Source organism: Leguminivora glycinivorella, chromosome 6 (genome assembly GCF_023078275.1).
Source record: "Leguminivora glycinivorella isolate SPB_JAAS2020 chromosome 6, LegGlyc_1.1, whole genome shotgun sequence".
NCBI classification, from domain to species: domain Eukaryota; kingdom Metazoa; phylum Arthropoda; class Insecta; order Lepidoptera; family Tortricidae; genus Leguminivora; species Leguminivora glycinivorella.
Window position 1 is genome coordinate 19,817,859 of NC_062976.1, and position 65,965 is coordinate 19,883,823.

A 65,965-nucleotide genomic window follows, 5' to 3' on the forward strand; every position below is an offset into this window, starting at 1 on the left:
GAAAAAAATATATTTTTTTTCGTTTCCATACATACTTAATAAAAAAAGCCAAAAAAAAATACAGACGAATTGAGAACCCCCTTCCTTGAGATTTGGGCGGTGCTTAAAAATACATTCTAATTATAAACAACTTGATCAAATGTCAATACTTGTCGAAGTATTTAGCGCATCACTAATAAATATAGAGCAAATCACGGCGTGGAAGAATCTATCGCCAATCGCGAGCGGGCGTGGGAGCGGCTTTATGCTAAACAGGTCGTTGGTACCCCGCGAGCGTACCTGTTCATCGGCGCTGTACAGGGGGGCATTTTTTTCAAAGTTGTCCACCCCACTTTTTTTGTAACATGGGTATTTTTTCGATTCATACTCAGAATCGCGAGGTCTCAAAAAATGTCCCAAGATTTCCATATATTTTTCAAACCTTCCATTCCGCTACCGCCATGCAAAATGTATGAAAAAATGGTAACGGAATGGGAAAAAACCTTGGGACACTTTTTTCTCCTATTAAGATTGAAAGAGCTCGCGATTCTGAGTGTAACCACATAAAAATTTCCAAAACCAAAAAAAAGTGGGGTGGACAAGTTGCCTTATATTTTTTATATTTAGATTCATACCAAGCTCGAATCAGACCAAGGTATGTTGGTATCGAATTTAATTAGCACCGCCTGTTTTGTATACTATGACAAACTCTACCGTTTAATTTAAATGAACATTTGCACCGTGAGGCTGTCAAAAGTTTTGAGTTTTGACTCAAAACTAGTCACAATCGCGGTTAATTTTATTTAAGGTGCATTAGGGTAATTACGAATGACAGAAATGCTCGGGTAATTTCGAAAGGGGAATCTTGATATGATGGAAATAATGGTGATTTTTATGCGACTTTCGAAATTAGACGACTTTCGGAATTACTCTAATGCACCTTACCCCCATTGGCATGACTACGCTGACAGCGATTTTGATAGCCTGTGCATCATGTTATTTTAGGAAAACGACAAACTTTGATGAAATTATGATGTTTACTTGTACCTACGCGCGGTTATCAAAACCATTGCCAACTTAGTTTGGCCAGATTCTATCGTGAGAACAGATAGAAAATAAAATTACCTATACAGAAATATTATAAATTAATAACAGAATGTAGGCAGGGGCCCACAGTGACCTCGCACGACGTATCAGTATTAGGTACCTAGTGCTTTTATTTAATTAATAATTAAATCTGTTAATGAAGTTAATATGCTAAGTTGATAAAAAATGATTTTACGTAGCAATGTAGGTATATAAACTGCGGACTTCATAGGAATTACTCATAGTGTCCCGACACAATTAACCTGTTGACGAGTGGGGTGAGTAGGTACTTTAATATTTGTTGAGTAATTTCTAACACAAGTTTTTAAATTAAAACGGGACTTAATCGCGTAAAACTTACGTTTTATATTTAACCCGACGTTTCGGACATGACATTACGTCCGTGGTCACGGGTAGACTCACGGGTCACGGGTTTTACGCGATTAAGTCCCGTTTTAATTTAATAATATGAGTGAAGATCGTGTTAGTTTAAATCAATATACAAGTTTTTAATTTGGAATTAGGTACATAAATCATATTCTGAATTTTAGAATTTGCCCGAAAACGTTTTAGTTATTTGATGCTACCTGTAAAACGAATTAAATCAATTTGTCTTCCAATTAAGTAGGTAAGTATACCTATTTAATTAATTACACAGCGTAGACTAATAGTATGAATGGTTTAATTTTTGTAATACAATAAAACTTTATAATGACAAATCTTCAATTATTAATGATAAATAGGCACTTATAATTTAAATCACATTAATTTTAATAAACAACCAAAAATTAAATTCAACCGATCGTAAAAAACTTTTTAGAACAGCCTATACATCTGCGCGAGATAATAATCCAAGTTCAAGGCGCACCGAGCTGGGGTACAAGATTCCACCCGCTAGGCGCCCGCCACCATTCCACCGCGGATGCTAGGACGAACCTCATCCTGCCAAAAAGAACATCCAGCGAACACTGGCCAAAAATAAAATTTCATAGATACTGGCCGCTAAGAAAAAAATCTCACACAGACTGGCCGTTAAGAAAATTGTCAGTGATACGATACTGGCCATCGAGAAAAAGTGACTGCATAAAGTGGAACATTCAACCTTGCTGTGTCCGTGGGAAAAATGTTGCTAATTTGGACATTAACTTTAGTGTGAGTATATTGTTGATTGAAATTTTTACAGGCAATTCGCTACTCTTGGTATAAATAAAATGAAAAGTTTCAACGACCATCGACATTTTTTAGACACACTTACTTAAAGCTACTATTTTTTTTAAATATTACCTACAAGCAAATTTAATAGTTATTTGTTATACAAGGGGGCAAAGTTGTATTTTAACGCCGAGTGTGGAATTGAAAAACGAGCAAGTGAAAGGATTCTATAGTTGAACCACGAGCGAAGCGAGTGGTTCGAGAATAGAATCCTGAACTTGCGAGTTTTTCAACACACGAGAAGTAAAATACATTTGCACCCGAGTGTAACACAAAACTTTTCGCCTCACTATAGCGAGGAAACTACAACGCAAAAAAATGCGGTTATCACTGCTTCCAGTAGTTCCACAGGTGGTAAATCATCTTTTTTAGTAGATTCACCTACTTTTATCAATTTTAAAGCAGTTAATTTGATTATATTCAAGGTCAAATTACTTTACCCACTAGTGGATAAAATGCGTTTTTACCCGCTGGTATTAAAGGACAAAACACGTGTTTCCGAGCTAGTGAGGGGAAAAAGCTTTTTAACTCCTATACCCATAACACATACCTAATGTGCAATAGTTATTTGTTATACAAGGGGGCAAAGTTGTATTTTAACGCCGAGTGTGGAATTGAAAAACGAGCAAGTGAAAGGATTCTATAGTTGAACCACGAGCGAAGCGAGTGGTTCGAGAATAGAATCCTGAACTTGCGAGTTTTTTAACACTTTCGAAACCGGGCTCTACGCGGCGCTACGACATTTTCGCTACATACGGGGAAACCCATGTAATCGGCTACGCTTCTACGAGCGGTGTACCCGACAGTCGGGTTCTTGGTAGCGAAAGTGTTAACACACGAGAAGTAAAATACATTTGCACCCGAGTGGAACACAAAACTTTTCCCCTCACTATAGCAAGGAAACTACAACGCAAAAAATGCGTTTATCACTGCTACCAGTGCTTCCACACGTGGTAAATCATCTTTATTACTAGATTCACCTACTTTTATCAATTTTAAAGCAGTTAATTTGACTTTATTCAAGGTCAAATTACTTTACCCACTAGTGGATAAAATGCGTTTTTACCCGCTGGTATTAAAGGACAAAACACGTGTTTCCGAGCTAGTGAGGGGAAAACCAATTTCACCACTTTAGGTTGTCGTAGGTAATTTTCTACCTATTCAATATTTACAATTATCCATATCCGATGGTGGCAAAGATACCCCAACTAGTACGTGCAATAAGCATGCAACTCTTAATACTTCTGAGAAACTGACGAATCTTTACTTTCCAGTTGTGCAGCATCATGCTCAGACCGGTTCACCTTACCCGAGCTGCCTCCTGGCGAGGCTCCAGACCGTATCCTCAAGTTCATGGAGGACACGTACAAGACCGGCCGAGGCAAGTCCGCCTCAGAAGCGAGAGAGCCTCTGCTCCTCACTCCGCTGATTGAGCAGAACAAATTAGAAGAGGCTAGAGAGGCGGCGAAGGTCGACTCTGACTATATTCTGCCTGATATGGACAGCTATGCTGGGTATTTGACGGTAAGTAAAGTAACTAACTACTTACAATAGTCAAAATAAATAATAAATATTATAGGACATTCTTACACACATTGACTGAGTCCTACGGTAAGCTCAAGAAGGCTTGTGTTGTGGGTACTCAGACAACGATATATATAATACACAAATACTTATCTACATAGAAAACATCCATGACTCAGGAATAAGGATCTGTGCTCATCACACAAACAAATGCCCTTACCGGGATTCGAACCCGCGCGCCATACCGGTCGTCAATAGACAACAACAACAATGATTCAACAATTTACAATGATTCTTTAAGACCGGCCGAGGCAAGTCCGTCTCCGGGGCGGAGAACTTCTGCTCCGCACTCCGCAAATTGAGCAGAATAAGCTGGAGGAAGCAAGAGAGGGGGAGGTTGACTCCGATTATATACATATATATATATATATATATATATATATATATATATATATATATATATATATATATATATATATATATATATATATATATATATATATATATATATATATATATATACATATACCGCCTGATATTATTACTATATTTTAGTGATAATTTTTTGGACACATTTAGTTCATCAGGAATTTTGTTCATTAGATTGCACCCTGCCGACATAGCACACTATCCTAGTGTGATAAATCTTATCTCATCGGTGCATCTCTATCACACACAAATAGGTAGATAGTGTGAAAAGGATATCACGCGACCGTGCTTGCCCTTGATCTGGCTAATTTATACCGTCATTCATGAACCTTTCAGAAAATTTCCTATACGCGCGATTTTTCGTATTATATACTGACTTCTGACAGGCTTCTACACGCTAGGCAAGACTGAGTAGTACGATTCATAGTGGGCGATCACATGGAAGTCGCACACCATATCATCATTCATCATCATTTATTTTTATTGTAGGTGAACAAAGAGTACAACGCGAACCTCTGGTTCTGGTATTTCCCAGTCACCGATAAGAAGGTGGAAGACACTCCGTGGATCATCTGGCTGCAGGGTGGCCCTGGTGTATCCTCGTTGTATGGGCTGTTCACTGAGATTGGGCCGTTTGTCGTCAATGAAGATGGCAATTTGGAAGGTAACTATCGCCTCTCTCTATCGCTCTTTTTTTCGCATAATTTCATGTGATAATTTTGACGTGACGACAGGATTTACTACAGTTATAGAGGTCTGTTTTTAACCCCCGACGCAAAAACGACGGGGTGTTATAAGTTTGACGTGTCTGTCTGTCTGTCTGTCCGTCTGTCTGTCTGTATGTCTGTCTGTCTGTGTGTTTATCTGTCTGTGGCATCGTAGCTCCCGAACGGATGAACCGATTTAGATTTAGTTTTTTTTGTCTGAAAGCTGAGTTAGTCAGGAAGTGTTCTTAGCCATGTTTCATTACAATCGGTCTACTATGTCGTGGTCGGGGGTTTTTTCAAAATTTTAATTTTGTGGTTAGGTTATGTCCCACTAAGTAACAGAGGTAATTAGTGCTAAAGTGTCGGGACCGCACCTTGGGTCCCAGACCCAGATAGAGGTTTCTCACTTATCCAGGTCCCACTTAACAAGGTTTCACTGTATTTCAAAAGAATTCCAACGGGGACACTGATGAACTTATACACTATCTACGCAAGGAAAACCAAGGAAGGAAGGAAGGAAGGCAAACAGGGTATAATTCCACTGGAAATTAAATGTTTGTAACACCAACTGTGTATAGGTACTTGTAGCTGCCTAGATGCAAATGACGCACAAACCTGAAACATTGGGTAAATAATACCGCTGAGTTGTCAATTGGCCTAATTGATAAAAAATACCTAACTTAAAGGCCGGCAACGCACCTCCAACACTTCTAGTGTTTCGGATGTCTATGGCCCATGGGCGGCAGTGATCGCTTACCATCAGGCGACCTGTCTGCTCGTTTGCCTCCTCATTACCTTCCTACGTTATCCCGGCATTTGCCACGGCTCATGGGAGCCTAGGGTCCGTTTTGACAACTAATCCCAAGATTTGGCGTAGGCCTCCTATTACATAAAAAAATACGCTCCATAGCAATATCTACCTATGGGATGGGTACGTACTTATACCTACCACAGCCTATCCTCTTGGCGCCCAATGTACTTCCTGAAGTACATTTGGTTTCAATGGAATTTTAACTTTCATGTAAACAAATAAAATATAATTTCTTTTGTTTCTAAAATTTTTCGAACAAATGGAATTGAATTAAATCTCAAATAGGTACAATAAGAATCAAAATTCCCTAGCAAAAAATTTGTATGGTGGGCGCTACGAGGCTATACCTACGGGATACCCCCATTTGCCAGAATTTCATTTGCCATAATTTTATTTGCCATCCTATTCAACAATCATAATATTGTTTCTCATAACATCTTATGCCATAATCATTGTTTACTATATTAATCTAGTGCCAGAAACTTTGTTTCCCATAAAGTCAGTTTCCATAATGTCATTTGTCAGAATCATCGAAATCCGTAATTACCACATTCCATACCATCATTTGTCATACAAATTAGCGTCCAGAAAAGTCAATTTCCATATGTGCTTTGGTAGAATCGAAAACTACTATAATAGGTACTAGAAGGACTAGAGAATGAAACTGCTATCAGAAAGTACGTTAGGTTAGGTTAGAACTGTGACCCCCTGGAAAATGAAACTGCTATTAGAAAGTAGGTTAGGTTAGGTTAGAACTGTGAACCTCTGGAAAAGGAAACTGCTTGAAAAGTAGGTTAGGTTAGGTTAGAACTGTGACCCCCCGGAAAATGAAAATACTATCAGACAGTAGGTTAGGTTAGGTTAGAACTGCGACCCCCTGGAAAATGAAACTGCTATCAGAAAGTAGGTTAGGTTAGGTTAGAACTGTGACCCCCTGGAGAATGAAACTGCTGGAAAAGTAGGTTAGGTTAGGTTAGAACTGTGACCCCTGGAAAATGAAACTGCTATCAGAAAGTAGGTTAGGTTAGGTAATAATATGGGCAACAATTAATATGGCAATAATTGCTTATGGCGTTTGAATATTCTATGAAACCATATTATTGCACTTAATAATATGGCTAACAAATAGTATGGCATTGTATGATTATGGAAGGTAATATTCGGATAAACAACGAGTATGTCATATGATTTTTATGGTAAACAAATCATTCGGGCAAATGAAATTCAGGCAAGTTAGATTCGGGCAAATGAATATTATGTTAAATGACTGTCGGGCAAACAATAGACAACCCTATACCTACACATGCAATCAGGCAGGCAATCATGGTCGCGCGATAAATGATATGACATCAGGCCGTCCTTTTCGCACTATTTGTAAGTGCGATAGGGACGGCCTGAAGTTTTATCGTCTATCGCGCGACCATGCTATCGGTGCAGAAAGGTTAAAGACCTACCAAAAAGACAAACAATTGAAACACGATGGTTCGATGATCTTACTTAGCACATTGGTGCAAACAGGATGTTATGGCATTTTCAATTATGTACCGTGTAGGTAGGTACCCTGTTGACCATTCACCCCGAAATGTTTACTAATCAAATACTACTAGGTACTAGATAATCTCGCTATTGCTTATAATTACATTATATATCAAACACATCGGTTGTATAATATTATATACTTACATCAAATGTTGTGAAATAACTACCCAGCCCTTTTTTTAATATTAATAATAACATGAAGGTACTCGTAGGATTTCAAAAATTAGATTTATTGGTCAAAAGAGGTGTAGCTAATTTAAAAGGATTTTTTTATTATGTCCATCATACTTATGTAGGTATACTTTATATTGTACATGTGTTAGGCCGGCAACAGACAGTCTTAAAATTCATAATCTTAAAAAATCATAATCTTATGAAAATCAGATCGAGTGCATGGATTTCCATACAATTTCGCAACTGTCCACACACAGTCTTATTTTTTAAGATTATGAATTTTCTATGAATATATGTATTTGTTGTATATTATATATATCGTTGTCTGAGTACCCGCAACTCAAGCCTTCTTGAGCTTACCGTGGAACTGTGGGACTCAGTCAATCTGTGTAAAGTCCTATAATATTTGTATTTATTTATTATTCTCGGTATTTATTTTCATTCTCTAGGCTACTAGGTTTTTGTATATAAAAATAAAATATAAAAACATTTACAAAACAATATAAAAACATATAAACATATTATAAAAAACCTAACCTAGGGTGCCGCCAGCAGCGGGGCAGGGCCCAAGCTGCCGGTGGTTAGCGCTGCAGAGAGGAACCGTCGGACTATCCGCGCCGTGTCCAAGATCACCGCCTTCTGCACCTGGCCCTTGATCCAGCCACCTAGCGAGAGTCTCTTAAGATGTTGGTCGAGACTCTTCGCTATGAGACCGTTCAATTATTGTTATTATTATTTATTACAGAACTAAAGCATTCTTGGGGCAAGAACCACTCGCTGCTGTTCATCGACAACCCTGTGGGCACCGGCTTCAGTTTTACTTCCGATGATCGAGGATATGCCACTAATCAAACTACTGTACGTATTCACCACCTATGAAAGACCCTCAATTTCAAAACCTTTGCAACAAATACTAACAATAACCCATTAGGACCCATTTTATCTAAGTCTTAAAATCTGTGAACATTTGGCAGCCGAAGTTACACGATAAAAATTTCTCGAGTCAAACAGAGCCCTTCTTATTTTAAGTTTTCACAACTTAAGTTTGGAGCAAAGTCACGCGATGAGATTTTCTCGAGTTAAATAGAACCCAATTATTATTATATGTCTTAAAATCGGTGAAAATTTAGTAGCCAAGTCACATGATAAAATTTTCCCGAGTTAAATAAGAGCCTTAAAATCCTCATTCCAAGTTCACTCTGCTATGTATCCGGATTAATATCGAGTGGATGCCTCGTCCCAATGTGAGTGGTCCTTAATTGCTAAACTAGTAATCAGATGTACCGTCATAACTTCATTTGCAAAGATATAATTCTTATTACATGTTTCTTTTCTAGATCGGTGAGAACTTGTACACAGCACTGCAGCAGTTCTTGACAATGTTCCCCGAACTTAGGAAGGCACCACTGACGATCGCCGGTGAATCCTACGCTGGCAAACACATCCCGTCCATCGGCATACAGATCCTGTGGAACAGGGAGAGAGACCAGCAAGACCAGCCTATCAATCTGCAGGTAGGGTCAGGAACATGAGTCTGAGTGTTAGGCACTGATGATGGTCAACCCTGCGACAAGCACATCCCGTCCATCGGCATACAGATCCTGTGGAACAGAGAGAGAGACCAACAAGACCAGCCGATCAATCTGCAGGTAGGGTCAGGAACATAAGTCTGAGTGTACTGGGCACTGATGATGGGCAACCCTACGACAAGCACATTCCGTCCATCGGCATACAGATCGTGTGGAACCGGAAGAGATCAATTTGCAGGTAGGGTCAGGAACATAAGTCTGAGTTTAGAGGAACTAGATACGTAGCCGAATGGCACAAACGCTCACGAAACGAAACGCTCGTAGATATCTAAGTATCTCTATCGCTTTTGCGTATTGGCGAGACAGAGCCAGACTACCTTTCGCGGCGTTTCGTTTTCGTGTCGCGTCGCACAAATGCCATTCGGCTACGGCACCTGTTGATGTTGAATCCTGATGTATCATGTTCATTAAATTTGTATCTAGAGATTGGACTATAGAGATCCTATGGGATAGAGATAAGGACCAACGCCAGCGCATAAATCTGCAATCTCCACACAAGATGCATGTCTACTCCGCAACAAATATAAGTGATTTTAGGTTTACGTAGCATGTAGATGTAGTGTAGGGACGCCTGGCCGGATACAGGCGGGCTGTCGATCGCTGATGCGTTCATACGTAGCATACTGTGTAAGTAGGTATATTCCATTGAACTACTATGTACTATATTCCATAACAATTTGGCATTCCTAATAATCGTTTCTGTAAACTATGTAAATGAGTCATGTATATAAACTACACATGTTTTTGACAGACAAAAGGCAAATCTTCAGACGACATTTAGCTAACCATGGCGTTTTACACTAATGATTATGAGTTGTTCTAATTAACACCTTGCTGGACATTACTCCAGACACAAAAGGCATTGTTCTTTATGGATTACGCCTATAGGCCTTTAGTGTCTACCAAGGTGTTAAGACCTATTAAAATCCAGTTTTTCTTGGTAGTACGAGTACTTACCTGCTACTAAGCAAACTGCATTTCTAATTGTACCATAACTATCTTATCCCCAGGGTCTAGCCATAGGTAACGGCTTCATCGATCCCCTATCCCTGCAACGCTACAGCTACTTCGTGCGAGAGATCGGACTAGTTGACGACAATGTCGCAGACTCCATGCGACACTTGGAGTTGGCCGTCACTCAGTTCATTAACAACGGGCAGATGGTCAAAGCTTATGCGGTAAGAGAAACTAGTTCTACCTACTTTGTACAATGGATGGCACAAAGCTGAACTCTACATGGCCAGTAACTAGACACAGAACTTTTCTTTTTTCCAGTACTACAACTACCTCCTAACCACATTCCTCCGTGAGTCCCACCTGGACAACCTCTACAACTTCCTAGAAACCGACATCGGTCTCGGCGGCCCCCACATCGAATACCTCGAGCGCACTGAAGTTAGGCGCGCTCTGCACGTGGGCAGTACGAACTTCACGTCGGTCGGCGTGGTGTACAGGAAGCTGGTACCTGACTTCATGAACAGCGCCAGGGTGTGGCTTGAGGAGCTGCTCGAGAACTACCGGGTCATGCTTTATAAGTAAGATCTTTACCTCCATGTTGTATCTCCTATATTTGTTCTTTTGAGGATGGATTTGGTGTTCCTCACATCGAATAACTCGAGCGCAACGAAGTTAGGCGCGCTCTGCACGTGGGCAGCACCAACTTCACGTCGGTCGGCGTATACTAGTACAGGAAGCTGGTGGCGGACTTCATAAACCTTTCTCCTTCAGTTGCTTTTTTTGAGATCTCTAGTCTCTTTTTTACGAGATTTTTTGTTGGAATTCATGTGAAAATGATCGTTTTGCATGAATCATAAGAACAGACACCAAATAAATATGTGTAAAGATATACGATCTTGCGGTATGGGTAATTGAGGTATTCATTCCAATTTCAGTGGGCATCTTGACATCATCGTGGCGTACCACCCGTCGGTGAACACGTACAACGCTCTCAACTTCTCCGGTACGAAAACCTTCAAGACAGCAAAGCGCAATCCTTGGTATCATGACGATAAACTAGCTGGGTAAGAAACCTATCATGTGTGTTGTGGTCCTAAAAGTTCTTGGGTTTACTTGAGTTTAGGGGGAACCTTGGTGGAGTTGTAAGACTTGTGTTGGGAATTATTCAGGACAAAAATTTTCGGTCAGGATCTAAGAATCCTGATGACACAAATAAGCTGCTCTTCTTTGTCTAGAGACTTGAGTCTGGCGGACCAGAAGAATAACGGGTCTTTGCGACCATGCCGGTAGGGGTAATTTGAGGGAAGTCTTTTATAATGTATGCGGTTTAGCATAAACTTCATCATTATTGACCATCGCTAGCCGGTTGCCGTTTGACGTTGTCTATAAAGTCTTCCCATTATTTCCAGATACGTAAAAATGGCGGGCAACCTGACGGAAGTGATGGTCCTCGGTGCAGGACACATGGTGCCCGCGGACAAGCCGGCGCCGGCCCTCGGTCTGATCTCGGCCTTCGCCCGCGGCCTGTCTCTAGATGAAGACACGGGGAACCTTGTCAATGTAGATAGGAAGTCTTTGCGGACCCGAAGACTCCCAGCGCAATAGTCATATAGAAATTTCTGTGGCTCAACCTCGTATAGTTAAGTATATTAAAAAAAATAATGGGCTTACTCATGGCTTACATGACTCGAGTCGAGGCGAAAACGTAGCTTACGATGGAGCGAGCTCGCCCAGAAGGCGCCTGTTCACCCTTCATTCGTATGACTCAACTCAACCCCGTATCACAGATCAGTCTGAGTACTAAAGCGATTATAACATACGAGTTTGAGTGCTAAGGCTGGGATAACTAACTGCAACGGGTTGAATCACAGTCATCGATCCGATATCGAATCTAATCGGTTGTGAAAGTGTTAATGAATCAAGATGAAAGACGTTTCGTGTCGTATCGTTACAGATCGATATTTTTCAATAAAATACGTAAGTTTACGATTTGTCAATTTTATTACTTTTACAACAACTAGAACAACAATCAAAATTGTAAAGAATACCTAAATATATTTTTGTGACTTACAACTCACATTAAGTCTCACAACAATTGATAATAAACACCTATAAAAGTACATATCTAATTATAGCGAATTCGAATACGAAAAAATATTTATTTGGGATTAATTTGCAAAAGAGTAGCAGTTAGAAAACAGTTGATTACCAAGTATAAGTAGGTACTTAGGTATAGCTAGGTACATATGTATTATTACAGATATTTTGTTAAAATTATGCATTAGTTCATATGTTATGTACATGGCACTTAAAGCTTAATTGTTCAAAATAATTTTATAAAGTGTATCACAGGTGTAATCCATAATTCTCTGCTTCATAATAGAGGTTATGGTTATAGTAATTAAATCTAAAAATAAAATAAGTACCTATGTAAATGCATTTTAAATAGCCATAGAATGCCGTTCGCTAGTTTGCGGGTGGTACAGCGACATCTAGCGAAAATTTTGGACATCAAAAAATACTTATACATTTTACGAAAACAAGTCATTACCCAGTTTGTGGGCGTAACAGTGACATCTAGCGACCAACTTGCACTACGGCATATAATTGATTTTCACGCCCTCTATCGTTAATTTTCCTAAACATATCGAAAATACATGGGATTTACTATTTCCTTTGACTGAAAACACCGTCGCGACCATGGGCTAGTATGAAAGTGCGCTCACGAAGCGACGCAACTTTTCATACAAATACGTAAGTCACCAAGCAACTTTGTCGCCCGTGGGTGCGCTCCCTAAGTCAGTGGAACATGGAAGTCATGTTTACATATTGGTCCAAAAAAGCAGACGTTCAAAAAGAAGATACGTAAGCTTTGAAAAGCAGTAACGAATTGGAAAAATTACGCATCAGATGTCAGAAGTGGACTATAATAAATATTATGCTCACCACTGTCTTTCTGCATCTTTGACTTAACGTAATGCGCCAAAAGAACTAACAAAGTCAACAATAAAATCACATTAAGTACAATGCTAGTCACCAATAATCCATCCGCTCCTTCCATTTTCAAACCTGACGGTTCTCTTTCATCAATCATAGGAGTGTATTCGTCCTCGGAGTACCGATATGTTGTGAAGTCCTGGCTGATGAAAGAGCTGATAAGCTGGTAAGCTTGGGCGAGCACGTCTTTTGGAACTAGGTGACCTGACGCGCGCACCAGTACTTCTGTTAGACCACCACCTTGCTTGACGTAGCTGAAAAGATGGATGGCAGGTATATTATATTTAAAGGTATATATCACATAGACAAATAAATAAAGTAGGTTTTAGTACTTAATTGGAATTGATTTATTAAAATATGTATATCTGGGAGAGTTTTACCTTGGTTCTGGTCCGCAGATGTTCATGACTCCAATCCTGGTCACGGCACCAAGTTAACTAATACGTACCAATTACTTTGAATTCAATTGATGTTATTTGTAATATGTGTGTATCTTTATGGATTTTGTTATAAAAAATTAAACAAAAAAATAAAAATAACATTATAATACATTCATAAAATTTCTAAATAATAAATAGGACCTCTTTTGATAACGTTTTGGCAATAGTAATTCAAACATCAGCAACAGTAAACTACATAACAATAAAAAAAACAGGCAAGTGTCACGTCATGGTTAAAATTCCATCAGATATAGAATCCTCCACGGTGCTGTAGAAAAATGCTTCGCTTCTTCGTTTGAATCTCATATACACAACTACACCACATATAAGGCAGACTATGAGGAGCACATTAAGGACTACTGACGCTATAAGAGCGTTGTTTCTGGGAGTAAGCTGACTAGGTTCATTATCGACATACGTCGGCGTGTACTCCGGTTTATCTATAAAGTCCAAGGGTGATGGTAAGTCGGCGCCTTGAATGAAGTGTTGGATCAACGCGTATGTGGATGCAGGAGTGTCGAGAGGAACCAGGTGACCTGCCCCGCGGACCAGAACCTCGGTTAAACCGCCTCCCTCTTTCACGTAGCTGAAACGAAATGGCCTGAATCATTTTGTGCTGGTGCTTTCGATTTTATCATAAGAAAGTGTTTTCATGAACTTACAGTAAGTATGGTAAGTAAAATTGTTTTTGAGAACTTCTATTTGGAATAAAAATAGAAAAGAGAGAGAGTTGTAAATTATTGAAAATATGGGATAGAAGTTTTTCTTCTCGATGCAACATACCCAGCCAAATTTCCATTAACCATCCAAGGCCGTCTTGGCGCCTTGAGGAAATCATCTCGATGACTCCAGTGCCAGTGCTTGCGCCGAGAATCTGCGGCCAGCTCACATGGCGCAGTCAAGTCTAGTTGACCGCTGGAACAAGATTTTTTTCATTTACTTGGCTGAAGCTCTTATTCGCATTATTGATGAACACTAATATCCGTAAGTTTTGGATCTTTCTATTTGATGAAACTACAATGATGGCATAATTAAATGATACAGTAAGTTAGACTACTAGTAGCGAATCATGCATTTTGGTAATATGTCCGCCTTTTCAACTATCATTTCATGTATAATAAAGGCTATATAAATGACGACCTACTTAGTTGTTGCACAGAATGATGAATCTTTAAAACACTCACCAGTATACCATGATCTTGTAATGTTCTAGCAGTTTTTCCAGCTTCGGTCTAACAGGCCCAAGGAAATCCTTCATCAGGGCTTCGTCGACCGAATCATTGTTGAATGTGAACTGTATGCTACCGACGTGAAGAGCCTCTCTTATGTGGGGCTGATCAATGAAGGTGGTAAAAGCCCGGTTGCCTGACTCGTTCAGCAGGTTGAAGTGGTTGGGTTGTTGGGAGATATCTAGCAATAATTGGTTGAGTTGATCACGGAGCTGTAAAAAAATAGAAAATTTACATCAATGTTCTTGGATATCAAGCAAGGGCAAGGAGTTATGAATGAACTAATTTAACTAGTCACAACTAAGTAACAAGACGTCAAATAAAAAAAAATGTTGACTTATATACATGTATTTGTTTATATATTTGTTATTTAAATGAATGGACTCCAATTAAGATTTTTTTTTTACGTACAAGTATGGGTTATTTACAACAGATGTCATTCTGTCGTACTTACTAGGTAGCATGAAGTGTGATAGGGAATATTAGTAAAAAAAACTCACGTTCCAAGCTTCCTGCAAGTTGTTCTGTTCAACTGCCTGACTGTATTTATCCTGCAGTGGTTTGACGGCTAGCAAGCCCTGTGTATCTAGTAGACCCCAGTGGTAGTACACCGACGACAAGTTAGCAGCGTCTATTCGATCGATGATTGGGTTGCCCATCGTGAGACCCTGTAAATTAAAATTGCAAAGACCGGTTGCTAAATATGATTTATTGCGGTGCTCATTACATACTATTGTAGCACAGTATAATAAAGAGTATTATCGTACAGTACGGCTAGCCCCGCTCCCAGCTGAAAGTGCCGCCCACCCCCTCTCGGTTACCTCACAGTTACTGCCTCTCAAAAACGCGACCAGTGTCATATCTCACTCATACAAGCTTAGTACGCGTTCACCTACACGAGCTTAGAATGTGTGCTAGGAACGCACCTCTTTCATATATTTGATCGCCAGTGTCCGAGGTGTGATTGTAGTAAGGCAACTACTGTGTAGCTAAAAGCAGAGGTAAGACCAAAAGTGATACCTTTAAATTCATAGTTGCCGTTGCCTGTAGGCCGCACCTCCAAGATTTTGTACTTACTCGAATGCTGGTATCTACTTAGTGACAGCGAAGGAGTAAGGACTCCTCAGCGATGTCCAGTCGTAAAGGTCTTTCATCAGGAAATATCTGCTTCGTAGCTTAATTGAAAGCATTGCTGACACCAAAAGGCATACCTTTAAATTGATAGATGCGTTGCCCGAAGGCTGCTCCTCCAAGATTTTGTACCCGAATGCCGGTACATAACGACCAGCATAAGACTCCCCAGCTATGTACAGTGGCGCCGTTCGCAGCTCAGGAAATATCGTCAGGAACTGCTGAAGTGCTTTGTAGAGATTCTTGGAGCACTGAAAATTTAAATACTAATATGTCATATATTATTCTGTACCATGTGGTGATGGGTTAAGAATTTCACCACCCCCTTTCTTCCCGTGGGTGTCGTAAAAGTCGACTGTGGGATATGGGTTAAATTGGGGATTTGGCGAGAGGCTCGCAACCTGTCACTGCAACGTCACAATTTGGATTTCTTTTAACCCCTTTTTGCCAAGAGTGTCACTGAAACCTAGTTGTTCATGTGCTCTGCCTACCCCTTTATGGGATACAGGCGTGATTATATGTATGTATGTATGTATGTTATGTACCGGTAACTGAAATTATTTATTCCATGAAACATTCGATACGTTGCTACTTGCTAACTATAGACAGAGTGTAGACAATAAATTCTGAATACCTCTTCAACTACTTATAAATACAACTAGGGAACAAATCAAATTATTTTATTGAATATTTTTTGATTTGTTCTTTTTTCAAGTATTCACACTACTATATATAAATTTAAATAAATCTAAAAGCCGCGTAAGCTGAAGACCCGGGTTCGATTCCCGGCTCGGCCACCAGTGGGCCTTGTCGTTTTTTTCTTTCGTGTATAATATCTATTTAAATTTATTACTTACAAATACCTAAATAAGCATCAAGTACTACTTAACTGACCGTTTCCATATCCTTGACGAATCCGTCCTGCTTGTTGGTGAAGCTGAACCCAGCACCAACTGGGTTGTCCACGAACAGTAGCGAGTAGTTGTTGGCCCATGACCACTGGCGTCCTACAACGATCAAAGCAGTCCACCCGCCTTCGTCAGTTTTCCGTGATCATGATGCATGCAACTGCGTCGAAATATCGGGAGCTCGACAAAAATCAAAAAGGTAATCACGGTCTATATCCCGGTCAATATAAGTCTAATGAAGATAAACGTGAATCATAAACTCTTATTGATCAAAGCAGTGTTCTATAGTGGCACCAAGTTTTGTAAGCAAAGCATTACTTAGGTATAAAGTATATCTAAAATTGTCTAATTAAGATCAATCTACTCTTTGGTCCCATTTAACAGTCGGTCTAGGTACTCTAGGTATAAGGAAATATGACATTAACAGATTTTTCTAGTGGTTCTATCACTGCGTTCTCGATAACAAATTTTATATGTTGGTCTTCCCTACTTTGAATTTACTATAAAATATTACTTTTTTTTAAAATAAGTTACGAGTTTAGTGGCCCTTTCACACTTATTATTTAAGTACTTAGTTGTAAATAAAGGACTGTACCAACTTATAAAATACTGTTTTGTTTAAACAAGGAACTCATTTTATAACGAGGCGCGTGTACTTATGTTAAACGTCAATAGCTACTGGATAATTACTACTTCGCCGGTCGTTTTCCCTAAGCTGATGATGACAAAACAATCAGTTTCCTCTTTAAAATAACTATTTATAGTACGCAAGTCGCAAGTCCTAGAACAAGTTGTTAATTTCAAGCTATTATCGAATCAATATACCCAGGCATTGACTTGAGTCTAAAGATACGAGTAACTGACTATGATAGTCTTTGACCTATTCATATTGGTTCGTATACCTACTATCTGTTTCTCGTAATAATTGAAAATCAATTATGAGAATTTATCAGTGCGGAAAAACACTGTTTTATTCCCGTTTTACACTTACACCTCACTTGGAAGATTCTATCTTTGTTGATCAAATCTAAAGAGTGCTATGCAAAACGGACAGTCAAAATAAGTATTACTTTGCAAAAAGCTCGTATCTTCTTCTGTCGATAAAAAGAAAAATGTTCTTCTTAGTAACTAATTTATTGTTTGCATATAGTGAGTTAGCAGCGTGAGACACGAGATTTTTTCAACGAATATGAGATTCGGCCTAAGTGCGTTTCCACATTATCCGATCCGATATCGGATGTCGGACCGATATCCCATACATTACATGCGCCATCTTGGTTTTTTTTCCATTTAAATCCTTCCGACATTCGATATCGGATTGGATAATGTGAAAACGGACTAACAATCTAGTGTTTTCGGTCACGCCGCATGACAGAAATTACTTACACATAACACAAAAAGACAGGTAACATACAGTGACATACATATGCCACGAAATGGTCCCGACTCAGCATGGTGTTCCACATTGTTACTTACGTTTCAACTGCACACCATCATACTCAAACGGGCCTATTTCATCAAACAGCCCAGCCAAGCTGCTCGCACCCGGTCCTCCTTGCAGCCAAACGATCCAAGGCGTCTCATTCACCGGTTTCCCATCCACAGGGAAGTACCAGAAGAACATGTTGGAGTTAGAAGCTGGGTTAACCGTGAGGAACCCGGCATGGCTCGTGGTGTTGAGGAAGAGAGTGCTGTTGACTAGAGAGGCGTTTCTCGCTTCTTGAAGCTTGTTTTGATTTATAAGCGGGGTGAGAATCAAAGCCGTTGGGTCTGGAGTATCCGCTGCTATGGTGATGCTGGAATAGAAAATTTGCCGTGTTCTCATCCATTATTTCTGATCATTTAGACGGTACGAGAATTCGCATACGAGTTTTATTACATTGCGGTATTTGATGGCTGTTCAAAATTGTATGTAATCTCAACAGCCCGCAATGTAACTAAAATCGCATGCGAGTTCGCATGCCGTCTAAATCAGGCCTTAAATACATAATTGAATTGGATAAAATATGTTATTTATACCTAAGTACATAATAATAACAGTATTTAGGTACGTACGGTTCTCGCACTAGTGCGTAAAGTTGTACTTTACGTGGCTATTTAGAAACTTTAACGAGCCATATGTAATGTAATATAGGGACCTATACAATACACGTGCGAGAAGGTATCAATATACAATCCATTAAGTCGTATTTTTAATTTATCGCCAATTCGCCACTCGTTTCCTCTTTTCGGCACTTGTATCGTAATTTAGAATAACGTCTATCATTCACTATCAATTTAATCTCTTCTTTGCCCCGTAATTTTTGTAGATAGGTAGGTACTTAGGTGTAACGTATTTATTGAAGGTCAAGCTTTGTTTACATTCTACCACAGAATATATAATAGTACAAGTACAGAAGGCTCACTCCTTTGATGTTTACAAAACGCCGCCATTCTAAATTCTTACCTACATTAACAAACGGACCGCGCACGTGCAGACGACATTGAATTCTATTGCGCCGCGCGAAGGTCGTCGCCACTGAATGGGCCGCGAACTCGCGGCCGCCGGCATGTACTTGTAGCGCGGCGAAAGGATCGCGGAGTGAGCCGCCCCTGATTCTACTATAACAATTAAATATGTTAAGCACCCACTAGAAAATGCTAGGAAATAAGTAAAAGTATAGTGTCTTTTTTGTTTTGTCGCGATTATCTTCCGTGATTCTTACTTGATTGTTCCATCGGAATTATCAGCACTGTAGTCACCAGCAACATGTTGAGATACGACCAAGAACCCTTTCTTATAAAGTTTAATTTGTCTCGCTATGTTTAGACAAAAACAGATTATGTTATATTCTAATCTTAGGTACCTAAGTCGTGAATATAGGTACTTACTGGCCTAAATACTAAATAGGCATGTCGCTAAAATGTACAGAATACGAAACTTTATCAACTGTACGGACCGTTACGTCCAGCCGGCATTAGCAACGCCTGTCACCACTTGTAAACATTCGAATTTCGAACACAAACATATGCCAACATAACCTCACCTTAAACACAGAACTACAAATCCAGTTCTTATGATCATCGTGTACTATCTTATTTCTTATTGCTCACAGATTGTTTTTTCTTTGTTTCGCACTGGTTAAATATAGTTATGCTGGTTTCACATGCACGGGGACACGCAACCGCCTCATGGCTGCTCGGCACACACTGACGTTTTTGTCTGGCATTCGTTAGTAAACAGCGTCAGCGTGCAGAATGACTCATGTCATGCGTCATGTTGTGTTATTCTTATCGGTTGTCGGATATTTGAATCGGCGGACCAGTGGAACTTATCTGGATTAAATCTCTGAGGCGGTGAGACGGCTTGTCGAATGATATAGCATCCACGTCTGATCTGAGATTATATTATGGTTATAATATACATAATTATACATTTCTCTTTATTACTCGCATTAATTTTATACGCTCGGTGATTTTCTGACGTGGAAGGTACTTAGAAAGTTATTACAACTCGCTAGTTAACAAATTACTTTCATGCCGCCAAAGCTCAAAGGTCCAATTTATTGATCATAATGTCTTTTTTACCCCCTGAGGTAAGCAGTAGTAGACCTCAAGTTGTAAGTGATTTTATAAATACGAAATATTATTATGCAGCCTTGAAGCATCGTAATAATAAAGATCGATATCAAGAGGTCACGGCTATAATACCTAATTGAGCCATTGGGGCTCACTCAAATTTGCTTGTTCCACTATCAAGTGTCCATAATGGGTTAAATATCTATGTAGTTCAACATAAAACGTACTTGTGTAGTTATTTTTGCTTTTATTCTGAATTTCATAGTAATTGTGAAATATTTGAAACTAGATAGAAATCGGTGTGACGTGTCGCTTACAAATAACTAAGAGATCCTTCCTCCTGTGGACATAATCACATCACATTATAAAATAAATGAATTTTAAAGGTTATTTTTCCTGCATGTTTATGGCACCTTCAAATATGTTCAAATTTAATATTCTACCCAAATCGTATATTTTTTACCCGACTACGTTGTGATTTTGACCGGTATTTTACCCACAGATATGAAAACACATCCAGTGTGGCATACGGGCATCAAAATAATCGAACTACAAGAACAAGAATTTATTAAAAACACCGAAAAACATCGCTATTATTCACATTACGCCTATAACTGCGCATGTTATGCAGGGCCGCTTGCCGCTTCATACATCATGTTGCGTGGACCGATTGGATTGGAACTCCATAAGCGAATCTGATGATGAGGGTCTTGTCTAGCTACGATCGGAGTTTCACAAAAAGAAACACCAATTCAATACAATTAATTTATTAAAAATACCCAAAAACATCACTATTATTTAGATTACTGCCATTGCGCAGATAATTATGCATGTTATGCAGGGCCGCCTCATACATCATGTTGCGGGGACCAATAGGGACTCCGTGGGTGAAACGGGTGATGAGGGCCTGTGATGGTGCGGGTACGTCCTGGGGAACCATGTGGCCTGCACCGCGGAACACCACTTCTGTTAGGCGGCCACCGGTCTTGTGGTAGCTGGGAAAGTAAAGACAATAATTATTAGGTATGATGCACACGGATTGGCTGAAAGTGAATATAACTCAGATGCTACGCATTCAATATTTTTACTCAATCTGAAAATTTCAATGAGGAAGTAAACTGACATTTTTTCACGCCAGGTGGCGCCACTATATTATCCGCTTGTAAGGGGGAAATTCCAAGAACGGTGGTTTTTAGACAGGCAACATGAGAAGTCTAAACCGTGATCTAATAATTATGCCTAACGGCCCAGCCACGACATTGGCACAGAATATATAATAGTACAAGTACAGAAGGCTCACTCCTTTGATGTTTACAAAACGCCGCCATTCTAAATTCTTACCTACATTAACAAACGGACCGCGCACGTGCAGACGACATTGAATTCTATTGCGCCGCGCGAAGGTCGTCGCCACTGAATGGGCCGCGAACTCGCGGCCGCCGGCATGTACTTGTAGCGCGGCGAAAGGATCGCGGAGTGAGCCGCCCCTGACATTGGTCTAAGCGCGACAGCGGCGAGCGGCAGCCATACGTGCGAATGAAAAGTCTCATCGCTGTGTCTCGCTCCAATGTATGGCCGCCGCTCACCGCTGTCGCGCTTAGACCAATGTCGTGGCTGAGCCGTAAGCCCACAGTGGTGTCCAGCCCGCCAAAGAAATTTATCTGACCCTCCATTGGTTCTCAATATAATTTTAGAACAAGACGGGACTTAATCGCGTAAACACTTACATTTATATTTGGCCCGACGTTTCGACGTTCCCGTTTTGTTCTAAAATTATGAGTGCAAATCGTGTTAGTCTAAATCAATATGTTCTCAATATAGTTTGTGATATGGCCAGCACTGTGTTTAAGATACATTTTTTACTTAAGATACTGCTTAAGACACTGAGCTGTACACAGCAGCTACAGCTCTAGAGGTCTTTTACTTCACATGTCCTATACTTATACATAATATTTACCCAGCGTTCCTGCCGTTGAAAATGAAGGGGTACCGGATGGAATGTAAAAACTCCTCGGTGCCATTCCACTTCCATGTGCGAGCGTTCTTGGAGGTTTGCAAGCAAGGCAGCATCTGGTCTAGCTGCCCACTGATGAATAAGTATTGATAATTAAAAACTAAAATTATAAAAGAATATTTTGGTGACCTTAAATCGAGGAAAAGAACACCAGCGGTATAGCTAATCGGGCCGACGCGTTCTGTAAGTGCGAAAAAGATGCACCGACGCGATAGACTATATCACACTACCGTGCGAGGCCCGCTCCACATCTATTTTTCGTGGTTATGTAATAAAACAAAAAGATCCCGAGACCTTGGAAGAGAGAGAGAAAGAGAAGGCATCCAGAACTTAGCACTTAGCAGTATCGTATAAATAAATTCTCCAGACCCTGAAGTATTTGACAAAACGTAATAAAGAGGGACTCTAAAGGGTAAGTTAATTACGTAGCCTAAGAAAATAGGTGGTTAATAGACTGGTTTCCAATATCAACGCATATCATTGATAATGATGACTTACCAATACACCAACACTCGATAATGATCCAGCAACTCCTCCAGCATAGGCTTCGTGCTGCTAAGGAACTCCGGGGCCAACTCAATGTTCACGGTCACGTTGACCCGACTGAACTGAATGTCTCCGACGTGCAGGGCTCTCTTCACGTCGGATTTGTCCAGCAGGTCCGTGTACTTGCCGCCGAAGATGGTGTCCCGAAGGAAGTTGTAGGCGTGCTTTTGGTGGGACATTAGGAGGAGCGCTGATACGAGGCTGACCCATTTCTGTAACCAAGATGAAAAAGATGAAAGCAATTGATGATTGACTATTTTAAAAGGCGCGAAATTGGCTTCGAAACGTCGGCTTTACAGGCTGGAGCGATTCTTCTAAATATTGCAGATTAATAATTACAAGCGGAACCGGCCGCTAACGACACTTTAAGATTTTATAATAGGTACGAAAAAAAATGTAGATGAAGACGTAATGCAAAAATTGAATCAAAATCGTATCTACTCGTACCACCAAAACAAGCAAGATGCAAATTAAAATATTGAGAACCCAACCGGTTAAACCAACACACTTTTAAAGTTCTTCTGATCCTGGATCGAAATACTTCGGGCTTCAAAATCAAACATGAAATGCGCCGTAGTAATATCGTCATAAATGAAGCATATCCAAAAAAGTTATAGTTTTTTGCCAGGATATAACCTACCATCTTAGCTGGAGCGCTTCTGTTCTGAGCGATGTCTTCCTGGAATCCTTCTACCAGCGGTCTGATGATTTCCACCTGCGTCTGGTCGATCAGTCCGAAGTGCTCGAAAGCGTCTGATATATGCGCGATTTCCGCTGGGTCCACCATTGCGTTGCCCAGCATCACACCCTGTCAATATTCCGAGTTGTATTCGATGCCTTCTTTAAAACTCAGGAGTTTTTTAGTGAACGTTGGCCAAAACGAAGCAAGGCTTGTTTGCGCTATGTTAGATAAACAAAATAATAACAGTACTGTAATTGTTGCTGTTGATGGGTAATTATTCTATTTTCAGAGTACGATACACCTACTGCTTCCAACAAAGATAACCAAAACAAATATGCATAAAAGTTAGGTCACATTATTCGGTGCACGATGAAAAGTTTGATAAATAATTAGTTAGTTAAACTGCTTAAATATTATCGAACAAGGCGCGGCATGCTATGCGCGTGAAAAAAGATCGGATTAGCTACTCGGTAGTAGTAATTCTAAGCCGTCAATGGTAGGGTAAAGGCACCAGTAGTCAGCCTCAAATCGAAAATTCTATTTTCAAAGCCGTCTAATTTGATCTCCAATAGACCGATTTGAAATATTCATGTTTTTATAGTTCAAGAATTTAATTAAGTTTAATTTTTGAAAAGAATAAACCTTAACTTATTGTTTGTTTTAGAAATATTTCGTTAAATATAATAAAAGGGCGTTTTTGCCAGTACTCAGCCCCCTGAGCACCAATATACAGCCTACTAAGTATCCAGTTCCCAGCCCTCGGCTGACTAGTGGGTTCTGTGTTCCGTGACCTCAGTACCCAGTGGTCAACCATGGGCTGACTACTGGATATTTTATATATGTCAAGCAAATATAGTTATATTAAGTGCATAAATATTTAAGGGTCATTGATTTATAGACTTACGTACCATTTGAAAACAAAAAGAACTCTTAAATCCTATAGTCAGCCGGGGAGGCTGACTTCTGGAATTGTGACGTATTTCCTTGAACCCAGTGGTCAGCCGCAGGTGGCTGACTATTAGATTTTGTGTAAAAAATTAGTTTCCAATAACCAGCCCCCTTAAAAATCTGGTTTTCACATACATTTTTATTATTTTTTTACTTTATTCAGATAGTTTAAGTATTAATTAAGTGAAAAAGTTCTTCTTCTTTAACCAAGAAATCATAATTTGGCTGCTAACATCTTAGCAAAATATCATGTGACATTCTAAAAAAAAATGGCGAAAGCACATAATGCTTCATGTCAGAAGACTGCACCTCTTTGAAATTTTTTTGTGCTTAATTCTTGAAATCAATTGTAAATCTTGAGATATTTTACAATTACCATTAATCAATCTATGATTTTATCTAATTTTTACACGAATTTGACAAAAACTTTGATAATTACAGCCCGAAATGTACAAAAAAGGCTGACCACTGGCGCACGGCTGGGCACTGGTGCTTTTACCCTACCCTTCCTTCAAAATATGTTCTTCTCAGTGTACCTATTGGTCTCCCTCTTTTATGTTTTTCTATGTAGTTATGTATGCAAATTTGTCAGGATTCTATACCCATTCCAATGAAGACAATAGATCTCGTGGGCTTCCGTCATTTCGGTTTCCCATGCAAGGATTACAATACCCGATCATCATAATTATCTACTCCTTGCGTTATCCCGGCATTCGTCACGATTAACTTATCCCAAGAGTAACAGATTACTATTCCCAATCTAGACACTAGTTTTACGAAAGCGATTGCCATCTGACCTTCCAACCCGAAGAGTAACTAGGCCTTAGATACTTATTGGAATTAGTTCGGTTACCTACCTCACGATGCTTTTCCTTCACAGAAAAGCGACTGGAAAATATCAAATTACATTTCGCACATAAGTTTTGAAAACTTATTGGTGCGAGCCGGGGTTCGGACCCGCGACCTCCGGAATCCGGATTGAAAGTCGCACACTCTTACCGCTCTTATAAATTTAATTGAACAGTAGGAATATAACCTGTAAATTGAAGTGCGGTGGACTGTCAATATGTCGATGGATCCTGTGAGCCAGCGCCGGGACGTACTTGCCGGCGTATGACTCGCCGGCCACGAACAGTGGCGCCATCTGTAGCTCGGGGAAGAGTTGCACGAACTGTTTCATCGCCTCGTGGAGGTGTGTCGTGTACTGGAAACGTAAGTAGTCGAAATTCAATTGTTTTGATATTTAAGATGACAATAAAATTTAGATGAATAAAACATCTAGCCGTCCCTATCGCACTATTAGTAAGTGGTCTGATATTTTATAGTCTATCGCACGACCATGCTACCCGTGCAGAATATGACGATGATTCGGTGTAACAAATGGTTAGACACACAACTTGTTTAGGTACCTAACTACACCTGTGAGCTGTATTTACATTGCTCTCCAATTTCCCTATGTCATTATTGTGCATGCCCTGTTCTTGCATTATTAATTTAATATGGAAAAGTCACCGCTTGGGCTTCGCAGTTTTGGTAAAATCTTAATTGGTTTAGAGCGATCAGACCGGAATTCCAAAAAATCCTAATTTATTTATGTTGCCCTTGTTGCCTGATTTGGTTTCTATTATTCTTATTATAGTAATATTTTTTGTGTAAATAATGAGAAGTTACGTAAATACCGTGTCTAAGTCCCTGGCATATCCCAGCTTGCTCTCAGTGAAGCTATAACCGGTGCCCACGGGGTTGTCAATGAACAGGAGCGAGTGGTTCTGAATCCAGCTGTAGCGGTTCTCTGAAATTACAATTTGAATTTCCTTTTCAGATTATACTGTGACATTTCCTTACTAAATTGTTTCCCAATTATGACGCCGAATTGACGCGTTTTTAACCCCCTTATTCATAAACGTACTCTAAAGTTATCATTGTTATCAAGCCGATAAAGTTCTTTTGTCCCTTTCTATCACACCAATACGTCGGAAAGGGACAAACGAACTTTATCGGCGTGATTACTTTAGAGTACCTACGTTTATGAATAAGGGGGTATGTCTTTACGAGAAATATGTAAGTATTATGGTGAGAGACCAATGCAGTTATAGGTACATATTACCAAAGACATATAACTCCGTATAGACAGATAAAGTCTAAGAAAAAAACGTACCTCAGTACCATACAGAAAAAGGTACGGTGGCCTAGATGTAGTGTTGTGAATTTAAGCTTTGAGGCGTAAACTACAAAACTCGAGTCGCGACTTCTGAGTCTTAAAGCCTCGAACCTTAAAGCCTCGACCATATAAGCCTCAACCTTATAAGTTTGCGTTGCTGCTTACGAGCACAGAATCCTCGAATCTTTAGTCCTCAAGCTTTAAAGACTCCTAAGCTTTGAAGGTTTAAGTCTATAAGGTTTGTAGCATTTAAGTCTTAAGAGCTTTTAATTAACTAGATCCGAAGGTCAACAGAAGTAAAAAAACAGGCCAAGTGCGAGTCGGACTCGCCCACTGAGAGCTCCGTACTTTTTAGTATCCTGAGATACATGACGTGTGGTGACGTGACCGGGCGGACGGATATCTGAGTCTTAGTAATAGACTTACGTTTTTACCCATTGTGTACGGAACCCTAAAATCTACCAAACCGACACGTCAAATTAAGGGTTAAAAATAAATACTATCTGCCTATAAAGCTCGTTGTTTGAGCTCTTAAAGCTTGACACAGGCCTTCGAGGTTTAGGGAGCTTGAGCTCTCTATGAAGCCCGAGTCTTAAAGACTCACTCTTAAGAGCTCATAAAAAGCTTGAAGCGTTAAGGTTCTGAACCGTTTCTGAGCTAAAACCTTTAACGCTTGAGTCTTTAAAGCGTGAACCTTTAGGGTTTGCAAGTCTTTAAGGTTTAAAAGTCTTCAAGACTAGTCTTATAACAACATTACCTAGATGACATTACACCTTTGGGGTACGCTCAGCTAGATGGCGCTAATATTAATATTTGACATTTTAACACATATCAAGCTAACAATATGAGCCAAATTGTCAAAACTGAGGTTCAAGTTTTAAGCTTGTGTCGAGAGATGGTAGTCTATGCACTGTGATTACACATTTTACTCTGACAGTAACTCTCTATTCTTATGCAACTTTAAGCGCTGATGGCCTAACGGTAAGAGCGTGCGACTTTCAATCCGGAGGTCGCCGGTTCAAATCCCGGCTCGTACTAATGAGTTTTTCGGAAATTATGTGCGAAATGTCATTTGATGTTTGCCAGTCGCTTTTCGGTGAAGGAAAACATCGTGAGGAAACCGGAGTAATTCCAATAAGGCCTACTTACCCTTTGGATTGGAAGGGCAGAGATGGCAGTCGCGTTCGCAAAACTGGTGCCTACGCCAAATCTTGGGATTAGTTGTCACAGCGGACCCCAGGCTCCAATGTGCCGCGGCAGATGCCGGGATGACGCAAGGAGGATGATTTAAACTTTATGAGAAATTATTTAAACATATGATGAATTAAACTGTAGCATATCATATACCACATATACCTACCTACTTGATATACTTTTCAAAATGCATAAAATTTTTCAGCGACTTTTAAAAAACGTGTCTTTTTTTTTTAATACATTTTAAAGTTTTTTACAGAGACACTACGTACCTACTTTCAATTTCGTTAAATTTAAATAGGTGACGGCATAAATTGAAGCTAATATTCAATTTCTATGAACATTTTAAAATAAAAAATTTCCATAAATTGTATAAGTTGCTAAACTTGTAGTTTGAGGAGTAAAATCTGTGTTTTCATAATTTGCTCGTGTCACAGGAACCACCCGGTATTAATTACGTATAATAAATATTACGTTACGTCACTTACTTTTTAAAGTTCCAAATTGACTAACAGTGAAAGGCCCTACTTCATCAAACAGCCCTGCCAAGCTAGACGCTCCTGGACCCCCCTGTAACCACACGATCCACGGCGTTTCATTCACAGGCTTGTCAGGCACCGGGAAATACCAGAAGAACAGATGAGACTTCAACTCCTCGTCCACTGTCAGGAAACCACTGTAACTCTCGAACCCTAAGAATAAATCAGGGTCTACTCTACAAGCGTTCCGTGCCTCAGCTATGAGCCCGTCTCTTATGAAAGCCGTAAGTAACAATGCAGTACCATTATCGACTTTAGCTTCTGGTGTTTCACTTGACTGTGTCTCTTCATAATCGTTTATTATATTCAGGAAGTCCACGTCAAGGGCGTTTCCGTATAGATCTTTAGTAGATTTTTCGGTACTTGTTAAAACAAGGTTATCTTTTTCAGCGTTTTTGTTTTTTATGTTAATAATGAGAGAGTCTTCTACATCGATAACGTTCTCGAGCGGATCCTTCGCAGGCTTTTCGGTAGTTGATACGAGGTTTTGTTCTTTACCAAGTCGTGTGATAATTAGAAAATCTTCATCGAAAGCTTTTGCGAGTGTATCCTTATTAGCTTGAGCATCGGTTGCGTTCACAGAAACATATGTCTTTGGAAGAGGATCCTCTATATTATTTTGTACGTTATTGGATACCGCTTCAGTAGTTGTGGTGTTCGGAGCTGAGTCACCTTTACTTATATTGTTCGTAGCGTGTATGCTTTCGTCATGTTCAACTACTTTCCCACAGGTGCTGGAAAGAGTATATTAGATTTGTACACTTCAAAATATCTGGAAATATAGTAAACCATTGTGCATAATTATTATCTAATTGTTAGTTAATAAAGGAAGTTAAGTTACTAAGTAGATTATTACAGTTGAAGGTTACAATAGACCGGAATACAGAGTTAAATAATGTTTATTATGTAGATAACTAGAGGTGCCTTCATTTTTATCATATGCCTACTCGTACAACCAAGGTCTACTTCCATTTAGTGGTATTTATGACATATTCTGAATGGGTACTTAGATATAGGTACCCTAAACTATTGCGTCCAACAATACGAAAATCAATACAAATAAATTAGTACTTAGGCACATCCTCGTACTTAGGTCTCAATAGAATTTTAACCTATCATACAAACTTATATTTTAATCTAAGTAGTGCCATGTTTATGTCACCAACTTGTGAATAATTTAAAATAATTACTCATTTAATGATGTGTAGGTAATAGTTAGAAGTACCTATTTAGGTGAAAAATATAATACCTTGGTCTAAATTACCAAAATGCAACATACTAGAAAAAAAATATTATAATTATAAGCATTATCCGTATATAATAAAATTACACGAAAGTACGCACATGGAGCTTAGATACACACTAAACATTGAACCTAATTATAAAATAATTAGTTTCAAACTGTAACTAACTAAATAAAACGGTACTCACCTGCTGACCGTAAAAATAACTAATAACAAATAAAATAGCTCCATTTTAGTAAATTAAACTAACTAATATACACGAGATCGAGCCCGCGCGGGCATTTCTGTCAAACTGCGGAGTTTGGCCAATATCTGGACTTATCATGGTGAACTGCTGAACTGTGCGCCGTAATCGCGTGTATCTGCTACTCTCAAACTTAGATACTTACTCCATATTAATATCCATACTTCCATACTAATATTATAAATGGGAAAGTGTGTGTGTTTGTTTGTTTGTCCGTCTTTCATGGCAAAACGGAGCGACGAATTGACGTGATTTTTTAAGTGGAGATAGTTGAAGGGATGGAGAGTGACATAGGCTACTGTTGCGAACGCAACCTTTTATTTGTATACTTATCGCTCGGCTAGTTCCGTAAGATTTATAAAGAGCCAATAGGAGCGCACCACATACGATGTATCGCGGCCAATGAGGCAACTAAAACTTAACCAACGTTTTTAACAGCTTAAATCTTGCAAATGACTCTTTCATCATCTTCGCTACCTTAAACACCACTTCCATACTTAACCGTTTAGTCAAATCACCCTTGTAAACCAGCACCTATTTGGAATATAATATTGTCTACTTATATTGAAGTTTTTATAAGTCGTCGGCTCCTGATCCTGCACGGCGGCTACAGCTACTTTTTGTCTCTTTCCAACACGAGCGAAGCCGCGGGCAAAAGCTAGTATGTCCATGGTAGGTACCATAAAGAGAACTGTGAGTTTATTTAATTTTTTTAAACACGAGATAAATAAAAATGACGTTGGGCCATCTTAGGCGCCGGTAGGTAGGTACTAAAGGTAGATCTTCGGTGTGTAAAATAATTTTTTGAATATACATACATATAGGTACAGTCAACCAATTGGAACCCTAGGCCACTGTAGAACTATGTCATAGTGACGTTATTAATCAGATTGTAAGAAATCTCTTACTGCTTGTCATTTTGACATGGTTGTAGAGTGGCCTAAGGTTCCAATTGGTTGACTGTACGTACATACATGTATGATACAGGTACAAGAATGCATTGCGTCATTGAGTCGCTACCTAAGTTTTCCTGAATATTTTAAATTTGTAATTAAAAAAAAATCAATAAATAAATAAATATACCTACCTATGTAAGGTACAGCGGGACAAGTCTCGACTGGGGGGCAAATGTAACTCGTACATTTTTTCCATGTTTTACAATGTTTGCAATAATAAACAGAGTGTCCACCGGTTATATTATATTATATAGTAGGCGTGTTCAGTGGATACATATATGTAGACTCAACATCATAGTGTAATAATGGAAAAAATGGATTCGTTACAATTGCCCCCCAGTCGAGATTTGCCCCGCTGTACCTTACATAACAAGTTTGGGAACTCCTATTAGAATATGTTAAATATGTACCTTCGACATACGTATTTGAGGCTCAACACTGCCCACAAATCGCAAATATTACACCACAGTCAACATATGTATAGCAGCAGCTATGCCATTATATGGTAGAAAAAAAATACGTAGTACGTCATCTCTACCTACTCGTGCTCTAAGACATGGAATACGTAAGACATGGAAACAGATTATGGCGACATAGTACGTTACCCTTTACTTAGGTACTTATACAAATATACCTACATACATCCATTTTAAATTTGCTAGATAGTTCAGTCTCCGGCTATGTGCCTATTAGTAGGGGGAAATTAGCTAAAATTACGGCATAGTTAATGGAAGGTTTTTTTAATTGAAATATGTACGTTATAGACTGAAGTTATTTTTCATCAGTACCTACCTAGGAAGCCAATCGTCAGAACTGCACGCATATTAGTACCTAATCCGATCATCAGAACTAAGTAATTACAATGTCTACAGAAGAAATTTAATCGTAGAAATTATACTACACATCATATCATATATACCTATACCTGCCTAATAACGTTAACACTAACTAGCCACACGACCACTAATTTAGCTTGTAAATGTCACGAACATGTACATTTTTACAAAGTACATGTACGTTTTTTTTTACGTACCTTCATTTCATGTTCATATACAAAGATTGCGAGGTAAATAAAACATACCTAATAATTTCCTACGATTTTATAGTATTTTATGCAACTGGTGGTTAAAAGAGGTTAAAACCGGCCAAGAGCGTGTCGGGCCACGCTTAGTGTAGGGTTCCGTAGTTTTCTGTATTTTTCTCAAAAACTACTAAACCTATCAAGTTCAAAACAATTTTCCTAGAAAGTCTTTATAAAGTTCTACTTTTGTGATTTTTTTCATATTTTTTAAACATATGGTTCAAAAGTTAGAGGGGGGGGGACGCACTTTTTTTTCCTTTAGAAGCGATTATTTCCGAAAATATTAATATTATCAAAAAACGATCTTAGTAAACACTTATTCATTTTTTAATACCTATCCAACAATATATTACACGTTGGGGTTAGAATGAAAAAAAATATCAGCCCCCACAAAACATTTTTTCCATTTTTTATTTTTGCACTTTGTCGGCGTGATTGATATATATATTGGTACCAAATTTCAGCTTTCTAGTGCTAACGGTTACTGAGATTATCCGCGGACGGACGGACGGACGGACGGACGGACGGACGGACGGACGGACGGACGGACAGACAGACATGGCGAAACTATAAGGGTTCCTAGTTGACTACGGAACCCTAAAAAAGGTGAGTGGCGTGGGTAACAATTTGAGGCGAAGCCGAAAATTGTTAATAAAGACGCCACGAGCATTTTTTGACTCAGTTAAACACCGTTGCATACAATCTTATCTTCTTCTTTAAAATACAATGAATGAACATATATATGTGTTGGACAAAGCGTATCCATTGTTCCCTTTTTTCATGACCAGATCAAAGAAAACTGCAAAAAGTGAGCGTGCTAAAAATACAATTTCACTCAAAAAATATTAACAATCAATAAAGAAATAAACTTTTTTTATATTATAGTAACATAATTCATGACGTAGTAATTAGTTACCTAATTATTTTCCAAATAGAAATATATATATTTCGCAAATATATTAGAGGTGAAACACATTAGTAGGAACAATGTAAATGGCACATCTGCGCGGTTAGTCTTTGATTGCGTCACCAAAATGGCGGCAGTCCCGCTCCCGCTCGCGTATTTGTAGAATATTCAATCTTAAAATATTATAGACGAGTTTTTTGTTTAATTTACCGATGAAATGTCACACCTTGACTTTTATTTGATTTTTTCGAGTGATTAGAACAATTTTTAAGCACACAAGAAGGCATTATTCACGTGGAAAGTAAATGCATCACGGCACGTGACTGCACTGCAAGGGCCTGGTGACGACTGACAACGTTGCGGTCCATGGACCGCAGTGGGGTGTGTAAAAAATTCTCTTAGCAGCGTCGCCTCTAGTACGTAGTACATATACCTCAATGCATACAATACTTTTTCTACGACCAAGCACTTATTTTGAAAGAAAATTATAAATCAATACCTACTTTCAGTCATCTTAGTTATCTAGTGGACCGCCTACCATTTTGAATATGCAGTTTGAGTGCAAACATGAAAATAAAACTGTCTATGGTATGGTTCTTTGAAGCCTAGCCACTAAGACGAATCGAGCCGAGTTGAATCGAGTTCTCATACATTTGAATGCGATTCGACGCGTCGCCAATGAACGCAGCAGAAAACGAAGGAGTCTCGACTCTGCGAATTGGTTTGTTAAGTTGGTAGCAATGTATTTACTGAACTGTAACAGCTATATCGTGCTACTGCTACTAAATGTTTTCAGGGTATAGACTAGATAGACTTGTCCTGACATCTTTTATGTAGGGTTTTTAAGTTCTATGCACGACCTTGTAACTCACGAATAACAGTACGGGAGTAGAAAAAATAATTAAAAGACGATCAAAATAATTATACTCATTGAAGTTTTACTCCATTTATTTATTCCTTCAAAATAATTGCAATGCCATTAATATACACAAATAGTCGTTATATGTATGATCACGTGACTGTGGTTGATACAATGTGACTTATACAAAGCATTGCAATATTTTAACCATGACAACAAGTCTTCGGTAGTATAGTGGTAAGTATCCCCGCCTGTCACGCGGGAGACCGGGGTTCGATTCCCCGCCGGAGAGATTCTTTTTGTATTTTTTTTTCTTTTTTGATATTCTATTTTATTATTCCCCTTTATGGTTCAATAGAAGCAAATCTTTAATTCGAGTCATCACGCTTACTAGTTTTCCCACGTTATTAGATATTTCCCGAGTAGCCTCGAGAAACTGTTTAGTATATTCGAGTTTTTCTCTCTCCAGGCGAATCAACTCTGAGGCACTTTCATCATCATCTAAAAAAAAGATTTTATAGTTCATAAATCATGAAAAGAAAACCCTTAAAAACAAAGGAACTAAAAGTATGGAAGATAATTTACGATCTCTTCTTACAATCTCTTGATAATGATTTAGACGTTTATTAAAAGTCGTGTCTATTCAGTCTTTTACAATGTTCTTACACGGTATCGGTATATTAAAGTCAATAATATTGTATTATGTAAGGATATTTTATAATTTAAAATATGTAGTTTTTTCATTTCCATCACATTTAAGTGGAGTTGGGTACTTTTATAGAATAGAATAGAATTTTTTATTGCTCTTAAATTAAATAGTAAAATTGATAAATATACAAATATTATACCAGATTCATTGTCAGTCTTAAATTTCTTCTGTTTCCTCTCGTGATAAGGGCTGCTGGTCCCAACCTCGTCGTCAGCATCAGAGATGTTTTGGGACGAATGCCTTCTTTTTTTGCCTCGCCTGGACTTCGTGACGCCTGCCGGAAAAACGAGGGTATTGTTACTTTAGAGTGGCTTTGCAGTTTTTATACAAGTAACTTGGATTATTAACAAATAAAAAATATTGCTGCGAGGGCTGCGAACAAACTTTAGATATACCTACGCAACTTTATCTATTTATTATATAAAATTTACACTAAATTTATTTAACAAATCCTCATTCCGGCTTGGATTGGCTTCGCTTAGGATTTAGTGCGTTTTCACATTATCCGATCTGATATCGGATGTCGGACCGATATCCCATACATTACAGGCGCCATCTTGGATTTTGTCCATTGATATCTTTCCGACATCCGATATCGGATCGGATAATGTGAAAACGGACTTAGGATGTCCACAAATATACAACAAACATCCAAAAACTAACAGACTAGATAACAAAAGAAATACAAATTTATAACATAGTGTTATGCGTTATGTAAAAATACCTTCTTACCATAGTTTACAGGTGCTTCCTCGCTATTGTCAGCCATGTAAGATTCCTCTTCATCTGAAAACTATAATAGAACTATTAGACGCGTTCAGGTCCATTACACTCAGCAACATCTCATGACGTTAGGCATTTACAAAAAAAGTAGGAAGCAAATCTGAATTAATGAAATGTCAATGTCATTTTGAAGTATTTTTTCCATCACGAAGTGGGATGTTAAAATTTTGCTTAATAGAGTGTGATGGTTCTCAACTGGTTGCCATGTAAGTGTTCCTTAGAGATACTAAAGTTCTAGAAGTGAGATAAATAAGTACTAATTCTAATGCAGACGCGATTGTTGCAAGCAGAGACTAGATGTCACGTATACTGCGCCCGAATTATACACCCTGTTTTTATTGAATTCCGTTAACTTTAAGGGAAGATTCTTTAGATCAAATACAATTAATTTCTCTAAGAAACTAGCGTCTTAACTCTTACGGTTATCGAGTTATTAAAAAAATAAGAATAGTTACTACACATGTGTGTGGCAACCGTTATTTGTTAACTTGAATGTTTATTCTTAAGGATCTCTCACACTAATAAATTCATTTATTATGTATGAAAATGATTAATGTTTATTGCGAATTTAACTAAAAGTGATATACAAGGTGGTTCCTGATAATGAACTTAGCTACGTGACAAATTTAACGGAAAACAAAACAAAACACGGTATATTCAGAAGTAGGATTCAGAAGTGAGATATTGAAGTATTAATTCGGCTAAAACAGGCTGTAACCAGTATTGAACATGTATACTAACGCTAGCACCTTCAGCCAAAGGGTCGCTCTTTATGACCACCCCAGAGACCACACTTTCTCCAATAATCTCCAGGATAGTCTCCTCCATCTGGCTGAGGCTGGCCACTCCGTCAGGCGGAGGCTTGTTGCTGTCCCGGGCTGCTTTCAGCTCGAGAGCTCTTCGACGAACTCGGTACTTCCAGTCGCACCAATACTGAAGTTAAAAAAAAATCTGTAATTAATAAAAATTCCACTCACTCACATCACATTATATGTATGAAAAATCGCCCCAGACATTGCGGCATTTTTTACTTAGATTTATTTCATAGCATATGGCATCCAATCCAAGATAGGTACTCAAAATCTCTTTTCGCAAAGGCTCTATCGAAAAATTACATGCTACTTTTTTTCAAGGTCAGTAAATAATTTTGAAAAATAAAAACCTACTTGAGTAGTTCCCGGCAATTTTGTACGTAGCCACGTCAGCAAATGTTAATTGATCCTATTTTGTTACCAACATTTAGTACCTAATATAAGTCGACTTTCGTAAGATATATACAGGATAATTATATAATTAAGAGAATATAGATACTAGAGAACCTTAATGACGAAATAAAACTTACTAAAATCTCTATTCATCAAAAAAAAAACTTGGTAACAAAATAGGAATAATAAAAACAAATTTAACTTTTTCCTTAATTTTTGTATAAACTTTTCGAGAACTGCTGAATTACTGTACATTCACAAATGTTAAGCACCTAATGAAAACTAAAAATATTTTTTAAAATGTAGGCACCTGCTAATTACGTAGATATAATGAACAAATATTTTGATATGCCTAAGTTGTGAAATAAAATTATTAATGGGTTTCATAATTAGTTTACTCTCTATATGTACATACCATGTACTAGGGCTTGCATTCCGGAATTCCGGAATCTCGAAATTCCGGAATTTCGGACAATTTTTCCGATATTACAGTTCCGGAATTGAAACGCATAATCTCGAAAATTCCGGAATTGAAAAAAGATATATTTTTGAACGAAAACGTGTAATATCAGCCTGGTTATTTTACAAAACTACCACCGCGTCTATAAAAGATATGTAAATTCATTAAGTTAGACACTCCTCGGATTCAGGTAGTGCCTATTTTATGACCAAAGGGTTGCATCCAGGGCTAGTTAGAGCGAGATAGTGTAGTTTAAACCCGCTAATATTATACCATTGTCACTTTCTGGTTTTGCTCTCAATTGTTTTAGCTAATAAGTGAAATATATAATCATTTTAAAGTAAATATTTGTTGTAGAAGGTTTTGTTTTGTGATAATTTAAAATTACTAGGCGGGAGTTGAGTGTTATGCTCGAATACTGAAGGACAATTAAACATGAATAACATTAGGTACATTATTAATATTGTTATTTTATTGTCGTTATTTATGCTCAATTTATTAGATCGAACTTAAATTTCAGTAATAATCTAAATTAATCGGTATTAAAGCGGCATAAACTCATAATTTTACTTCTTTTCTCATAGCACTGAATATTTTAGGCATAAAGTCTTAAACTGAAATAGATACCATACACTAAAGAAAAAGCGATCAAGCCCACTGGTGGCGAAGCCGGGAATCGAGCCCGGGTCTCCAGCTAACGCGGCTGACGTGTTCGACCGCTACACCACCCCGACCGCCACCGCCGGCGGTCGGGGTGGTGTAGCGGTCGAACACGTCAGCCGCGTTAGCTGGAGACCCGGGTTCGATTCCCGGCTTCGCGTGGCGGTCGGGGTGGTGTAGCGGTCGAACACGTCAGCCGCGTTAGCTGGAGACCCGGGTTCGATTCCCGGCTTCGCCACCAGTGGGCTTGATCGCTTTTTCTTTAGTGTATGGTATCTATTTCAGTTTATAATTTATTTAAAGTAGTGTTACTACTTAAAAAAAAACAAATCAAAAAATATTTCATAAAATAATTTGATTTGTTCCCTACATCCATAAAGTCATAAGTTCAGAAGCAAATCGTAGTATTTAGTATTAGATTCATTCACAAGCATAACGTCGTAGTTACTTTATACACTTTTCACAAAGACGTGTGCATATTTTACTAAACTCTATCTAAGTCTATTACCACAAAATCAAAAGATGTGAGAAGCAAATGTATGGAATATGATGTATATAAAAGAATGATTTATTTTTTTACAAAAAATTAAAGTGTAGGTACATGTAGGTACCTAGGAATAAATCATAAAATCTGTCTTTTTGGGCTAGCTTGGATATCTTTTGTCCCTACTCGAGTCTGATAAAGGTAATTCAATATTTCTTTTATTACAGTTATGTGAACAAGACGTTATGCAATTCTTGTAGGTAAATTATTATTTTTATATTATTTCGATGCTCGATAGATAAAAAAATAACTTTAACGTTGACCACTATCAGAAAACTGGCACTAAAACCTCGTTTGTATCGTTAACTGTAGTTCGAAATACCTTGCAAGACCGATTTTGACGCAAAATGGGCTTTCCTGTAAAATTACTAAAATGAAAATTTCAGTGTTATACGCCTTTCAGGTATGGAGTTATTGTCTTAAACGTCGATTTATAACAAATTTCAGTTTAAAATTGTATTATTTCATCAAAAATCCACCAGAAAACCAAACCAAAAAAATTGTTCAATTCCGGAACTAGTTCCGGAATTCCGGAATTGAAGTCCAATCTCGAAAACCAGTTCCGGAATTGAAAACCGTCCGATATTGCAAGCCCTACCATGTACAGAGATATAAATAATATAATATTTTATTCATACCAACACAAATTTTAAAGTAAAAATATCACAAACCTTGGACCATCCTTTTCCATCTTTCACAGCGCCTTCCGCGATACCATTCAGTTTTTTGGCACAAACGTTCCATAACTTCACGGAGTGAAGTTTTCCTCGGCGACCCCTGGTCAACCCTTTGGCCAGGTCTTGGTGTTCATTCAGGTATTCTAGAAGACCTTTCAACTGCTCCAGAGTTACTTGCTTTCGGGCTTTTAAATCTTAAATGGAAAGGAAAAAGATATCATCTCATCTGTTAAAGAATCATTCCAAAATCATATACTTACCTATAGATAGTTATATAATTAAGAAATAGTACAAAAACATTAGGTGCCGACACATTTTGTTTGACATATCAAATCAGCCTAATCACAGTACGTACGTGCACTAATTCAAATGATCGAAAAAAGCAATGGTGAACTTTACTAACCTGTATCCATTTTATCGGAAAAATATAATTTAGTGTTAGTTTTTACATCAATATATCCTTAATGCACTTATTTATCTGCCAGTTTTTCAATACTGTGTAGAAAATATTGTAATATAGGTAGGTATCGTTTATAAGATCGCGTAGGTATCGTTGGGTCGATTCAGACCGCAGCGACTTTACTAAAATCGGCAAGTCTCCATCTGTTTTATCGACGCGAGGTGGTGGAAATTCGTTGCGCGCGCATCTTCGATTTCCCACCAAATTAACCCCCTGCAGCGCTTTAATCAGAGATAACAAGTTCAATTCTGCTGTAAATATTGGGAGTGTTCAATATAGAACACTAATATTTTTTGTCAAAAACCACTATCCGTGTGTCAAAATTACTAATTATAAACTTTAGCTTGACTTAAAATACACTATGCGATTGGGGATGTAAATATCGTCAAATTATCGAAAGGATTTCATGCTAATTGAAAGCGCTGAAAACGCTGATTGAACAAACTGGTCGCACGCAAATATTTACATCTCGCCCCATACATTGTGATAAAGCGAACAAATCAAAATGTGTGTCCAAGCCTCAGTAACCCACCTCAATAGAGTATTTTTAACTTGGCCCAGTCAGAAATCGTCCACGGCAATAAAATTGACAAGTGATATGATATCGGCAAGTCTTTGATTTCGTTCCTATTTTACCGAGAAATAAAATGTACGACAATTAGTTCTACAACAGTTTGTGTTGATTTAGATCAAGATGGTGATGGGGCTGCGATTTCGACTTCAGCGGGTAAGTTTTGATTTAAATCCTTATATCCTTTAACATTCTATATAGAAAAGTCTTGCGTGTGAATGCATATGGAAGATAACAAAGTGTTTATTAGTCAGAATGTTAGTACTTTCTGTGATACATGTGGTTCAAAGTGTCGGTCAGTGTCAAGGTCACGGTCAGAAGGGAAATAAATCTCCGTCAATACTCGAGGTAAAGTACTTGTCGTATGTTAGTGCACGATGTGACGCAGTTGGTGCTTTTAACTTGATTAACATAGCATCGCCATGGCAATACAGCATACCTAATAGATCCAAACAACTTTATGCCGCCTAAATATTATGCACAAATATTATCTGCAAATGTATTGTTCGACTAGAAGACTATTATGCTCATCAACATTATGACAACAGACGACTCGGTATTACAAAAATCTGCGAAATGATTTGTGCCAAAGCATATTCTGCGTAAGGTGTTTCTGCTAAACTTCTGCCAAGAACTATTATACGAATCAAATATATGCGTAAAAAGTTTCTGCCAGATAATAGTGAACCCCAAAGAAAAAATATTAGAAGAATCATCATTTTTAAAAACAATACCAAAAAGAAGCTTTGCATTAATAAAAAGACAAAAAATATTTTTGAAAACACTTAAGTCCGTTTTCACATTATCGATCCAATATCGGATGTCGGAAGGATTACACATACACACATACACACATACAATCACGCCTGTATCCCATGAAGGGGTAGGCAGAGCACATGAAACTACTCAAGTTTCAGTGCCACTTCTGGCAAATAAGGGGTTGGCAGAAAACGAAACTGTGACATTGCAGTGACAGGTTGCCAGCCTCTCGCCTGCGCCACAATTTAACCCATATCCCACAGTCGCCTTCTACGACACCCACGGGAAGAAAGGGGGTGGTGAAATTCTTAACCCGTCACCACACGAGGGAAAAAAATCCAAGATGGCGCCTGTAATGTATGAGATAACGGTCCGACATCCGATATCGGATCGGATAATGTGAAAATGTTTAAAACTCTCGGGTCTTTCGAGCCCGGTCATTTATAAGGCGTGCGTGGGGATATAGAACCAACAAGTAGAGGCCGTTTGAGAGCTTTGATGTCACCCGTGAATCGGTTTCAACAGGAATTAGAAGCTATTGTAGAAAATATGGATAGAGTACTGGTCTATGGTAATTTTTTTCCGTACTTACCTATATTTAAATTTCCTGGTATTTGAAATGAAAAGCACAATTTCATTCCCATGCCAAGCATTTATAATAGTATCTAACTCGACAGGAAGGGTGCCTATTTACCCTATTTCGAAATCGATTTTGAATGACGACGAAGTAAATAAAACTTCCACCTCCTTTTAAATTATAAAGTCGGTTAAAATACCTAGTACCTACTTAGTAGTTAGGTGGTAGTAGGTACCTACCTAGTTCGATACCTAGGTACAGTGAGGAAATGATTTCCTATTTCCTATCAATTAAGGGCTGCGTCTTGTGGAAAAGCACGCAAACTAATGAACAAAAACAAGCGGCCAAACTCAATCCATCTTACCGGTGAGTTTTCATATTTATCCGCTATACACCAAAGGACACGGATATTACCTTAAAAACTACTAATGTACTGATTCGACCTTCCTCTTCTCAAACGATGGCACCAAAACCAAAAATGATAACCCATGAACTGTTACAAACCAATTGAAATCCTAGGCCAATGTAGAACCTTTTCACAGTCAACGTCAAAAGTGATTTGTATGGTCAATAATACACGGTGTCAATAAGACAGGGTTCTAGAGTGGCCTATGATTCAAATTGGTTGACCGTACCAACGTACTTATTCAACATTTTATAGATAACTCATGAAGTTGTTCATTAAGTTGATTAAGTAGGATTGGATACGCGAAAATTCATGATGATAAAGAAGCCTTAGGTATTAACGTTGACATTTAAAAGGCCAAGAATCAAGTCTTTTTTACAAGCTTTTATTCAACTTGCCTTGTTAGTATGTTAGTGTGCGTCAAAACGTAGAAGCTAAATTTGACCCACTTCCCGGTTTCCAATTGAGCTGAAATTTTGCACTCATATGTAAATCACGTGATAATGCAATATTATCGTATCATGGAGCTGATCTGATAATGCAGCAGAGCAGAGAAATGTGGTCATAGGAACCCTGTCATGAAACGTCGTATCCCTATCAAGTAAGAGGTTTTTAGAAACGTTTCGGAGAATAGTAAATGACTGTTGAAAGAAAGGTACAGTCGGTGATAAAAGCTTGTGCCAAAAATTATTTTTTTGCAAAAAACTTTTTTAACGCTGAAGACGTAAAATCAATACCTACTAAGACAGGAACCTAAGTACAGATTTTCACAGAAATCCACTTTGTAAGGAAAATCGATTTCCAACCCCATCTAAACCGACACTGGTAGGTATTTATTGAGCAATAAAATTTACTTTCCACTTAATTCGATTCAACAGGCGGTCCACGCCTGTTATTGTTGGCCAATGGAACTAGCTTCAAGTTTCAATCGAAACAGTGGCACGAAATCTTCCGGCCGGACCGCACGCGCGGAAAATGCGGGAAAACGCTGCTTCAAAACTTTTGTTCGGACCTTTTTTGTATTGACAAAAAGTGTAAAAGTTTTTGGGATTGTTTAAACAATTGGCTACATAAATCGTGTATACTTTTTGGTTGGTGAAAAATGGAAATCAAAGTTGATGTGGTAAGTCTCTGTGGACTCTTAAAGTATTCCGGGGAGATGTTTTTTTAATTTTAAATTAATTTAAAAACTTAAATTACGTAACAGCGGGCGTAGCGTAGCACACTAGTTCGATAAACTTTATCGCATCGGTGCGTCCCTATCGCACTTACAAATAGTGCGAAAAGGACGGCCTGATGTTATATCGTTTTCACCACACCCGCACTTTAAATGTGCTATTGCACGCAGGCGGAGCGTGAGTTATAGAAAAATCCTTTTCCCAAGGGACTAATGAAATTTCTTGTACCGTACATAACTTTTTTACATATTTTTTACATTGCGAGTGTGATGAAAAACATTGTGTAACTCGGGGAGTCTGAATATTACTAACTCGAGTCTTTAAATCGCTCCGGCAAGCCGTCGCGATTTAACTTACTCTCGTTAGTAATATTCAACTTCCTCCCCTTGTTGCACAATGTACTATTATCACGCGACTATGCTTGCCTGCCAGATAGTATCGTGATTAGAGATAGGCCGAATACGGACTTTGCCGAATACGAATATTCGGCCGAACATTCGGTTCAGCTGTTACCGAACCGAACATTCGGCCGAATATTCGGTTGAGCCATATTTTAAATTCTAGCTTACAGTTAAAACGTTTCAATGATGGTAATGGCTATACATTTATTTTTTATTTAAGGCTCTTAATGTTCCTATAATTTAGTGTATAAGAAAATTTGGGTTTTTGTTTCTTAAGATACGTTATTTTTACTTTTTTACAAAATTATTGTATTTTATATTTTAACGCATTTTTAACTCCCTTTGGTAGTTGCTTAGAATGCTGAAATAGGATCTCATTGTCCGATGAATTACGAAACAACTTACGTTATTTATTTACTTTGTTTATTCGGTAAATATTCGCCATTGAAACCGAACTGTTCGGCCGAATACGAACATTGAAAAATTTGCCGAATATGCCGAATCCATACTAATATTATATATTATATATATTATATATTATTATATTATATATTATATTATATATTATATATATTATAATATTATAATATTATCCTTCCTACTAATATTATAAATGCGAAAGTAACTCTGTCTGTCTGTCTGTCTGTCTGTCTGTCTGTCTGTCTGTCTGTTACGCTTTCCCGCTTAAACCACGCAACCGATTTTGATGAAATTTGGAACAGACAATCTTTAGACCCTGAGACAGAACATAGGCTACTTTTTATTTCGAAAAAAAGGGATGAAGGGGTTGAAAAAGAGGTTGAAAGTTTGTATGGGATTTCTTAATTTTAAATGATAAAACCATGAAACTTTATATTTTAGCACTTGATAAGAAATCATTAAACATATATTTAAAGTCACATACAGGTCGAACGCGATTAATTAACATTATTTTTACCTTTAAAATAAACATGGTGGGAAATAAACATTAACTAAAAGCGGGTAGATTATATTTATTTGTCTACCCCGAACATTTATATAAATTAATATCGGGTAGTTTTGTGTTGTTTACATCTCCGGTGACATTTTGCTGGGACGTCAGTCTTCCGCGACCACGGCCAGTGCAACCTGGCCGAAACGTTGGGAAAAAAGGTAAAAATAATGTTAATTAATCGCGTTCGACCTGTATGTGACTTTAAATATGTGTACAAAGCGCGAGAACTTAAAGTGTTATATCATTAAACATCTTGATAAGGGATAAGGATAGGGATAGCGATAGGGATAGCGATAGGGATAGCGATAGCTATAGCGATAGCGATAGCGATAGCGTTAGCGATAGCGATAGCGATAGCGTTAGCGATAGCGATAGCGATAGCGATAGCGATAGCGATAGGGATACGGATACGGATAATATGGGTATCGTTAGAGGGATACGGATAATCGGTCGGCGGTCTCTTACAATCAATGTGCTCTAAGACGATCGTTGTTTGCTTGCTTGAAGATTACGTTTGCGATAAGTATAAGCAAAATGTAAAAAATTGTAAGGGATAATAGAAAAAAGTACTTTTTACCCACCGATCATAGTGTCGAAATACGGGCTATGTGGGATGTTTATAAAGGTTTCCCCAGCGTATATAGAATTACCTACGCTGTGGTCGATGTGTAATATTTCTACAATCATTGCAAGCAAAAATATTATGTGCAATCGAAATAATCGCAGATAAATATACCTACAGAGAAACCTAAGGATCCAAATGAAAATCTTAATGAATACTTTTATTACGCGGGCGAAGCCGCGGGTAAAAGCTAGTACCGAATATTTACCGAATATTCGGCCCATCTCTAATCGTGATATTATCGCGTTTGTGCATTTGGCTACGTACCTACCCTGGACGTCTGTAATCATAATGCAGCATATTTCAGGCTCAGTCACCGTATTGTCCCTGACAATATGCCTAATGTCAAAATTAACCGCAGCCAATTAACGAGCGTGGACACCGATACACGCCTAATAATAATTGGGGCAAGGTCGTCTGACATATTGTCCAACAATTAGTTTCAACTAATTTAACGCCAAATTAGCGTGGACACTATTTGAAGTAATTATACAATTGTAGCTTAAGGTACAGTGGGGCAAATCCCGACCATTGTAACTAATCCGTTTTTTCCATTATTACACGATTAAGTTGAGTTCCATATACAGCGTGTGGATTCCATACGGGCGAATAATGTATCCAGTTATAGTATCTGATCATACGAATCGTGTACTATAATCATTTTGTTAAAAAGTGTTTTTAATTAAGAGTAATTATTTTTTTAAATCTGACCAAGCAGCAATGTACCCCGTCCAACTTCATACGTTGACAAAAACGTCATGTCGTAGTGACGTTTAGGTAGGTACGCTAATTGATGTGGACGTAATACATTGCGTGCTGAATTATTATGTATGAAAAAAAAATTTTCATCTATTAAAAAAAAAACAAGTAGTTAGGCTCCTTAGGTCCTATACTATTCGTCACTAAGATATTCGCCCGTATGGAATACACACGCTGTATATCCCCTGAACACGCGTGCCATATACAACCAGTGGACACTCTAATTAATAATGCAAACATTGTAAAACATGGAATAAAACAGATCTGTTGCATTTGTACCTTACTCGGAAATGCACGTTTAGTATGTAGGTATTTAAGGTACACCGACAAATATATGTCTACTAGCTTTTGCCCGCGGCTTCGCTCGCGTTAAATTAGAAACTTGCGGAATGCTCCATACAAACTTCCACTCCCCATTTTAGGGAAGAGGGGTTTTAAAAAAGAGACAGAAAGTAGTCTATGTCACTCCCCATCCCTTCAACTATCTCCACTTAAAAAATCACGGCAATACGTCGCTGCGTTTTGCCGTGAAAGACGGACAAAACACTTTCCCATTTATAATATTAGTATGGAGTATGGATTGTCAGGAGGGCGCTGTTATTCTGATGTATGGGGTGACAGTCCAGTATAGTATGAAGAAAATAGTTCTACAGAAATTCCGCAACATGGCGCGTAGACATATATTTCTGGTCAGGCTTTGAAATGAAATTATTTTGTACGCACCATTCAACGCGCTGATCGGATTATGTATTATGTTATACTTAAGTAGTTGTTAGACATTGTGGTAACTAAACGCCTGCTCCGTCCCCCCCTCTCTCTCTTGGGATAGATATACTCACGTGAAGATGTTGTGTATCAATTTATTACAATTTGTTACAATAAGTTAAAGCATTCAGATAGGTATTAATTAATTACCATATGCTACCAACAAACCCACTTGAGCACCTCAATATTACAGACATGAAAATCTCGTTTTTCATAGATTCGTACCTATTCGTTTAATCAAAATAATCGTTGCAAACTTATCGAGGGCTGACTTTAAAATGGTGACATTAATAGCGTGCTCTGAGCCTCTGACAGTGCCATACCGCGCCGAACCTATTTATTTACCTAACCAGACACTTAACTTACCTACACTATTGAATACTGTTTTTCGAGTAAATGAACTAAGTAATTAGCACTTAATCACTCCAAAGGTAATGGTCTATTAGGCTGTGGGCTAATCCTCTTCGTCACAGTTGGTACCGTCATGGTAAACCAATGATTGATGGTAGCTTCCCCGTCTGGTGCGTGGGCTGACATTATTTGTTTGCCCAGACGTCATTTCTTAAAGTAGCTCAATGGGGTCAATGAACTTTTTTCTTTCACAAAACTCCTGTGAAGCAAATGGAAATTGTAGTATTTTTCCTTTTCGTTTATATTCCCTTCTCATAGTAATCCTGCTGGTTAGCAAGGTTGGTAGAGCTGAACGAGACTGTTGAGTATTATTAGTGCGTTTTTACATAATCCGATCCGATATCGGATGTCAGAAGGATTTCAAAGGCAAAAATCAAAGATGGTGGCTTAAATATGGGATATAGGTCCTACATCCGATATCAGATCGGATAATGTGAAAACGCTCTTAGAGTCGGCATTGCGCATATTACAATTCGGGAGTCGCTCGCAAACATAAGCTACGGAGACTGCTTACTATCAGATAAGTCGTATGCTTGTTTGCCAGCGACGTAGTATATGTCGGAGAATGACCAAAATGTGGTTTAAGATACGTTTTATGACGCTATATTTGACAAATAGAGCAAACAAGGGTTTTACAACTTTGTACAACCTGACTGGTATTCGACTGAGTTCTGCCAAAACGTCAGAGAGGACGCTACTATCAAAAAGAATAGAATCGAAAAACGGATGATGAACAGATGATTGGAGGCTGCCAATCGATCTGCAGGGAAAATGGTTGAGGAGTGCTGGCGTTGTTGGAGATTCATCGGTCTAATCCGGCAGTTTGCTCGAAATAATATGCGGAATGTTTTCTATAACGTGATTTAACGTGTAATCAGTTTTGTGAAGAGTAAATTCTGTGATATGGACATGGTATTTCATTGAAAAGCCCTCATAAACAACTACGGCAGGTCCTGACAACGGTTCTGGTATAATACGCCCACGATCCGACATATATAAAAACCTTTGATACTGTAAGAACGAGTATATGATCAAAAGACCTTTCATACAAGTTACAGGCTTTAAAGTATTGAGACAATTATTCTGTTGCGATTGCGCGAGCCCACCCCAGAAGAATTAAGTGATTTTAAATAAGTAAGTATAGCAAATTGGGGTGGAAAGGTTCTCGAGTGGCGACCGCGTATCGGAAGGCGGAGCGTGGGTAGGCCCCCCACAAGATGGACTGGTGACCTGGTGAAGGTCGCAGGAGTCCGCTGGATGCGGGTGGCGCAGGACAAGTCATTGTAGCAATTTTTGAGGAAGGCCTATGTCCAGCAGTGGACGTCTTTCGGCTGATATGATAATGATGATGATGATGAAACAGGTATAGATCATACTGAAAATACACTCTGTACCTACCTAGGCCTGTATAGTGTACCTACCTACCTACATAGGTACAATGCTTAGTTGTCTCAACGAACGTTTTATATCATATCACATTGCCGTTTGTTTATTTTGTGTCTACCACTTAACAGAATGACTTTTACCCATTTATTAGAAGCAGAGTTGTTACTTTTATGAAAACTACGATTATTCAGGAGAAGCATTGCAGGTAGATACTAAGCTCATTAAATTAAATTATTTAGTAGTTATTATTAAATTATTTGTGGTGCTCATTTAAAGACTCGAGTTTGCAATATTCTCACGCCCCAAGTAACACAATGTTTTTCATCGCACTTGCAATATAAAACATACGTAAATAAATTAAAAAAAAGTCAAATACAATACTAGGTATTTTATATATATATTTATTTATTTAAAAAACTTATGACTATATTACATTTTTTCTTTTCGCCAAACTGGAACCAGTTTGTTGGCGAATAGTGCGCTCTCAAACATATTTTACCTTAATTAAGTTGTTTACCACAAACCACAATGCAACTTACAACTAACATGCGTTTGCGTACCTACTTCGTCTCACGACAGCAGTGTCTTTGAACCTCCCCATTTATAACTGCCTCCTCGTGAGAATGCTTTTACTGTAACTCCCGCCACGCCTCCGTTGCATTTACTGTGCCAGTTTCATAACTCCCTGTCCCTAGCGAGATCGGTTTTCTGCTTGCAATTTTTACTGTACAAGTGTAATGAAAAGGTAGTAACTGTTTATATTTATATGTATGCATATACAAACAGTTCACCGCCGTTTGAATCGGCGCCCCAAGGCCGTTCGAATTAGCCTCCGTGTGATTTGAATACCGAGTGCCGTTAAGAGGCCATTCAACGAAAACGTCGTAATAATGTAAAATTGATAGTTTTAGTCGGCAAAATGCTATACTTTCCGTCATCTAACAGACTTATTAAGTTCAAGATTCGATTAGGACATCTTCTTAACTTACATGTTGTGAGACTGGATTTTTGAAAACTAACTCACTTAATTAATTATGATTTTTTTCTGGTGCATGTTTAGGAAAACCCGCGAAAAGTGCTGACTTAGTCCGTCTAATTTGTAAAATTTGGATAGTTTTGAATGCTTCAAGTGGTAAATTTGTATTATGTATATCCTGTACTACAATCTTATGAGACTACTTCTTTGTTATAAGGCTTTAGAATAGAGTAAATGAGGAAATGATGAATCCAATTTGTTTCAGAAATCACCTCAGAATAAGTGTCAATTTCTTCGAAAACTTACGTGTTTCTGAAGTAGTTTTAATATAAAAATAATCTGCAACGCTTACTTAAACAGATTTTATGCAAGAGTTTTCTATTACTTGCAATTTAATATTTTTGACGATTTTTTAAAAATGCCTCCTTATTACCGGTTACGCGCGCTTGCGATGTCAGTACCGCGGCAGAGCTTGTAGAGGCAGGACGTATGACAGTCCGCTCCGCACGCGGCTCGACGATCGCGAAGTTATTTTGTCATTGTGTGCGGCACCCGCCGTGTCCAAAACCGCACTTGTGTGCGTGTTTGGCTGCACTGTTGCATGTATACTGCGACCGAAAACTTTGATCCTTGGGTTGACGACTTTGGTAACTAACTAATTAACTTGACTAATATTTTTAGTAGGTATTTATTATTGAATATCATTTTAGGTTACTGACTCGTGTCAACAAAATCTTTGACAATAGATGGTACTCAGGATCTGATGATGAAGTCAGATGGTAGTCATGAGTTCTCATCAACCAGGTCTGGAAACCATTTCGTGTTTGGGCTCGTTTGATTCGCCTCAACAAGATCTTTGACAAGAGGTGATGGTACCCAGGATCTGATGATGAAGCCGGAAGGTAGTCAAGAGAATTCAACAACCAGGTCTTGAAACCGCTTCGAGTTTGGGCTCGTTTGATTCGTCTCAACAAGATCTTTGACAAGAGATGGTACCCAGGATCTGATGGTGAAGCCGGAAGGTAGTCAAGAGTATTCAACAACCAGGTCTTGAAACTCCTTTATGTTTGGGCTCGTTTGATTCGTCTCAACAAGATCTTTGACAAGAGATGGTACCCAGGATCTGATGATGAAGCTGGAAGGTGGTCAAGAGAATTCATCAACCAGGTCTTGAAACAACTTCGTGTTTGGGCTCGTTTGATTTGTCTCAACAAGATCTTTGACAAGAGATGGTACCCAGGATCTGATGATGAAGACAGATGGTAGTCAAGAGTTCTCATCAACCAGGTCTTGTAACCACTTCGTGTTTGGGTTCGTTTGATTCGTCTCAACAAGATCTTTGACAAGAGATGGTAATCACTCTTTTATACTCTGGCGCATCCACTGTCTCAGTGTGTCACCAGTCAATTAAAGCAGGTAGGCGTAGCGTAGAGTTGTATTTCCTTACAAAAAACTAATATATAGATGTGGACCGTCCTGTGCTCCATGCAATTAAAACAACATAATATTTAAAAACCGGCCAAGAGCGTGTCGGGCCATGCTCAGTCTAGGGTTCCGTAGTTTTCCGTATTTTTCTCAAAAACAACAGAACCTATCAAGTTCAAAACAGTTTTCCTAGAAAGTTTATAAAGTTCTACTTTTGTGATTTTTTTAATATTTTTTAAATATATGGTTAAAAAGTTAGAGGGGCGGGGGGGTACATACATTTTTTTCCTTTAGGAGCGATTATTTCCGAAAATATTAATATTATCAAAAAACGATTTCAGTAATTCATTTTTAAATACCTATCAACAATATCACACGTTAGGGTTGAAATGAAAAAAAAAATCACTCCCTACTTTACGTGTAGGGGGGTACCCTAATAAAAAATTTTTTCCACTTTTTATTTTTGCACTTTGTCGGCGTGACCCGCGTGACTGATATACATATTGTGGTACCAAATTTCAGCTCTCTAGTGCTAACGGTCACTGAGATTATCCGCGGACGGGCGGACGGACGGACGGACAGACTACGAAACCCTAAAAACACAATAACACATTTTAAATATAAAAAAACTACTTAAAATTAAAGAAAACCGATCTTAGTTCCATTGTACATAATGTACCTAGAAAACATACCATATACAAAATGAAATAAAACTAAGAAAACGGATTATATTCATTATACGCGATATAATCTGATTCCATAAATTTATTTCATGAGTAACTATCGCGGTGACAGAAGACAATATTATATACACTAGGATTATTTGATTAAGTATAATATTTTTACTTGTAATATTCAGTCTTTTACAACTATTGAAGTATTATAGATTTCTTTTATCTTTGTATCTGTTTGCACTTTCTTTATGTATTGATTATAGTTAGTAATAATATGACATTTAGAGACTTTATACATCTCTAATTCTATATCAGTGTATAGCTACTTTGCTTATGATTAATATTTTTAGTTAATATTTCTATTAATTTCATTTGTTTAACTTTAATGAATACTCTGTAATGTTGACATGTAAAAGTGCCCCCGTGGCCTATTTGCTGAATAAATGATTTTGTATTTTTGTATTTTGTATTTTGTATACACAATTTATTATATTATAAAAGTTTTTTAATTTATTTCTTCCAAGGCTACACACGTTTTAAAAGAAAATTTTTAAGAAAAAAAAACCGCCATGGACTAGCCAAGAGCGTGTCGGGCCACGCTCAGTGTAGGGTTCCGTAGATTCCCGTATTTTTCTCAAAAACTACTGAACCTATCAAGTTCAAATCAATTTTCCTAGAAAGTCTTTATAAAGTTCTACTTTTGTGATTTTTTTCATATTTTTTTAAACATATGGTTCAAAAGTTAGAGGGGAGGGGGGGACGCACTTTTATTTCCTTTAGGAGCGATTAGTTCCGAAAATATTAATATTATCAAAAAACGATTTCAGTAAACCCTTATTCATTTTTAAATACCTATCCAACAATATATCACACGTTGGGGTTGGAATGAAAAAAAAAATATCATCCCCCCACTTTACATGTAGGGGGGTTCCCTAATAAAACATTTTTTTCCATTTTTTATTTTTGCACTTTGTTGGCGTGATTGATATACATATTGGTACCAAATTTCAGCTTTCTAGTGCTTACGGTTACTGAGATTATCCGCGGACGGACGGACGGACGGACAGACAGACATGGCGAAACTATAAGGGTTCCTAGTTGACTACGGAACCCTAAAAACTGTGATAAGTTTAATAATTAAACTAAAAGGTCAAGTATCGATGCACGAAATCATGTATGCAAATATGTAATATATATGGTGGTATTTTTACGCAAGTATCAATAATGGTTAGTCCGCTACGCTACTGACGGCGTGGCGGTACCGACCATGAATGCTATCCCTTTCGCTCTAGCCGCACGTAAGGTTGGTTCGAAGAGGATCGCACGCTATGTCTGTACCGCAGGCTACAATCGTTATGCTTCTGGTTATAGTGTGCGTCTGCACACAGGCGCACGCCAGCGCCGCCGGCGCCGAAATGCGAGCAAGCAGATTTTTTGAAAGCGCTCTTAAGTGCTTTCCCTTTGCGGCGCAAACAATTCTTCATTACCGACGCTTTATGACCGCTAAACAACTATAGCTAGAGCTACTAGTTTTAATACTTGGCAGTTACTGCATTAAAAAACGTATATTTTCTACACAGCGTTACGTATCAAGAACCGAACGTTGCAAAGGTTTCCTGACACGAAGGTTACATTTTACCTCCGAGTGAAACACTTTTTTCACGACACTAACACAATTAAAATATTAATCTTGATCCATCAATTTAATAATCATTTATGATTTCAAATCATCATACACGTAATAGTACATTACTACAGAGGCCGGGACAAAGGGGGTTTTCCCCAAAGCCCATTTCCCGCCGAGGTATGTATAGTGCTTTTCTCAAACATGGTATGAAATAAATAAAGTCTACTGAAAATAGTAACTTTGGATGGCTGTATCTCCTAAACGGTGCGTCGTTAGGGAGTCTTATGGATAAAGTGCGACTTTGTCATCCGTTTTTGAAGTATCAAGAGAGCCTTTACCAGTAGATGTGGTGAATAGTACTTTTTAACCGACTTCAAAAAAGGAGGTTCTCAATTCGACTGAATGTTTTTTTTTTTTTTTGTATGTATGTTACTCGATATCTCCGAGAATCGTGGACCGATTTTCAAATTTTTTTTTTTTGATCGAACGGGTATAACCCCGAGATGGTCCCATTGGCACCAAGTCGGGGTCTGATGATGGGATCTTGGAGAAATCGAGGGAACTCTTCAAATGTTATAGGCACATGTAATGTTCTTAGTGTATTTTTCAAAGGTACACCAGTATTTACGCCTGATGGTAATAATTTTATGTGGCTGAGCTGATGATGGAAGGTCAACTCCTCAACGGTTAGGAGTTAAAGGATAATTCTTTCACTACTGTACATATATTCGGACTGATACATATAATATCACTAGGAACCACTAAAAATCAACAAATAAATTAACTTTTTAACAAATAACATACATACAAAAAAAAAATAAAAAAAAAAAAAAAAAAATTCAGTCGAATTGAGAACCTCCTCCTTTTTTGAAGTCGGTTAAAAATAAAACCGCCTTCAAAAAAAGCGTGTTACAAAACACGGAGAAACTAAAAAGCCAAAAATAATAAACCTTCGAATTCAGATTTCTTATCGAATTGCAATAATCTGAACATCCAAATTATAAACAAATCAATTATTTTTGGAGTCGGGGCCAGTCTGCGTATGGTTGGGTGGGGCAAACAGGAAATAGCAAGGCGACGAACAGGTCTGGAACCGACTACAAAAATAATTGATTTGTTTATAATTTGGATGTTCAGATTATTGCAATCCGATAAGAAATCTGAATTCGAAGGTTTATTATTTTTGGCTTTTTAGTTTCTCCGTGTTTTGTAACACGCTTTTTTTTTGGTTAGTGAGAAACACATCCTCGCTACTCACTCATATTCGTACAAGTTGTAAAACCAACCTTAGGGTGAAATTATGATGTAGGTACAAGACTGCATGGGCACTAAAAGTGTACACACTTGCCAACAAGCGTAGGTGTCTGAAATCAATCGGCTAAAAGGGCCACCGAGCCAGCAGTGGGGGTGGAATACTAATAATTCTATTGTTTATGACTTCAATAAAAAGGACGTTAGGTCGTCGCGGCCGCTCAAATCACATTTAGTATAAGTATACGTACTATTAGCTGGCTAAATAGCTATACTCATATATTGTATAAGTTTTATAACTACCTAATCTTTATAACTTATAAATCTAGATATCATATAGCAACCTAGGTAACGTATATCTACACGATGGTTTCAGTTACACATGTTCAAATCGTAAATTAATTTCAGGTATGTACTGGCTCTACAAAACTGTACGATTGAGATGGTACGATTATTTCACTCAGATCCATAATGATGTAACTTAACCAATTTATTACTTAAATTTATTTATTCGAAATGGCATATAAGAAAGACATCTTCTAAATATACATATAAAAGAAGACACTGACTGACCGGTTGACAGATCAACGCACAGCCGAAACCACTGATTCTAGAAATTTAAAATTTGACACGTAGGTTCCATAAAAGGTGTAGAGGAGCGCTAAGAAAGGTTTCTTCAAAATTCACCTCCTAAGGGGGTGAAATGGGGTCCAAATTTGACAATACATTTAGTAGGTACGCGGGCGAAGCCGCGGGATATAAGTAGCTAGTTATGTATAAGTATGAAGTAGGAAGGTCGTTTAATGGGCTCTACAGACTATGGATACTATAGAGCCCCTGCAGCGAGGCTTTGACCGTTTTACGAGGATATTAATTGCTACAGTTATTAGTCGTTTAAGCCCGTTGGATATGGCCGTAAACAATAAATGGCCTGTGCTTATCTATTCTGAGGGTAATATTGAATACGTTAAGGCTTTGTGTCAAACTCAGTGAGCAGAAAAATATAGTAACCTAGGTATCTACCACGTTTATTTTTTGAAGATCGCCATACTAAGTATATACCTACTTGTATAAGATGTGGCATTTGAAAGAATTGGAAAAAAAATCAGGATGCTTTGTTGATCTAACAACAACCTACTTCGAAAGTAGACGGTGCATTTTTACTCAGTTGAGGTTCGAAAAGAGTTTGGTGATATAGCTAGGTAGTCATGGATATGGTGTTCTTTGACTGTGTGCAGATTGCATAGTGAGGGAACTACAAATGACAACACCATACGTCGAAAGCGAGCCCCAATACATGAATATAATATTTACACAGTAATTGCCGCGACTCAAGCAAAAAAATACATATATACCTCAGGAGCTGACCCTTTAACCTATTGTATGTCTTTTACAGCACACAGTCCACCCATCCGAGCCCACAAAGCCAGTCCAGAATAATGTGGGTCCACCCAAGCCATACGGGTCGTGGTGTACTCCTGACGCTTCTCCAGCTCATGCGCCGTAAGTTAAGCATTGAAAGCGGCTGATACTGTAGGACCGCATCCCAGTCAGATTTTTTATGGGAACTATATGCTGAGTTGAAGTTTGAAGTCCGTCTCTGTATTAACCCTAGTTTTTCGTCCTCTTCTTTTTCCCAATCAATTTGGGGTTCACCCTCTGAATATGTTCCCGCCATTTTGCTGTCATTACCTATATAATTAATGTCATTATAGTATTTTAAATTACTAGGCCCACTTGCACCAACCACTTAACTCAGGGTTAGATGGTTGTCATCTGTCAAATTTCATATAAAATGGAGGATTAACCCGAGTTTAACCCACCATTTTGACAATTGACAGTCCACTAACCTTGAGTTAAGCGCGTGGTGCAAGTAGCCATAAGTACTGTTTGGATATTAACCCTAATTGTAGATAAAGGGCTTTAATGTGCCTAATAGTACCTATACATACCAATAAAGGAATATCAGTTAATTGATCTATAACTTCACAACTAACAACCGAATAGGTAGGAGGTACTAAGGATAAGGAAGGAAGGAAAGGAAATCTAGATCACGTGTATCACATATAATCTTATAATTGTTTGGCGATTCCCCTTATTTATAAAAGCATCTTGAGATAATCAATTGTCTTTTTCAGGATCACACACACAAATTCTAACAACGATACTAAGGCAGAGATTCGGGATTTGAACGCTCAGTGCAAAGGGTACGTTTATTTTAACACAGCAATGCCATAATGTGGTAGTTAAATCTTCGATTCTTTAACCCTTAATTTGGCAAAGTCCGGTGGGACGGACAGGTGATAAAAAAAAATATTTCGCTTTTTAGGTAGAATTTTATTTAATTTAACATATGGAAAGAGACTCTTTTATGATACATGCTTTGTATAAAAATACTATTTGACCACTGTCAACACTCGTTTGACAGTTACTCGTCAAGATGGCACCGCATCAGAAGTCAACTGTTTTTAGCAAAATATTTATGCGTTTTTCTTTTGGTTTTTGTAAGAACAGGGTATTTCTGTTGTATAAATAATAAAATATATTACATAATAGTTGCAAGTGGTTATGTTTTCAATTTATTTCTCAATTTCTAATACTCATAATCATAATCTAAACAAGTTGTCCGCCGCACCGGACAGTGCCAAATATATACTAAATACGATTTGTCCGCCGTGGCGGACTATGCCAATGTTGCGGTGACACGTGTTGTAACAAATTATTATATTGTTTTGTTTATTATTTTGATTTTCTTGTTTTGGTGGCCTGCTTTTATGCTTAGATTTTTTATTTAATCCAACAGCGTGTGGTGCTGGACCAAGCAGTTAAAATTTTGGCACTTTTAGGTATACGTAGTGCGCGGACATTGTGAATGTTACATGTCGCGCGAGGGGCAATAAACATTAAAGAAAACCGGGTAGATCAAAATTTATAATTTCTTTGTCTGCCCCGAACATTGATGTAATTAATTTCGGGTAGTTTTGTGTTGTTTACATCTTCGACGACATTTTGCTAGGACATCACTGTCACATCAGTCTGTCGTGATCACGGCCTGTGCAACCTGGCCAAAAAGTCGGAAAAAAGTTAAAATAATGATATTTGACTATAAATATGTGTCAGTTTGATTTTCATACAAAATTATTATATTTGTTAATTTTTAAAATAAATATATGTTAAGAAATACTTGTTTATTTTAAATGACCGTATGTTTGGCAGTGTCCGCCTCAGCGGACATATTAATTTATCCCAATATTTGGCAGAGTCCGCTGTGGCGGACATATTTTTTTTCCAAAACTAATAAATCTAGATTTTTTTAAATATTTTTCGGACGCTTTAAAAACACCTGTTATTCAATATATAAGGTAAAATCGGAAAATTTATGTCACCAGAGTCTCTGCCAAATTAAGGGTTAAACAACTGACATAACCTAACCACAAAATTAAAATTTTGAAAAATCCCCCGACCGTGACATAGTGGACCGATTTTCATGAAACATGGCTAAGAACACTCCCGACTAACTCAGCTTTTAGACAAAAAAAACTAAATCAAAATCGGTTCATCCGTTCGGGAGCTACGATGCCACAGACAGACACACACACAGACAGACAAACAGACAGACAGACAGACAGACAGACAGACAGACAGACAGACAGACAGACGGACAGACAGACAGACAGACAGACAGACAGACAGACAGACAGACAGACAGACAGACAGACAGACAGACAGACAGACAGACAGACAGACAGACAGACAGACAGACAGACAGACAGACAGACAGACAGACAGACAGACAGACAGACAGACAGACAGACAGACAGACAGACGGACAGACAGACAGACAGACAGACACGTCAAACTTTTAACACCCCTTCGTTTTTGCGTCGGGGGTTAAAAACTTACAAAAAAACAACACACTTTAGAAAGAAGAAGAAGAACTCAAGAGGAAATAACCTAACCACAAAATTAAAATTTTGAAAAAACCCCCGACTGCGACATAGTAGACCGATTTTCATGAAACATGGCTAAGAACACTCCCGACTAACTCAGCTTTCAGACAAAAAAAACTAAATCGAAATCGGTTCATCCGTTCGGGAGCTACGATGCCACAGACAGACACACACACAGACAGACAAACAGACAGACAGACAGACAGACAGACAGACGGACAGACAAACTTATAACACCCCTTCGTTTTTAACCCCCGACGCAAAAACGAAGGGGTGTTATAAGTTTCACGTGTCTGTCTGTCTGTCTGTCTGTCTGTCTGTTTGTCTGTCTGTCTGTTTGTCTGTCTGTCCGTGTGTGTGTCTGTCTGTGGCATCGTAGCTCCCGAACGGATGAACCGATTTAGATTTAGTTTTTTTTGTCTGAAAGCTGAGTTAGTCGGGAGTGTTCTTAGCCATGTTTCATGAAAATCGGTCCACTATGTCGCGGTCGGGGGTTTTTTCAAAATTTTAATTTTGTGGTTAGGTTATGTATTGTAGTATAAAGTCAGAATAAAAACGTCTACTTTTTTATTAATAATTTTGTAACAATGCGACATGCGACAAGGAGACCCGCAAAGGCTATTTAAGTCTGTCTGTCTGTTTGTCTGTCTGTGGCACCGTAGCTCCCGAACGGGTGAACCGATTTCGATTTAGTTTTTTTTGTTTGAAAGCTGAGTTAGTCGGGAGTGTTCTTAGCCATGTTTAATGAAAATCGGTCCACTATGTCGCGGTCGGGGGTTTTTTCAAAATTTTAATTTTGTGGTTATTGCGTCGGGGGTTAAAAACAGAATCCTTATAGCGAGGCCACTTATCCGGTTATTTTTAAACAACCCTTATTAACTTATTAGCATAAGTAAACTATTTTACAGGATTCTATTGCCACCAAAGAAAGTCCGCCTGTTCCAATCCAGCCCCGCACATGAGTACAACAGTAACAACGTTATTTATGAAGACGACGAAACTGAACTGAAGGACTTCAAGAGTTCTGAAATTATTGGCCAGCCCAAATGGTAGGTAGTCGGCTATTTTTCTTCAATATAGATTAATAACAGACCGATTGAAAATCGATATTTATAAAATCATTAAAGAAAACCGTAAGCAGTTCTTTTATTAGCAATTTACTCGTACTTATGTCGTCAAACATTACAATGAAAGCCATGGTATACAGTCGGCTACGTGCAAACACGGAAGGCTCTCATTTTAGCTAGTTATGTTTAGTAGATAGATACCTAGATTACTTAGCAATTGATGAAGGCAATTTTAAAATGTAGGAATGTAGGTATTTGGTTAACAACACAGTTTAAAGCATTATTATGTTTAGGAGTGTTCCAGAAAAGAAACCGCCACCAGTAGAATCCCCGCAAAGTCCAGTGCCATCCTCACCCTCTCGAGCCAAGAAGTGCAAGGGCTTCTTCAGGCTGCCCGACTGCTGCGATCCATTCGTCACTATCGATCCTCAAGGTAAATATTAACGTAGCATTCTTAACAGGAACGTCTTGCTATATGTTAGGTACTAGTGTTTGCATTTGCAAGCACAGGTTATTAAGCGAATCTTCAAGTTCTTGGAAGCCCTGTTGTGTTGAGTTTGTGTCGGCATGAACTTGACAGTGTAAATAGTATGTTACATTAATTTAGTAGTTTGCTGCATCTAGTATGAAATCTTAGCATGGTCGAACTCTAACTGCATTATTTAACCAGTGATTACTGTCTCCAAACGACTGAAACTCTGTATGATGTCCAATTAAACCTACTCCATCTATTTCCACTTTCCAGGACGATTATACATCACCTGGCTTCTCCTAGTAACATTCTGCTACTGCTACAACTCCTGGTGCATCATCCTCCGAGCCACATTCCCCTACCAGACCCCAGCGAACACCGTCCAATGGATGATAGCGGACTATTTCTGCGACGTGGTCTATTTGCTGGACGTGGCGTTCATCAAGCCTCGGCTCATGTATCTGCATGAGGGGTTCTGGGTAGATGACCCGGGGGAGACGAGGAGGAATTATAGGAAGAAGATTCAATACAAGGTCAGTCTTTATAAGATAAATTACTAAGAAGCTGTATTGTAAGAAGTCAGAGGTATTTTGCAAGTTCCCGAAGTATTCTCGTTATTCTGCTCAATGTCAACTCTTGCCGCTGATATAATTTTCGTTCATTAAACATCGTCATCGTCTTTTACAACTACTGCTACTATTTCGCAGAGTAATCATCAAATGTAACCTTTTCTGAACTTATTTTTGGTGAGATTTTTTCTATTTTTCCTTTAATTTAAAAATATTAAAAAAAATGTAATTCATTTGTGTATTACTGATTTCAATAAAATAATAATGTTTAGGCCTCAAGAAATGTATAATGGATTTAATTGGCATTGTTTTTTTTTCTATATTTCAGTTCGACATAGTCTCCCTTACTCCACTAGACTTCCTGTACTTCTACTTTGGGACGCACATGGTCATTTTGCGCTTTCCTCGACTGCTGAAACTGCAAACCTTCTGGGAGTTTAATATAGCTGTCGACAGAGTGCTGTCGTCACCTTATGTAGTAAGTAATAGCACAAAATGCCTAAAGTTGAATCTTTTACATTATATTACAGAAATAGGTATATTTTGCTATTCATTCCTTACAAAAAAAATTAAGTATCTGGGGCGGTTTTCAGACCAAAAGTTATTCTTACAAACTCGTAGAGTCCCGTCTATTTTAACTCCTCTATAGCAGGCGATACAATAAATAGTTATTGTCAGGCAAAAAGGAATGGTCGCGTGATAAACGAAAAACGTCAGGCCTTCCTTTTCGCACTACATATTAGTAAGTGCAATAGGGACGCACCGATGCGATAAAGTTTATCCAACTAGTGTGATGTGATACGCCCACAAGTCGCCATAAACTCGAACGAATATGTTACCTACAGTATCTCTCAATATGAAGGCTCTCCAAACTTACACAATTAATTTATTTATAAAAAACTTAACATTTTATTTTTATATTACTCCACTGTTAGAAATTTAATAGAAGTTAATTAAAATTGATTTGCACTATTTGCAATAGTTAACTGTATGCTTTATTATCATAGGTACTGGTATTGAAATTAAGGCACACCTTAGCTATGTGTTTTGCCCAGGTCCGCATCGGCAAGACCCTGGTGTACATATTTTACCTGATCCACCTGAACGCATGCGCGTACTACTCCATGAGTGCCTATGAGGGTCTTGGCATCAACAACTGGGTGTATGACGGCCAGGGCAACGCTTATATTCGCTGCTTCTACTTCGCCACTAAAACTGCTACTTCTATAGGTAAATATTATATCAAGCTCGAAAACCAATTTAGCATTGGCTTTGCCAACATGCTGACAGGATTGAGTATAGGATTTTGCTTAAATTTCCTGTGTACATAGACTATTTCATCATATATTTCATAGATTATTTCTTAAATAACAAACCGGCTACGAACCTTCACGACGACGGTGTGGCCTAGGGGTTCATGTCGTAAGCCCGGATTGCTAAAGATGTCTGTTCGAATCCGGCCTACATAAATGGAGGTGTGCGTCATTTTTTGCTTCATACATATTTAAATTATTAATCAAATGTACTTAATTTTAAATTAAAGGAAAAATGGAAAAATTCACACCTCCGGCAGGACTCGAACCTGCGACCTCTGGCCTTGCCGGGGCCATAAGCCTGTTAAGATCTATTCTTACGGGTAGATGTTTGCTATAACGCCACCCTAAAGGCGGTTGAGAATTAAGGGAAGGTATGGATAAAATTCGCACACATCCAGCAGGCCTCCGTGGCGCAGTTAGAAGCGCGATGGCCCCGGCAAGGCCAGAGGTCGCAGGTTCGAGTCCTGCCGGAGGTGTGAATTTTTCCATTTTTCCTTTAATTTAAAATTATGTAATATCGCTCGCAGACGTTTCTGCATGATAAAAAACATATTCAAATGTACTTATTTAGAAGAACATTTGCAACTAGTTTATTAACAATAACTACTTACCTTGATTTTCAGGGAAAAACCCAAAACCAGAGAACCCTGGAGAATACATGTTCATGACCGTTGCTTGGCTCATGGGCGTATTTGTGTTCGCCCTGCTCATTGGTCAGATTCGAGACATCATTGCTACAGCTACTAGAGCCCGGGTGAGTAAAAAACGTTTTAAGTATAGTACGTTTTTCTCAATCATTGTAAGAATTAATTTTTTTGAAATAAAACTATGGAAACGGACTATATCGCGTATAATGAATTTACAATTCATCCCGCCGTTTCGAACACTTTACAGCATTCGTGGTCAACGAGTGATATAATCCGTTTCCACAGTTTTATTTCATGAGTAACTATCGCCGTAATCGAAGACAATATTTTGAATTTATTTTAGTTTATTCTGAGTTTGAAGGTAAGTAGGTATATTGGTAACCGAAGATTCATTAACGGCATGTCCACGGATTCATTTACTGTCCATGCAAAGTCAGTTTTCTTTCCTGTCAACGTGTTTTAACCTTAAACCAAATGTTGGAAATAAAATTATGTATTTGGTAAGAAAAATGAAATAGTTACTTACTATTTGTTTTCGACTTCAGACGGATTACCGTAAGAGAGTGGATGGGTGCACCCGATACCTGCGCAAGCTGAACATGCCTGCGTCTCTTCAACAGCGAGTGACGTGCTGGTTCAACTACACGTGGAACGAACAACGGTGCTTCGGTGAGAAGTTACTAAACAAAACTCATTTATTCATTCTCAAAATAAATAGTATATGAATGGTAGAATGGGTAGATGTCTATTTCACTACAACCCACATAAGTACCTAGAAAATTAGTAAAAACTTTGGCATAGAGTTTTATTGTTGGCGCCCAATTATAGTAATTTGAGAAAAATACTCATTAGGTTCACTGTTTCTGTTTATAGATGAATCAAACATATTGAACACGCTGCCACACAACATGAAGCAGGATGTTGCTCTAGAAGTGCACATGTCCACTTTAAGCAAGGTAAACACTTTGTTTATTCTGGTAAATTTAAGATAAAGTGAATAATGGATAATGATATGATGTATATTTGGATAAAAGGATCGGAAACTCAATGAAACACCGAATAAAATCTCGTAGAAATCAGTGTCTAAACCTGACTTTTCGGATACAATCCATATACCTATTTTTGTACCGTATCAATATGATATTTCAGATAACAATATGTTTTAACAGGTGGAACTCTTCCGTGACTGCTCGGATTCCCTCCTGCGTGACCTGGTTCTGAAGTTGCGACCCGTCTCCTTTTTGCCTGGTGACGTGATCGTGCGTCGTGGAGATGTCGGCCATCAGATGTATATTATCAAGTCTGGACAGTGCTACGTAAGTATCTCTGATTTTGTCTCCTTCTCGCTGATTAGCGCAAATAAAATTATTGATTGTCTTGAGAAGCGAACCTTTTATAAGGGTGGAATCAGATTCACCCTAAATCAGGGACAAAGTAGCTTAACGTGCTTGTAAACGCAGTTAAAGTATATTAAGTTTGTATGCGCAATCACAGGTGATGTCGCCAGATGAAAACGAAGTGCTGGCTACACTCGGCGAAGGTTGTGTTTTCGGAGAAATCAGTTTGCTTGGCATTGATGGAATGAGACGACGAACCGCTACAGTCAGGTGAGTTTTGGGCAATTCAAACTTTGGTTCTACAAAATGTATATATATCACAAAAATTACCTCATAATTATCAGTATTCAAATGTTGTGCTTATTTCTTACATTGGCACCCACCGTGGGACAACCAATAAGGGTAGCCCCATGTTGGGCGCCAATTTTAATGAAATAATATATTGGGCAAATAATTTTATTCGGATTTCGAATTTCTTTACCGATTTAACTTCTTATGTAATAATAAGATTTAAAAAAAGGAACGTTTATTTCATAGGTCACGTGGCTACTCGAATTTATTCGCCCTGTCCCGCAACGATCTATACGGCGCATTGCTCCACCACAAGGAAGCGGCGCTTGTGCTTAGAAGAAGAGCTGACCAGATCATACGCCAGAACGCTGCAAGGCACGCTCAACAGCGTATGGCTGAGCGACAGGTACATCCTTTCTTCAGTATTTGAGGTGTTACTGAACCACAAAAAAGACGGCCTAGCTAATATGACAATCTTCAAGTTTATTGCTGCCTCAGGCGCCATTGATTCTACAAGCTAGCAAGTCCTGCGCATTGCGTAATTTTTTGAGCTCGGGTCTTACTTAGATTACTTATTACTGGACTCTTTCTCTTTGTTTCTAGAAAAAGCTCCTTATCTCTAATGGTGCCACATGTTCGATGAGGCTCTAAAATTATCACGATTTTTACAGGCAAGGAAGTCAGCCAGCATTAACGAGGAGACCGGTCTAAGAAGGCGGCGGAACTCAAGCCTATCTAAAAAGTCGAACGAGAGCGGTGGTGCGGGAGCTGGATTAATCGCGGTGGCAGAAGCGAGGAGGCTACGAGCGGCCAGTGCCCTGTCCAGAAGAAAACTCTCCGTTGTCTCGGAAAACAAGGTCAGTTAATTCTGTTAACCATACTCTAACAGGTAAAGTAGAAATGAGCAAGCAATATTCATATAGGCTGTAATAGCCATTGGACAGCCAGTTTTAATTTTTTTTATTTTCCGAAAAAGGTAACTTAAACTATTTTTTCGATATTTATTATATTTTAAAGAGAAAAATCATAGTAATGTAAAGTAAAATGACGTTTTAAAAATGAATAATATAATAATTTCTTTATCCAGACGCTGAATTACGAAGAATCATCTGAAAGTCGCGAGGACGATACAACGGTAGTGGCTCGTCTGCGTCCCGTGCCGAAAATTGTCTTCTCATCGGATTAATATAGTTCCATGGGCAAGACTTTCAAGGAAGAAACATTAAGCGAGGATATGACTGGCTTTAAGGATTGAGAATATTTCTCAACCAAACATAAACACTTTACGTGTTTAAAAGTGCGGTGGAGTTATGTGGAACGAACTTGTCCTATTAATTCGACTTCTCCGTAATTTAATGAAGCAGTATTGAAATGTTTTAGAATAACTGATGAGTGTCAAATTATTCTACGTCTGTTATACGGTATCTAAATTGTACTAAAAGTAATGTTGTTTTAAAAGTAATGTTTGTAAATGCCCCACGTTGGGCGCCAAATTCGTTATTTTTTAATAAAAACATAACACCCAATTTTTTTCTTTCTTGGTGTTACAATGTATTAAAATTTAAAATTTAAAATAAAGTGGTATTTGCTTTAATATGTGAGTTAAAATTTATACTCTATGACGTTAATATTTATCTTAGTTTAAGAATATCTATTTAAAAGAGAACAGGTACGTATGACGTATGACGTATAATGTTAGTTCTAGTCAAGAGTAAAATAAGCTTGACATTTTGACGATAAGTATTTATGTATTTATTAAGTAATGTTAATACTTGACTTTTGCGCAAAAATTAAAGTTACTAAGTCTGGTTAAGGAATAAAATAAATGTGATTTCAATTGGCTAAATGCATATTTTTACTAAATGTCTACGATGATCTAATAAAGAGTGTCTAGCAGAACTTTGCAGTTTCATTTCTCATATATTATTTTTGAAGACCAATCGATTGGTGCCACTTGTTCATGACATGTATGGAGAGCCCCCCTTTAAAATAAATTGTTACTACCAAATTAAGTAGTGACTTAAAAAATACACCTAGTTTCCAAATCGTATCAAAATATATGTTACCTACAGATCTCGAGTAAAATGGCTGTGACATACGGACGGACAGACAGACCGATACACAGGAGCAAACTTATAGTTCCGTTTTAGCCACTCTGGACACGGAACCCGAAAAACGTTGGGCGTTGAGCGCTTGCCTATATTAATAGGAAGCTATAACTTACATAACCGATTCCATAAATCCTCTTTGACATAAATATCGACATTGTGCGACCTAAAATTGCCTAATTTAGTAAACCACTACCTTTGATTCCTTCCCCCAAATTACTAGTGATCAAACAAAAACGAGCCCTAATACTGTGAAGTAACGAACAATAATAAATTATTTTGGTTTGCGCATTGTCTCTGCTAT

General features: G+C 38.2%; 5 protein-coding genes and 1 non-coding gene across 9 annotated transcripts; 3 read left to right on the top strand and 3 right to left on the bottom strand.

Moving 5' to 3' along the window:
* The first annotated feature begins 1,315 nt into the window (after nt 1-1,315).
* On the top strand, nt 1,316-11,994 carry LOC125227513 (venom serine carboxypeptidase-like). Of its 2 annotated transcripts, none has more exons than XM_048131847.1 (10): nt 1,316-1,343; nt 1,886-2,217; nt 3,552-3,801; nt 4,720-4,894; nt 8,207-8,319; nt 8,799-8,975; nt 10,061-10,228; nt 10,326-10,585; nt 10,943-11,071; nt 11,417-11,994. In XM_048131847.1, the coding sequence occupies exons 2-10, from the start codon at nt 2,189-2,191 to the stop codon at nt 11,610-11,612; spliced, it is 1,497 nt and encodes a 498-aa protein (XP_047987804.1). In that variant the 5' UTR covers nt 1,316-1,343; nt 1,886-2,188; the 3' UTR covers nt 11,613-11,994. The 2 variants fall into 2 exon arrangements, with proteins under 2 accessions (XP_047987804.1, XP_047987803.1); XM_048131846.1 differs by lacking the exon at nt 1,316-1,343 and adding an exon at nt 1,624-1,693.
* A 676-nt stretch (nt 11,995-12,670) lies between these two features.
* Nucleotides 12,671-19,923, bottom strand: LOC125227452 (venom serine carboxypeptidase-like). 2 transcript variants are annotated; one of them, XM_048131775.1, is made up of 8 exons: nt 19,739-19,923; nt 18,189-18,508; nt 16,699-16,811; nt 15,885-16,055; nt 15,174-15,341; nt 14,629-14,885; nt 14,228-14,359; nt 12,671-13,258 (listed from the first exon to the last, which is right to left on the bottom strand). In XM_048131775.1, exons 1-8 carry the CDS (start codon nt 19,774-19,776, stop codon nt 12,907-12,909), a joined length of 1,551 nt encoding a protein of 516 aa, XP_047987732.1. In that variant the 5' UTR covers nt 19,777-19,923; the 3' UTR covers nt 12,671-12,906. The 2 variants fall into 2 exon arrangements, with proteins under 2 accessions (XP_047987732.1, XP_047987731.1); XM_048131774.1 differs by lacking the exon at nt 12,671-13,258 and adding an exon at nt 13,535-14,030 and having other exon boundaries at nt 19,739-19,921.
* Nucleotides 19,924-21,021: 1,098 nt separating this feature from the next.
* LOC125227471 (venom serine carboxypeptidase-like) lies at nt 21,022-29,930 on the bottom strand. The gene is made up of 8 exons (XM_048131797.1): nt 29,786-29,930; nt 28,304-29,088; nt 26,140-26,252; nt 25,497-25,664; nt 23,471-23,638; nt 22,783-23,042; nt 22,228-22,356; nt 21,022-21,265 (listed from the first exon to the last, which is right to left on the bottom strand). Exons 1-8 carry the CDS (start codon nt 29,827-29,829, stop codon nt 21,040-21,042), a joined length of 1,893 nt encoding a protein of 630 aa, XP_047987754.1. The 5' UTR covers nt 29,830-29,930; the 3' UTR covers nt 21,022-21,039.
* Nucleotides 29,931-33,754: 3,824 nt separating this feature from the next.
* LOC125227629 lies at nt 33,755-38,993 on the bottom strand. The gene is made up of 6 exons (XM_048131984.1): nt 38,944-38,993; nt 38,678-38,877; nt 35,879-36,070; nt 35,087-35,147; nt 34,494-34,628; nt 33,755-34,146 (listed from the first exon to the last, which is right to left on the bottom strand). Exons 3-6 carry the CDS (start codon nt 35,963-35,965, stop codon nt 33,980-33,982), a joined length of 450 nt encoding a protein of 149 aa, XP_047987941.1. The 5' UTR covers nt 35,966-36,070; nt 38,678-38,877; nt 38,944-38,993; the 3' UTR covers nt 33,755-33,979.
* Trnad-guc lies at nt 33,866-33,937 on the top strand. The gene has a single exon. It is a non-coding gene; the product is annotated as a tRNA-Asp (tRNA).
* Nucleotides 38,994-39,686: 693 nt separating the features above from the next.
* LOC125227180 (cyclic nucleotide-gated cation channel beta-3-like) lies at nt 39,687-65,452 on the top strand. Of its 2 annotated transcripts, none has more exons than XM_048131415.1 (16): nt 39,687-39,870; nt 55,301-55,407; nt 56,043-56,111; nt 58,763-58,903; nt 59,215-59,354; nt 59,667-59,926; nt 60,291-60,440; nt 61,018-61,192; nt 61,902-62,032; nt 62,471-62,594; nt 62,799-62,881; nt 63,095-63,241; nt 63,420-63,532; nt 63,800-63,959; nt 64,225-64,410; nt 64,641-65,452. In XM_048131415.1, exons 1-16 carry the CDS (start codon nt 39,838-39,840, stop codon nt 64,737-64,739), a joined length of 2,118 nt encoding a protein of 705 aa, XP_047987372.1. In that variant the 5' UTR covers nt 39,687-39,837; the 3' UTR covers nt 64,740-65,452. The 2 variants fall into 2 exon arrangements, with proteins under 2 accessions (XP_047987372.1, XP_047987373.1); XM_048131416.1 differs by lacking the exon at nt 39,687-39,870 and adding an exon at nt 42,426-42,579.
* Nucleotides 65,453-65,965: the final 513 nt, after the last annotated feature.

Excerpts from the sequence above, each read along its gene's own strand:
- LOC125227513 (XM_048131847.1), top strand. The coding sequence starts at position 2,189 with ATGTTGCTAATTTGGACATTAACTTTAGT. Across the intron at positions 2,218-3,551 it reads ATTTGGACATTAACTTTAGT|TTGTGCAGCATCATGCTCAG; the intron begins GTGAGTATATTG and ends TTTACTTTCCAG. Across the intron at positions 11,072-11,416 it reads CATGACGATAAACTAGCTGG|ATACGTAAAAATGGCGGGCA; the intron begins GTAAGAAACCTA and ends CATTATTTCCAG.
- LOC125227452 (XM_048131774.1), bottom strand. The coding sequence starts at position 19,776 with ATGATCATAAGAACTGGATTTGTAGTTCTGTGTTTAAG. Across the intron at positions 18,509-19,738 it reads TTTGTAGTTCTGTGTTTAAG|CATCACCATAGCAGCGGATA; the intron begins GTGAGGTTATGT and ends TTTCTATTCCAG. Across the intron at positions 14,886-15,173 it reads ACTTGCAGGAAGCTTGGAAC|CTCCGTGATCAACTCAACCA; the intron begins GTGAGTTTTTTT and ends ATTTTTTTACAG.
- LOC125227471 (XM_048131797.1), bottom strand. The coding sequence starts at position 29,829 with ATGGAGCTATTTTATTTGTTATTAGTTATTTTTACGGTCAGCAG. Across the intron at positions 26,253-28,303 it reads TCAATTTGGAACTTTAAAAA|AGAACCGCTACAGCTGGATT; the intron begins GTAAGTGACGTA and ends TTGTAATTTCAG. Across the intron at positions 22,357-22,782 it reads TATCGAGTGTTGGTGTATTG|TGGGCAGCTAGACCAGATGC; the intron begins GTAAGTCATCAT and ends CTTATTCATCAG.
- LOC125227629 (XM_048131984.1), bottom strand. The coding sequence starts at position 35,965 with ATGGAGGAGACTATCCTGGAGATTATTGGAGAAAGTGTGGTCTCTGGG. Across the intron at positions 35,148-35,878 it reads CTTTGGCTGAAGGTGCTAGC|TTTTCAGATGAAGAGGAATC; the intron begins GTTAGTATACAT and ends GTTCTATTATAG. Across the intron at positions 34,147-34,493 it reads TAAGACTGACAATGAATCTG|ATGATGATGAAAGTGCCTCA; the intron begins GTATAATATTTG and ends TCTTTTTTTTAG.
- LOC125227180 (XM_048131415.1), top strand. The coding sequence starts at position 39,838 with ATGGTGATGGGGCTGCGATTTCGACTTCAGCGG. Across the intron at positions 61,193-61,901 it reads TAAAACTGCTACTTCTATAG|GGAAAAACCCAAAACCAGAG; the intron begins GTAAATATTATA and ends CTTGATTTTCAG. Across the intron at positions 63,242-63,419 it reads TCAAGTCTGGACAGTGCTAC|GTGATGTCGCCAGATGAAAA; the intron begins GTAAGTATCTCT and ends GCGCAATCACAG.